This window comes from Mytilus galloprovincialis, chromosome 7 (assembly GCF_965363235.1).
Source record: "Mytilus galloprovincialis chromosome 7, xbMytGall1.hap1.1, whole genome shotgun sequence".
Taxonomy (NCBI): domain Eukaryota; kingdom Metazoa; phylum Mollusca; class Bivalvia; order Mytilida; family Mytilidae; genus Mytilus; species Mytilus galloprovincialis.
In genome coordinates this window covers 4,911,775-4,983,863 of record NC_134844.1, presented here as the reverse complement: position 1 = coordinate 4,983,863, position 72,089 = coordinate 4,911,775, and the positions used below count along the sequence as shown (strand labels likewise).

The window sequence follows — 72,089 nt, the reverse complement described above, 5'->3', positions numbered from 1 at the left end:
AAAGCGGGATGCTTGGTTTGTCATTAAACTAGGCTCACCTACCATTCTGTCTTAAAATATCAGGTACTAAGCCAGGAATATGGCAGTTGTTATCAAATAGTTCGTTTCTATTGGAATTTGGCTTTTGCTTTTGTTGGATTTCGGTGTTCCTGTTGTTTTTGTTTTCTTCTTAAAGTTGATCTGTTGCTCTCGGATTTGTCTTGGTAACAGTATTTGTGTTTTCCTCAATCGATTTATTACTTTTAAATACCGGTGTACTACTGTTGCCTTTATTGAATCATTGGTAAAACTAACATAATGTTTTGTTCATTTATGTTAACTTTAAGTAACTGCTTTTCTGATGCTTGATAATGATATGGTTTATGCATTCTGTTTTGAAGATAGCACAAGTAGCAGAAATATAAGTGTTTCGGTCAAAAAAGTATATACGGAAAGAATTATTGATAACATCAGCGGTTTTTGTCATTATCATTTTGTATTAAAGTTATGACATTTGATCGCATTACTAACATTCCTGTATATCATCATTTAAATGGTCTTTTATCTATGAACAAAGTGATAATTATATTACCTGATCTTAGGACTACAATTTTATATGAAAAAAACGGATATGTGAAGGTCTTTCTTGAATATCAATAAGTAATAAATTATAATTTGTACATAATCGATCTGTTTGACAATGTGTAAAACTGCAAAATTAAAAATATCTCTTTATAAGTATCGGGTATGTAGGTAAATCACCGTTGGCGACATGCCAGCCGACATACAGACTTAAGATATACAGGGGGTTTACTTTATAACAGCTTTATATTGATTGGTTGCCTATATTTTTAGAAATATCTAATTGATTTTATTCATTACATGCATGCATGTAAGCTTAATTATCTATATGGTATTGTTTGTTTTTATTATTTTACAAGGTTGAAATGAAGTTTTTAACACATATATTATTATCATTGAGATCTACCTATAATCAATATACATGTTGGCCTAGATATCGTTTAAGGACACACACATACTGATAAGGACACTGGAACTATAAATAAGCATAAATCACTACACTTTTGAACCATTCGGCATCGTTGTCATTGTAAAAAATAGATCTTAATACATTGCATGTGTCTGAACCTGCGTAAATACTGTTAACACGGTAAAAAACCCATGAAAAAGTTGTTTATTTTACTAGACATAGTTTCTTTCACATTTGTTGTTATTGCTTTTCCACACACATACTATTGTCGTCCTAGGAAGGTATTATAAATACGAGGTACTGATTCCGTTCTTTCCGTTGGTTAGTACAGTCTAACGTTGATGTTTCTGTATTTATGGGCTTCTCAATGTTCGAATTTACCTTGGGGTTTACTGTGTTTGTTAATACGTTTTTGTTCAAGATTTGAGCGTTTTTTCTTATACAGAAACCCTGATTTTGAATTCAAATAACACCCCAAAAACATCGAATTCATTGAAGATATTGGAGCATTTTATTTTTGAAGAAAAGTGGCATTACTGTAAGGATAACAAGCATGTCCATTGTTATCACTGTATTATTTTTGGTATGTAAATTGAAAGTACATTTTGAACAATTCACAACAAGACAATTAAAGCATCATACATGTAGGACTGATAAATGCCAAACAGAAAGAAAATATACAAATATCGAACGTTCGCGGACGTTTTGCTAAACAGTCTAAAGTTTGAAAAATTGCAAATTGGCAGAAACAATTAGTTGAATTGTCAAATGTCTTCCACTGAGGTATATCTCTGATTGAAATCATTAACGTTTTAAGAAGGCAAACAAGCATTTAATGTCTCTACCACATGCGTTAATCAACTTAATTTGCATAATTCATATTACTTGGCATTTCAAGGACTATCACAAACTGATTTATGATCATTTTGCATGTTTAAATTTAGCGGCTTAATAATGTAACACGGTTGTATTTTTTTATTATTATTAAAAGTTATAAAATGAATCATGTGTTTAATTTATAAATCATACGTGGATGGAGAGTTGTCTCATTGGCACTAACACCACATCTTCCTTTATCTATGTATATGTAATGCTCAATGTAAGCCAAATATTAATATAACATTTGCGAACGTAAGATTTTGTAGGTATTATTAACTGATTCCATCTCCTAAGTTAAATTACACAGTCGAACATTTAGTATTATTGACTGATGATTGCATACTGTTGTGTCAGCACAACAGCACAAGATGGAAATATTATAGTTGAACCGACTAATTTGTACCGTTTATCTTATTATATGTCGGTACATTCCGTCGTTTCGTAAACATATTGCTTTATGTTATTGTGGTATGATTGCCAATAAGACAACTCTCCACATGAGACCATAGGACACGGGATTTAACAGCTACAAATATATAAAATTTGGAAAAATTATAATCTAGAAACGTCTTTAAAACATCACAATTAGAAGATGTTTTCAACTAAATGAAATAAAAACACACTATACTGGAAACAAAATATTAACCTCTGGTTGTGGGTTTTCTCGCTACTATTTGTGCTCCTTGACTGATTCTTTTTTTTTCTTTCACGTAGTTGTCTATTTGATACATTTCCCATTTCCCGTTTCTACTCTCTGTACCTTTGATAACAAGGAACCAACCTAATGATAATGGTTAGCAAAATGGTGGCAAATAGTAAATAACTAGAGAAACGTTGTAACCGGTGACGTCACAATAGTGGAAAGGAGAACAGAAGTGTGAATATAAAATTAAACAAAAGTAGATCAATGACACATATCCCCGGTAATACATAAACACAAATATTCCATGAAAGTCAACTATGTAAAGATAGCAGCCGTACAACGTTCGAAAGGATGTCTTGAACTTAACTATTCAAAATTGTTGAAGAAATAGCTTTCGAATAATCATTGAATCAAGAGAATTATTCAAGAGACACTGGGGTCAACCGATGTTTGCTCCATATGCAAGTGCTGCTAGAATATGTGTGCCAGTTGCATCTCCTCAACACTTTTTGTTTGTTTTGGATTTAAAAAAAAAACTTTGACTTGGAGCTTCTTTGAAATGACAATATTTGTCAAAATACGCATTTGGTGCAATTCAAATGCTGCGTAACAGTGCTAAATAGATTTGGAACATGTACAGGTCCTGATCGAATTGTCAATTTAAAAGTAAGATTGTCATTGTTAATACAAAGGCCGAGTAGAATGTACACGTTTTATGTTTAAGACTGATAAGTGTATCTTTTGTAATGTCAAATACGAATAAAAGCAAATATTGCAAACTTATGGTTCACTTAAAACGATTTATCGCACAACCAACAAAATACAGTATGATCAAAAAGTAGTGTGTCCTTAACAATATCTGTGAAACGAAATCTTAGTTCTTTTTATACCAGTAATGTCATCTTATCTATTATTTTCGATTGTGAAACTTTAAAATAAAATTAAGAATGGAAATGGGGAATGTGCCAAAGAGACAACAATCCGACCATAGAGCAGACAACAACAGAAGTTCACCAACAGGTCTTCAATGCAACGAGAAATTCCCGCACCCGGAGGCGTCCTTCAGCTGGCCCATAAACAAATATATACTAGTTCAGTGATAATGAACGCCATACTAAACTCCAAATTGTACACAAGAACCTAAAAGTTAAAAAATACAAGACTAACAAAAGCCAGAGGCTCCTGACTTGGGACAGGCGCAAAAATGCGGCTATATTAGAAAGGAGCAAAGACTGGCGTCCAGAATATAAACCAGCATACAATGAATTAAGTTATGTAAAAATTATAAATCTGTTCGGCTAAAGATATCAAACGCTATCCGTATTAATTACCCGAAAAATATAGGGTATATGACTGTTTATTAATTCGTATGGCGGTAGATTTATGCATATCAATAACAACGAAATATGGATTTGTTATAAGTCATCCATATTGCATGCGGAAAAATTAATAGAGGTATTACAACAAATACATTGTATCGCGACACATGCCTGTTAGCCAGGTTAATAAAATCCGGAAATCTTGGTGCACATGAGAAAAGTTCCCTTCTATCGACGATAATGGTACCTACGGAAGCAAGTAATTTCATTGTAATTTATGTCCTTATGACCATGGACATAAACCCCATGCTTCAGAACCAATCTAATTTCAAAATCACCCATAACATATTTATAATGTTTATGTTTTCAAAATAATTAGTAACGGAAACCTGATTCGCCGTGTTGTAATCTCATGAGATGTTTGGATATCTTGACAAAAGTATACAAATTATCTAAAGAATTCGAGTGTATATTGAACGTGATTTATCTTCAAACCTTATAAAAACAAATACATGTTGTCCAAAAATATAATACAAACATATCATTACACTAAAGATTAGCGCATAGGTAAAACCTGTTTGGACAATAGCCAGACCTATGCTGACTGGAATTCCCATTAAGGGGAATCGTTTGCAGCGACTAGAACTAATCCTGATTGGTCAATGTATCCACTAGAACTAATCCTGATTGGCCCGTCGTGACTTAATTGCTGTGTGAATACTATCTTTGAATCTAAGTTATTCGTCCTTTATCCTCTATGCAATGTTTGTACAATTAAAAGTTTTTAGCCTCGTGTCAATATTTGGTATGTCAATACATGTACTTCAACTAAAGGATTTTAAATAATTTATTATGATTACAGAATTCTTTCTATTACATAATATTTTCTAATTTAAATAGAGTTAAATATGTATTCCATAATGGCAATACAACATTTCAAAATTAAACATTTTTAAGTAGCGAGTGTATAATACATATATTTATTACAGGCACTTGTGGGTAGTTCTCTAGATATTGACACAACCAAATGTGTTCTTTATTTTCATTAAGTAGATACCTTCAGTTAAGTTTCAGTTATATTAGTAAAATGTCCCCTTTTTATTTATTCAAGTATCAATTATTTATCGAAATCACAAACGCATATTGATGTAAGGATATTGTCTGCATCACCCTCTGATTTACATATTTCTTTAATGATATGTTGCATTGAACAGAGCACATTCGCCATGTTCGATCTTTTGTTTTGCAGGTTTAGATAAGACTAGTAAGATACCAGACAAATAATAATGCTCATCGTAAATATTAAGTTTAAAAATGTATACGCTATTCGTGTACAAAAGACTCATCTGAGACGTTCAAATTATAAATGTCAAAGAGACAAAATAAAGTTCTAAAATGAAGAGCATTGAAGACTTTGAAGTATCATGTAGAAACCAGAATTTCGTTTCGTCTACATAAGATTTATCAATTACACTCTAATTAAAACGATCAGAAAACCAAGGCGAATGTTTTATCAGTCATAATTGATCTAAACACCTTCAATTTGTATGCTTAGAGTTAGTTATTAATACAATGTTGATTTGTATTTTTTGAGATGAGAATAAAAGAGATTTATCCAAATTAATGCAAATAAAACAAATAAAAAAAAAACAGAAAACGACGGAAAAATATAACTCAAAACAGATCTAGAAAATGTCTTCAAAAAAAGCTATAGGCATGTCCCTGCAAAATATGTCCAGATCTAAATCACAACTGGTCGGGAAATGGTTTGAGTGAATTTAACAAAGACTTGCTGTCAAAACCTGGCTGGAAACTGTTATTCTCAAATATATGTTGGCATGTTTTATGTGATCATTTTTATAAATTTCCTGATACAAAACTTTGAATTTTTCGAAAAACTAAGGATTTTCTTGTCCCAGGAATAGATTACCTTAGCCGTATTTGGCACAACTTTTTGGAATTTTGGATCCTCTATGCTCTTCAACTTTGTATTGCTTGGCTTTATAACTATTTTGATATGAGCGTCACTGATGAGTCTTATGTAGACGAAACGCGCGTCTGGCGTACTAAATTATAATCCTGGTACTTTTGATAACTATATTATGTGGATCAGTTGATGTCTAATGAGCCTTTACTGCTATCTACTTCCATTCATATATGCATATACACGTATACACCTCTTTCTCCCCTAATTTCAGTTTGTTTGTAATGCTTTGCGATTTGATCTGCTTATTTGTGCTAAAATTTTGCTTTTTTTGACCTGTCATGATTTTCTTGTTAAACGGCCCATGTCGATTGCATAACATGTAGAAAGCAAGTTTAAGAACAATAATTCCTTTGTGTTATTTATGTTTTCAGTCTATTATACCCGATAGTTTATATATTGTCCTTAGTCACCGGGTATACATATCAAGGTCGCATATTATTATATTTTGTAATACAAGTTGATGTTAAACGCACCAGTTACTTTCATTTAATAAGTCAGAACAAAAGAAGAACGTCGTCTTAATATTTTTATACTTGTATACTATACTTCATTCAAATAATATAAACCATAAATATTCGTGATTAACATTTTCCCACTGTTTATGCCCTTCTACAGTTCAAACGCACTTTCATTTTGGAAACAACTTTTATTTAACTGACATAAAGGAAGAGGCCATATCATCTTTCTTTTTCCATCTATCATTTATTGACATTTGTTTCGACAGCCGTTGCAACTAGTTGAGACCATTTCTTCGAAGCATTGTTCAAAATGGTAACGTTGAAATCAATGGTTTTCAACTTTAATGGACTCCAGCACCTAGATATTATTATGGAAGAGATCATAGACGACAACGGAAATATATCACTTGTCGTAGCAACAATCCTTTCCTCTTCCTCCCCCCTTTTATTACAAACTTACTGAGCTATTACCAAATGTTTCAATTGCAATGAGCTATATGATAGATGTTATTATTTGCACAGCTTTCAAAGGTATATAACCTCTCCCTGGGTGTTGTTTGAGTTCGTATAGTTCAACTTTTATTTTGTTATGATTTTTTAATTTGGTTGTTACGTGTAGTATTGTTATGCGTTTACTTTACTACATTGGTTAGAGGTATAGGGGAGGGTTGAGATCTCACAAACATGTTTAACCCCGCCGCATTTTTGCGCCTGTCCCAAGTCAGGAGCCTCTGGCCTTTGTTAGTCTTGTATTATTTTAATTTTAGTTTCTTGTGTACAATTTGGAAATTAGTATGGCGTTCATTATCACTGGACTAGTATATATTTGTTTAGGGGCCAGCTGAAGGACGCCTCCGGGTGCGGAAATTTCTCGCTACATTGAAGACCTGTTGGTGACCCTCTGCTGTTGTTTTTTATTTGGTCGGGTTGTTGTCTCTTTGACACATTCCCCATTTCCATTCTCAATTTTAGTAAGGGTTTGTTTTCATAATGCCCCTGTTGTCAATTTATTAGACTTTAAAATGAATTTATTTATTCTTTAACAGTTCTAAATGTTACGATGAATGCGTCCACAAAGTGTTGCTGTACCAAATATGAAGAAAGTATAAATCAGACACATTTTAAAAATAAAACTATATATATCCAGACAAACATGTAGCTGATTTTGAAATAAAGATGTAATTGATGTAGATAATATATATCTTAACTCAATGTATCATGTATTAAGGATGTTCGCTTGTCATGTTTTTTTTTTCGTCAGATTTTCGGAGTCCTCTGGTTTTATCCATGTGAATACCCTAAAAAAATTGGCACATTGACCCCCATTTTTCTTGTTATAAATCTTTTACATGTATATTTATAAGCAATCTGTAAAAGTATTATAAAATCGTTGTTATTTTTTAATAGTGTTTGAGAACATAAACTTATCAGTGATAAAGCTATAATGGAAAATCAAGAGAGGATATTTTTCCGCCAAAATTTTAATGTCTAATATCTCGAAAAAATAATATCTCCTTCAAAAGGAAACACTTTCCCCATGCTCTTACTTAAATGTTGTTCTCCAAATATACGAAAGTTTAACACTATGTCGAGGTTGATTTCAAACGAAGATAAACACCAAATACACAAATTTAAGAACAAGATCAATAGTGTTCGAATTTTGCCGTACCCAGCTTCCACATATAATATGACAGTTGTTGTCCATTTGTAATCTTTACTAGCTTTCTCTATAACGTTTACTTTTTGCATTTAAATTATTTAAAAAAAAGACAAAAGTAACCTTGTGTATATGTTAAAGTTGAACAGTTTTCAGTATATTTTTTTTATAATTTTTGTATGAACCGCTTTATATTTAATTCATGTCTTTCATCTAGTTGTTTGTATTGAGGGAATCAACAAATGATCAATGTTATAGGTTATAAACCATGCAATAAATAGTACAGTTACTTATCAAATGTCAAGCTTAGTCCCATTTTCTTATAACCTTGAGAATGGTACTTTAAACTAGATAAATCTTGTATGGCAAATGCAAAAAGGCCCATTGTCGCTTCCTCTTACACAAACATTTATATCAAAATATAAGACATTGCTACAATATTCCAAAATTAATTACACAAGGAGATAAACATTGATAACACATTTTAATATCAATGATGCTGCAATTTGTTTACACATTATTGTCAAAATAATAGAACATTATACGACTGCCATACAAGTGAGAGTTTATCTAGCTATAAAACCAAGTTTAATCCACAATTTTCTATCTGTACCAAATCAGGAATTTGACAATTGTTGTCCATTCGTTTGATTTGTTACAGCTTTTGATTTTGTCATTTGATGACTTTCCGTTATGCATTTTCCGCAGAATTCAGTATTATTGTGATTTTATTTTTTTCATACCATGTTTCTAGCACAATATTTATCGGTTTTCGTCCCAATTACAAAAAGTCCAGCGTTGGTTAGGATTATTGTATGTCTTCCAACCTCACATGAAAAAAATCATGTTACCGTATTAAGAGTTTTTTCGAGTGATCTATGATATTGTGAGGTGAAAAATATTGATACTTAGAACGGAATCATGTAAACGATGGTTTTCTGTTCCCTTAACAACCTTTTATTAGTCAAAAATGCACATAAACCATGTGTATGTTATGTCATTAGTTTTAACATCATTATTGTATATAGTCAGGATGAAGAACACACAATTAAACAATATCATGAATGCTACGTTTTTTGTTTTTAACAGACCGTTTGCTTTACCGTTTGAATGGTTTAACACTAGTCATTTTTTGGGACTATTTGTATCTGGCTGTTCGATTTGAGCAAAGGCTCCGTGTTGTAAACCGTACTTTGACCTATAATGATTTACTATCATTGGCACTAATACCACATCTTCTCATATGTATTTAACTGTAGTCTTTACTAGCTGTCTCTATAACCTTATCAAAATTTTCCTTTTCCCTTTTCAATCTGTTGTTAATAAAGCCCAAAGGAATCTTGTAGGTTTACTTGTACGTGTCTAGACACATAAGCTTTGAGTATGTCGTTCTTATTTACATGAACCGCTTTATATGCAATTAAATTCTTTCAGCTATGTGTTTGTATCAGCACATTATCATCGTTACATTTATAATAAAACATAAAAAATGCAGTTATTAATTAAATGTCAAACTAAGTCCCAGTTTCTTTTAACCTGACTTATGGACATGCATGCAAATATTAAACATTTCACAGTCCATAAACTAATAAAATAAAACTCAAGGGTTCAAAAACTGTGTCAATGATAGAAAAAAGAGTATTTTCTAATTATTTATTTATAAATGATTTATTTATGCAAAACGCATGTTTTTAAATAGATACATTCATCATTTTACTTTTAATGTGGTAAGAAATAGCACTTTAATCAAGGTTTTATATTTTCTTTTTTAAATATCTAGCCATACTTAAAAGCTCTTCAAAAGTCTAAATGTCTAATTAAAATCATCGTTTTAATATGCTTCTACCTCTTAACAATATTTGTGTGTGTACACATTCAAGCAACAAAAGGTTAACGTGGTTCCTGCAAACAATGCCAATCGTGAATCGAAATTCAGAAAATATAACATTATAAAATAAAAAGAATGCATGCTTTAGAAACAAAACTAGTAATCAGAATATTTTTATTTACCGGATTTGTTATCACATAAGCAACACGAAGGGTGTCACATGTGGAGCAGGATCAGCTTACCCTTCCGGAGCACCTGAGATCACCCCCAGTTTTTGGTGGGGTTCGTGTTGCTTAATCTTCAGTTTTCTATGTGTCATGTGTACTATTGTTGTCTGTTTGTCTTTTTCATTTTTAGCCATGGCGTTGTCAGTTTATTTTCGATTGATGAGTTTGACTGTTCCTCTGGTATCTTCCGTCACTCTTTTATTTACGGCGATTAAGTGTAGCTTATAATCCGCCAAGAGATAAATATTTCATGAAAAATAACTAGTGCTTTAAGTCTTCAATCGGTATTTTGTATCTTTTGTTGTGGACAGTTGTGTAACATTTTTACGACGAAAATTATTTAAAACGTGCTTAACACATCAGATCAATTCAAAGCATAACAACAACTCACAAAAAAACACAATTGACTCGTAGTACAGATCTGAGATTTTCGAAAGCCAGTAACAACTATTTAAAATCAAGTAACTAACACCTAGATTTTTTATCAGTTGTGTTTTGTTAAGGTACCGATATGACTTGTCCAACTAATTAATGAAAATAATAAGCCATAGCATGTCAAAACATATATAATAGCAGTGTAAGAAAACATATCGACAAACTGTGGAACATAAACACTCAAAAAGTTGGTGGTGGACCACTTGGTCTAAAAGGGTAAGCAGATCCAGCAGTGGTTGTCGATGTTTTGCTCATTGCAAGTGAACGTTAGATGACGACAATGCGTCTAAGTCTAAATCAAATGTAGTTAAAAAGAACTGGATTTTAGCTGCGACACGAGGGACACAAATGCGATACTCGCAGTCAACTTTATTTCATTTTTGAATCAAATCATAATGACATACAGTCCACTACCTGCCTGTAATAATGTTATAACAGAACAAAATAAGAACAAACTGTAAAATCAATTACAAACGGTTTAAATTCAGTAGATCAAAAAGAAGCACTAACACAAGTATACTACGTAAACTCGCAAAATATACAAGGAGTCATATTGTGTTCGTCAGGTGACCGTTGTGAAAACAAAATATTCGGAGAAACATTTCAAATGTTGTCCCCTTAATATATAATGCATCAAGGTATTAGTCTGAAGATTGTTTTCTCGTCGACTTTCGTTTTTGCCATGTTTACGTCGGTCCGGTCCCCCTTCGATTGAGTTTTTTTTCTTTAATGATCTTTGTCTATTTTTTAATAATATTTTTGATTAAAGATTTGATCAATCGTACTTGGATTCAATCTTTTTTTCCGAATTTCTGGTGTATTAAAATGATTTATCTGTCTTCATCTCAAACGTGAATGATTTTACATCTCAATAAAAACAACAAAATTAAAAACTAGACAAAACAAAAATGAACATTTAACTGGAAAATAATAGATGTAAGTAGCTATTAAAAACACGTATGTGGTTTCAAATTGTGTTTATATGTACAGAATTAAAATCTATCAAAAGAGAATTCAATGTAGCTGTAATTGCTCAATGCATCAATAACAACTTGAATAAATCACGTTCACAGAATGTAGCAAGTAGAAAGGGGATTTTATAATCGGAGATTTATTTAAAGTTCTTCAGCGATTCGTTTACTTTTACTTTCTAATGTAAATGATTTCACAGAACTGCTCTAAAAATATGAACACAATCAATATTATGATCAGATCAGTGGTTGTCTCCCACGAGTAAATGAAATAGGTTGGAACATAGATAATACAGCTACAACGAAATATAATGCAACATTGATATTATCTGATTTTTATAGCTTTTCAAACTTTGATTATGTTGTGGCAAAAACATGAATTTAGATATATTAGAAAAAAAGTATAACATAATTTAAATTATATTGAACAGTTGAACGGACTTCAATTACCAAGTGATTTACCACCAACGTTAACAGACCGCAAAAACAGACTAACAAACAGAGTGAGAATAAAATGAACGGTCCTTGGTACGGATACCTTAACTTTGTAGCGACACATCTGCACAAACGTGTTTGCTTTCTTATGCATGCCATATTTTTTAATAGTCAAACACACAAATTACCTTCTACGTCCAGCTACCAACAGGATGACTACTAGCTTGTACAGGGAATTAACAGAGATAAAGCCACGTAAAAATGTCGCCGCAGGGAGGTAGTTTATGTAATTACAGATGCTAGATGAAAACTGCTGACAAAGGAAATCAAAAGAAAAAACAGTAACCAAAAAAAGAAAATAATTAATAAGAAAATATTTCCGTACGGTTAATGAGATAACTGTTAAGTAAAGTTTCTATCATTTAAAACAATGTAAGTCGAAGTTGTTGTCTGTTGTTTCTATCAACTATGCTCTTGAACTTTGTAGTTGTTTGGCTTTATAAATATTTTGATATGAACGTCACTGGTGAGTCTTATGTAGACGAAACGCGCGTCTGGCGTACTAAATTATAATCCTGGTACCTTTGCTAACTACTTTAATAAAACAAGTGATTTATACATTTACCTCGAATTTGACATATACGGTCACCTTAGTACCAGAATATGTCGAATATGTGACAAAAGAGACAATTTTAATTTTTAAATTATTAATTCCTCCAGCTTAGTAGCAATAAACCAACTTCCTCCGCATATGGGATAGACAGTTACCAAGTTATTCGGTATTTAAGAGCTTTCGGCTTCTACTCAGACTTTATAAAACGTAACCAGTGTCTGAGCAGAAAGTTAATGAATCAGTGGTATATCATAGAACGTCTAGTAATTTTTCTAACATAAAGTACAATCGATTTATGACTTTCGAACACCGGTATCCAACTGTTGCCTTTGTTTATCGTATGTGTTTATTATTTAGTTACAAGGTGTTTTTCTCTTTCTATAATTTGATAAAGCTTTTTACGATTTTCTATTTATTTCAAAGCATCAATTAATCATTGTATGTAACTCTGAAACAACCATCATATACGTATGTATCTCATTTCAATGAACATAGAGTAAGTGTGTTTACTTCAACCCAGTTTCGCATGAGCTTAGAACAGAAAATATAAAAAAAAACTAAGTCAATTTTATTACGACCTACCAAATATTTTGAATCCAATCCGTTGTTTTTGTATTCCGACAACAACCAAAACAACTTACATTGGAAACTAGGATATAAACAATGCATACGGCGTACATGGAAAATTGAAAGTTTCGGTTTTATTCATCTGCTTAAAAAGGAGCAATGTATATTTACAAAAATGTACAGCAACCGAAACATTGAGAGTTACACGCGGAAATCAGTCAAAAATATAAATGAGAAACGAATTGCTTAGTTTGAATGACAGTTATTTTTCATTGTAGATGTTACTTTAATTAAATCTAAACAAACAAAATGATGGTTTAATGAATTAAACGCATACCATATCGTCACAATAAATTTGCTATTATTCTAAAATATGCAAATAAAGACGACATTGCGCTGAATTAAGATTTTTGGAAAAAATAACCCGGCTATCAAATAAATTTGGTCATTAGTTTAATGAACCCAAGTGTCAATGTGAGGTAGGACATTTTCATCTTTACACATTATGTTTTCGAATACTGCATGCATATAAAATGTGAGAACTAATCGAACATTTTTGAAAAAAATAATTTCACAGCAATTGAAATTTAAGAAATAAATTACGTGCTGCTTCGTTTTACAGCATTGTTTTACGGGCAATTGCCTGTAAAATGTATTTGTAGTTACATGACCTTTTAACTCTGCAAATATTTATCACATTCTGCTTAACTAATAAGTAATAAAAAGAAAACACCCTAAGATAATGACAATGCATTAAACTTTAATAAAAAGCTGGAGTTTGTTTTAGGACATGAAAAAACAAATAAAGATAAATTCTAACATCGATTTTATCCCATTCCCACTACTTTTCAAAGAAAATAAATTATGATTCTCCGAATTGATTCTAAATATAGATCTTAATATAGTTTGTGTAAGAAAAATCAGTGATTGGAAAAATCTTAAGATATTGAAATAACATTAAAATTTGTTTTATTTCTTAAGAAGATGAAGTCCAAGTGTAGGATAGGTAGGAATAAGTATAAGGGGATTTTAGAGCCGGCGTGTTTGTCAACTTTTAATAAGAAATCAACTTCAATTCGCCGAATTAATTCTAAATATAGATAATATACCCGAACACAGTTCATGGACGAAATATCGGAATATTTTGATGGAAAATTACGGTAGTCAGTTATAACAACTAAAAACAAAGAAATCATACGACGTATGAAGCTATATAGTTGTAACGACATAACAGCTCATTTTTACAAACGTATTCATTTTTCACATTATGTGTTGTGCAGAATTATTAACCATTTTCATCTTTTTGTAATAATCTTTTAACCTAAATGATTTGGCAAGCTTTAAAGGGTCCCCGAAATGACAAGTGTAATACCATTAAAACGGGAACACCAACGGTCTAATCTATATAAAAAACGAGAAACGAGAAACACTTAGAAAAACATCAACAAACGACAACTACTGAACATCAGATTCCTGAATGATGATAGTTGCAAACAAACCCAGCGGGTTTTACATACCCATTATAAGAGTAACTACTCCTTGAAGACGATATTTACCTTGTTAATGTTTAAGGCAAAACTATATCGAAAAAACATTGTAAAGGCAATTATGGTCTACAAATTGGCAAACAAAAACAACACTGTCAGTAAAATTCTTTTCATGTAATTGCCCTTGAATGATGAACTAGTATACCTTATTGGTCTGATAGTTGTCTTTTTGATACATTCCCAGTTTCCATTCTCAATTATATTTAGGTCATATTTAGTAAAACGCCTTGGGAGGTATTGAAGAATAGAAACTTTAGAACAATAAACAAATCAAATTAATATGAATAATGCATGATTTTGTTATACGCTGAATGTAATTGATAATAGTGATTACATAACAGTCTACTATAGAAAGTATCAAATCACATAATTTACCTTAATTTTAGATGGAAATTTTCAACTTCTAATCGTTATATATATAATCTTAATACATGATTAAAATTTCATTGTTTTAATTGAAATACATCATCGACTAAAAGTAAAATAAACCAACATCATTCCTTATTAAATTATAAAAAGAGATACTAGCATTATAAATACCATGTTTGGGAAATGCATTTTGTTCAGTGTACGGGTTTTTTTTTTTACAGATTTAAGGTTTAATACTTTATGTCAATTTGGTATCATATAATTAGACTAAATAACAGATGATTTTTACTGTATGATAATAGAGTTAAATTAACGTAAACTCCATATTTTTCGAATTGGTGCTTAGCGGGCTGATATGAAAAGTTTATCACATGCCTTTCCGTCACGTTATCGCATGGTATTCCGGAAATACACCTCAATGCTACGTTTTCAGTGAAAAACATTACAAAGTAGTGTACAAAACAATTATTTGGATACTGGAAAGTATATTTGGTAAAATAATAAAAAAAAACCGATTAAATTAATAAATAAATGCATTTAAAGTTTCAAACATAATAGTTATCAAAGGTACAAGGATTATAATTTAGTACGCCAGACGCGCGTTTCGTCTACATAAAACTCATCAGTGACGCTCATATCAAAATAGTTATAAAGCCAAACAAATACAACGTTGAAGAGCATTGAGGATTCATAATTCCAAAAAGCCAATTTAAAAAATTACTTTAAAAAAAGTTGACTTTTTCAAACTGTGTTCATTATGTATATTGTTGATTTTTTTTTTGTCGTTTCGTCCATATCAAAATGTTTTCGTCTCTGTTGAGGCATATCGAATGTATTAAATTTGGGGTCCGAAGTCCATGAAATTCTATTTGGGAACCACGTAAAAGGATCAATATATGAAACTGTTATTTTTCTCCATTGTTGAAGCATATGATAAAAAGATCATAACATGTCATTTTTCATATTGCATGTATTATCAGACCTCTGTCAATATCAGCACTCGAGCCATGCGGCTCTTGGGCTGATATTGAACCTAGGGCTGATAATACATGCGATATGAAAAATGACATGTAATAATCTGATATTATTGTTTGCTGTCTTATTCAGACCTTTCACTTTAATTACCCTTACAAATCATCAAATATACATTGTTTATAAGTAATTGAGATTTTCTGGAAGGTTACCAAAAAGAAAAAAATAATTCCCAATTTTATGCTTACTTGTATTGGCACTGTTAATTATTAAAACCTTTAAAAAATTGAATCTCGGTTTTAGTTTATTTTATCTTTTTTTTTATCGTGTTCGTATTCTTAAAATTGAATGTTCCCTTGTTTTTATTTAATCTTCTTTCTTCATTTTGTATTCAAATTTTTTAAAAACCATGCAACATGGACTACTTGCTTATGTTATGTAATCTCTGAAGGAAGGGTTAATTACACTTCAGGAAATATGTATTCAAAAGGGAAATATCTCAAAGTACTTTCTTGTGCCTCTGAAGTATGTCATATTAATTGGACTGTTTCTTCCTTATTTTGTCAAGATATATATAAAATCATAATTCTACCTGGGGATTTTTTGGTGATGGCGTGTTTTCAGCATCAAGCTTTACATCCGCATCAATAATTAGATACATTAACAGTGTGATGTACATTTTAGATATTCTTTTAAGATATAAGTAAAAATACAATTTAAAAACCTTTGGAGTAAGTCACATGGATATCAGTAATTTGTTTACAGGATTGTAAAGTAGTTTCCCGTTTTATCTCCTTTTTGAAAATTTAAAATTAAACTTAAGTTTCATTTGGACAAAGTAATGGGTATCTGTGATCTTGTAAAAAAAAAGTCAATTGTCCTTTGTAAAAGTGCAGATGAAACTGCGTTCTTATAAAAAAAAATCAATTATTAAAAAGGAACGCATAAACCACTTTATATTGTCATTTTTCATTATCTAACGACATTTTTTTAGCAATAAAAGACAGGTTTTAATTTAGCTATTTGATATGGATTTTTTCGTTTTAAGTTTTCCTCGGAGTCCGTTATTTTGTTTTTTAATTTTTCCAGACCAAGAAGACTTACTTTATAATTATCATCATAACGGTTGTAATCTTTATGTTTAAAAAAGAAACTCTAACAAAATTATCCTATAATTTCACACATATTATGCCGGTATGCATGCATGCATGCAGTATAATTACAAAACGGAAGATTTTATTGCTAAATGTTGTTTTTCTATAAATCCTGCTCTGTTAGAGTAAAAGTATGAGCCACAAAAATGAGCGGATATTTTAAACAACTTTAGGCCAACCCAACATCTGTTTGATGCGACTGTCATACAAATGAGAGGTTTAGTGCTATTAAACCAGGTTCAATCAACCATTTTCTACATACGAAAATGCTTGTACCGAGCCAGGAATATGACAGTTGTCGTCAACTCGTTAGATATGTTTGTGTTTGTGCTTTTGATTATGCCATTTGATTATGGACTTTCTGTTTTAATTTTTCCTCGGATATTTCCTCAGTATTTTGTTGATATAACATTTTGCATCAATGGTTAACATCCAAAGCTATATTTTGATTAATTTGCTTTTACCAAATCCCACCTCAGGCATCACAGCTGAATAAATTTAAACTTAATCTCAGCCTGTACATTCATGTGATGTGATTTTATACCAAATATCGAATTAAGTGATTTAGACAAAAGTTCGGAAAATGTAATTTTCTATGTCCAGGGACCAAATCGCCTGCATAATTAGTAAAACGAGGAAGAAATACAAAACTTTTAAGGACGATAAACCAAATTTTTAAAATGATTCCAGTTCATTAATTGTCAAAGAGACAACAACCCGACCAAGAGCAGACAGCAGCCGAAGGCCACCAATGGGTCACCAATGCAGCTAGAAGTTTGAGTATTTATATTTTACAAATGTTATATTATATTTTTCGGGATTAAAGTAATGATTATGTCATTTATTTTCCAGTTGTTTCATGTTTTCTGAGCTTTTCATTTTGCCATTTGATTAAAGGACTTCCTTTTAAGAATTTCCACTGCTCTTGGTCGGGTTGTTGTCTCTTTGACACATTCCCCATTTGCATTCCAAATTTTAACATCATATTGCATATGCCGTACCTAATACAATTAATCTTGTTACTTGTATATAAATGGATAACGCTTTGGTATACGTAATAAGCATCATATCATTGTTCAAATAGGAAAATTGGAGTACAATTTGATCAATGAGGGCATAATTTATAATAAAAATGTTAATACACTTCATACACCACGGTTCAGAATATTTGGAAGCTCAAAAGAAATTTTTATATCATTTCTCTTTTTTCGTTTGCGAACAACAAATTAGCATATGCATCAATTGGAATAAACATGAAACGATGAGAAAGAAGCATGATGACATTGCACATTCTAAATTAGGGACTTCTAGTTGTGTTTGATTATGTTTCATATATAAAGTCCACTTCTTTTGTCCGATAGGCCGACATTGCTTCTAGGTGTATACCCCTGGCATAATAACACCACAATGCTATTCAAATGTTATAAATCACCAAGGCATGTTCATTGAACAAAATGACTTTATTATACCTATTAAGACGTTAAAAATCCATTTAAATTCAAACCAAAATATTGTTTGAGTACTAAATTTGAAATCAACACGATTCCCTCACGGAGCGATCTACATAAACATTCTTTATTCTGCAATCTCACCTCGGGTAATACCCTAGGTGCTGTTGTTCTATATTTAGAAAAGGAAAAATCCCCTTTAAAACCACCTTTTATGTGCTGTGACCCATCTCCGACCTTACTTTTGTAAAAGTTATCAGGTAGAATTTGACAAGTGATAATGTTTCTAGATACAGAAATCAGTTGACAGTGCTTCATTCATAAAAATTGGTCAAGTGAAAAATAACACGAAATTTTGTTTTCTCATGCATATTTAGGTCTTTTGTAAATTTAGTTTTCACGTAGTGCATTTAATTATATAAAGATGTTTTTACGTCTTAAAGTTGTAAATTAGTATAAATTTTTTTACAATTGTTGTTAAGTCAACGCAGTAACTAGGTAATATAGTAAGAATGTTCAGGATATTTGACTTTTTTCTTTAAAGTGAACTGCAATGACAATATCGTTAAGGTTCTTAATGATCTAATATTATCACCTGTTGTGCTATTACATTATTGATCTTAAAAGAGTAAAGTCTGTTAAGGATACTAAAATTTAATAAATTTCGTGCATTCAAATCATTTTAGGCAAAAGTGAAACATTAGAAGACAAAAATGTATAGATATCTCAATATGACAAAGAGAATCACAAAAAGAAAGTTATTTAAGTCTTTGGTTATTTAGTGCATCAGAATTTATTTAAATATTTTTACGTCTTCAAGTTTTAAAATAGATTTATTTTGTATTAAACCCGTATAAACAGTGCTGTTAGGTCAATGCAATTACTTGTTAATATTGTCAGATTGTTGAGGATATTTGACTTTTTTCTGTATAGTGATCTGCGATAATTACATATAATATCGCTTTTGGTACAAATACATTATCGTTCTTAAGAGAGTCAAGTCTATAAATAATTACAAAATTTTATAAGTGTAGTGCATCTAAATCATGTTAAGCACAGTGAAACATTAGAAGACAATGATTTATAAATACCTTAATACATTGGGCATATTACAAAAAGGTATCCAAAACGATACTTATATAAGTCTATTGTATATATAGTTTTTATGTAGTGCATTTGATTTTATTTGAATGATTTGACGTCTTTAAGTTGTATAATGTATAAAGCTGTTTGTTATTAAAGACATATTGACAGTAATCTTAGGTCAATGCAATTTCTAAGTAGTATAACCAGAATGTTGAAGATATTTGACTTTTTTCGGTACAGTGAACTGCAATGACAATATTGTTATGGTTCTTAAAATATAATATCATCACCTGTGGTACAAAACATTATCGATAAAATTTTATAAATTGCGTGCTCCCAAATCATTTTAGGCAGAGTGGAACATAAGAAGACAAGGATATATAAATACCTTAATATGACTAAAAGGATGTTTTTATGTCTTCATGCTGTACGATAGTATATCTTTTTATTAAACGGTATAAACAGTGTTCTTAGGTTAATGCAATAACTAGGTAATATAGTTAAAATGTTAAAGATATTTGACTTTTTCTGTTTCATTGAACTGCGATGATAACATCTTTTATATTCTTAAAATATAATATCATCACCTGTGGTACAAAACATTATCGATAAAATTTTATAAATTGCGTGCTCCCAAATCATTTTAGACAGAGTGGAACATTAGGAGACAAGGCTATATAGATACCTTAATATGACTAAAAGGATGTTTTTATGTCTTCAAGCTGTACGATAATATATTTTTTTATTGAACGGTATAAACAGTGTTCTTAGGTTAATGCAATAACTAGGTAATATAGTTAAAATGTTAAAGATTTTTGACTTTTTCTGTTTCATTGAACTGCGATGATAACATCTTTTATATTCTTAAACATATATGGATATAACTTTTGGTGAAAATACGTTATAAATGTTTTAAGAGCACAAATGCCGCATATGGACTCCTCAAAAAGTTTCTGTAAGTGTTCTGCACCGAAAGAACAGCAAGGCACTTAATTTCCATATTTCTATCGCATTTGATTTTTAAAATCCCTCAAAGTCTACCGACTTCCCTCTTTAAGCATTTGTTTCATTGCCTGAAAATATGACAGAATTCGACAGTTTAGCAAATTTCTATATCAGGCATCTCTGTTTGTCTTAAATTGTAAAATAATGATTTTTTTATGCATGATTTGATGAGCACAAAATGTGAAAGTGTTTTTTTGATAAAACCGAAAGTTGAGGATATTTAGGGTTAACCTTATGTTGCATATATTGAAATGAAAATAAAAGAGATGTTTTGAACTTGCCAGTTCTGTTTAACAACATTCCTTCAGCGCCTGCATACGGATCATATATTTACATGTTGATACGATATTCCAGGACGTGCATTTTCCATCATGATTTCCTTGCTAGAGGATAACTGCTCCTGGGGAAGGGGAACTTTTGCAGAAGCGAATACATGACTACGCATATGCTCCAATTCTAGTAACAATAATCCCGTCGTTTTTCGCTGAAATTATCATACCGTGTTAGACTTATTACCGTATTTGTACTTACAAGGGTAACATGATGGCTGTCATAATTGAATGGTGATGGTTTCTTCCTTTCAAAAGCACTAGAGATCACCTGGTTTTTTATTGGGTTCGTGTTGTTCGTGTTTTGACTTATAAATCTGGATATCCCTTTGGTAAATTTTGCCTGTCTTTTGTCTTATCATACAGGGGGTAATTTGCGTGCCCAAACATGTTAACCCAGTTACATTCGTAATATGCCTGAATGTATCTTTAAACTGTTCGTCTCTGTTTTTATTGTTCCTGTTGTCTCGAAGTATCGTTTTCATATTAAAACATCACTGGTTGCTAATCAAGGAATCGAGTTTATTTACCAATAATCTATTCTCTTGAATTTTATATCAGATTTTATGTAAGAGAAGATAATGACATATGCATTCTTTACACTGTTTAACTAAGAAATCGAGCTAAGGGGGTTAAAAAAGTTCAGTTCAAACTATTGAAACAATTTCTAAAATTGTTCGTACAGCAAATAGAAGACAAACAACAATCGCTATAAGCAAATGTGAGCATCGTTTCTTAATTAAGTGGAGGTTGGCGTTTGGTTTTGTTGCAGTTCAGTGTTTCTGGTGTTCCGTTGTTTTCCTCATATATTTTATGTGTTTTCCTCGGTTTTAGTTTATAACCCGGAATATATAATTCCAATTAAAAAAAATTAAGGGAAATCGAATGATCTCAAAAAGTAGAGGGACCGGTTGCATCAGCTTTATATGCACTTGTGTTATTTTAATTATTTCATTTACCATTGACCATATATATGTTTTATTTATTTCACATTTTCACATCTACACACTTTTTTTTTTATTTAATATTCATCAGAAAAATTTGTTGCATCACATCTTCGGGATTTTAATATATAAATAATAGAGAGACAAAATTACCAATCAAACAATTATCCACCACCTTACAGATGTAAGCGACTGTAAGTTACTGTTAGGCTTTATACGATGATCAAAATCCATTTAAAGTACATACACCATACAAGAGCCAACAGGGTGACATAGTTCGAAAGTTCACTATTCAATGAATCTTTAAATATTTCACATTACTAAGAAATTCAAATGGATTTCCTATTAGGTTAAATCAATTTCCCTTTCAATCGGTCCAGTGTTATCATATTGACCCTATTTATCTTATTTTATTGTCGGAAAGACCTCAGAATGTTATTACAGCGATATAAGTTCACTTCACATTTATCACGCGTCCAGGTTAATTTGACCTTAAATGATCTTTTACTTTTTGTCATTCTTTAAATAATCACGTTATCTTTACATGACCGTATATTTAACTTGAAGAAGTGAAGGTTAAGTTGACTGATTAAAGCTGTATACATTTTGCATGATAATTGAGATCTTGCTTCATACTATAAATCGTAGATGTCCAAAATATTTTCACGAATTTCCATTAACATTTCAATGTTCCAACTTAAGGAAAAGGGAATACTGTAAGGGATTTCGTTAAAGCTTAAAACTTTTAATAAATTCTTTCAAATGCAAATATGCAAATTTAAAATTTTGATGTACCTGAAGAATTCTTATTAAAAACGGTATATTACTTTTTTGTTTGTCCGATAATATTGTTCATAAAGCCCGTGATTTAGATACGGGCAAAATAAACTCATTTTGAAAAAATGCAACACGAACCCAACCGAAACTGAGTTGCCTCTTATATCTAGCAAACATATCAAATTTCAGTGTGCAATATGTTAACAGCATATTTGTGATTTCATTTAAACTACGTCCGGTATATCGGTTTCAATATATATCCGAAAAATAACTAGGTCGAAGGAAAAATTCATTAAGCATTTTTTTATATGGAGATGGGGGGATATTTGGTTCATTTTGAGGGTAATACATAAGATTTTGTTTATTGCATAATATTATCATAACACTTCATCATCTATTGTTAACTTATTCCGAAACATCGTTATAACACTTAAGAAATGGTAATTATGTTGTGGTCAGTCCATTTTCCATCTTCTACACTGTTAAGCCAATAAAACCACGACGAATTCAGAAAACGAAAATGCAGACAAGGAGTAACGTTTCAAAACATCAGATTGTAGGAATGTCAAAACTGTTATTCATCATTAGATCTGATGAGATAAAAGTGCCGTATGATTTAAATTAAAAACTTATATTTAGTTCAGTCATTTGTGGCACTTTAAATCTTTTGGATTCAAAGACAAATTGTATGACAAAAAAAAATGATGGAAATGATGAGCGCAGTTGATGGTAAAAAGCAAATAAAACCAAACATACCGAACTCCGATGAAAATTAAAACAGAAAGTCCCTAGACAAATGGCCAAATCAAATCTGAAACACATTAAACGAATGAATAACAACTTTTCAAATACATGACTTGGTACACGCCTTTTTAATGTAGAAATTGTTGGTTAAACCTCATTTTACAGCTAGCTAAAACTCTCACTTGTATGACAGTCACGTAAAATTTCATTATATTAACATCGATGTGTAAACGATAGCTGCCTCGGGTACCTTATATAAGCATTGCATTGAGTAATACAGCCTACTTCTTAATACTATATATTTTAATATTCAAAAGCGTACAAGAACTAAGGGTGCAGTGCTAGTTCGTCTATATAAATGTTTGCCTTTCACAATTTTTGTTTTGTTGATATTTTGAGTATTTTTCTTGAACTGTGTATATGTAGATTAAGCATAAAGTTGCATTTCCCTTTAGTAAAATTTACCTTACTTGATTTCTGATGATTATATAAGCGATTTGATGCTGATGAATTTAGCTTCTTAAACAACAGACCTCGAGCAGACTTGATGTGGTTTTTCTAGATCCACTTAAGTATATCTGTGTGATAATAATTTCGTCACAATATTTATTACATATCTTTCATATATTCGTCACGGTTTGATTTGTTCTACAAACGACGTGTGTCGTGGTCATATTGTAAAGGTTAAGTATTATGTCGACCCTACCACTTGTACGTATCACATGTAGCACAAATATCGGTTTATAGAGATAATGGTTTAATCATTCGCAATCTTCACCTACAAAAGTACCCGCTATGAAATATGTCCAATTATTGAGAGTTCGGAAATCAAACAGCCAATATAGAATTAAACTCATCATAGATACCAGGATTACATTTTGTATTTACGCCAGACGCGCGTTTAGTCTACAAAAGACTCATCAGTGACGCTCGAATCCAAAAAAGTTAAAAAGGCCAAATAAAGTACGAGGTTGAAGAGTTTGAGGACCAAAATTCCTAAAAGTTTTGTCAAATACAAAGTATACAGTATGGTATAATAGAGGGGGGGATTGATTCCGATGTTTTTACCATAACTATACTTTGGTAACAATGCAGTAATTTCACATTATATAAACTGTTAACCTCAGGCTAATAACACTTATTTGTTTTTTATTGTTAGGTCAACAACCGTCTGACTATAAATAGAACACATATGGAGCAATCACTTAGATGACAACTAAGACGCATAACTGACATACGTCATTCGCGTTAGTGCATATAGGATAGGTTGAATGAATGTGAATAATCTTATGTTAGTTTACATAAACAAAAGTGGTTTTTCTGAAAGATACCAACTGTCAAAGTTAGTGGGATTGAAGAACCAGAATTTGTTTGTTTTCGACCAGAACAATTATGCACTGTTTTGTGTATTAATTATTTTTATTTTTTTTGTTTTTTAGCTGTGACATTTACAAAAACAAATTATGTATATTGTGTTTTTTTTATATTTTCGACAATGCTTATTTGTTTATTCATTTTTATATGTATAAGTTGCCATGGCTTTGTCATTTTCACCGACTTATGAGTTTTAAAAGTCTTTTTTGGTATCTTCGACTCCTTTTTATTAATGTCAATTGAGGTTTACCACTTAAGCCGAATCAAGTTTTTATCTAATGCAATTTTGATTTCGAAGTTCCAATTTTTTTGAATATTTAGACTTCATAATACTCTACATAAAAATTCAATACGGTGATGTCCGAATATCAGGTGAACTTGGGTCAACCTGCACATCCGATGAATTTGGGCGATTCGGAAGGGTAAACAAGTCATTATTTGATATGAAAGGACTCGCTTCAAAAGAAAAGATTATTCAGTCAAATGTATGGACGTCATATTAGATATTTATCAGATAAATTCTGCTTCATATAGTTACAAGGCCGGGAAATATAGAAAAGATGCACACTTTTCAAACGCAATATCAATTTGAAGATTGCGACAAATATGTAGTCCCGAGTCATGCTCTATATCGACCCATAGGCGGATCCAGGGGGGGGGGGGCTGGGGGCCCGGGCCCCCCCCCCTTTCGTGGGAAAAATTTGGGTGATTATATAGGGAATCATTGAAGCATGACTGGAGCGGGCCCCCCTTAGGTCAGTCAGCGCCCCCCCCCCCTTTAGGAAAAGTTCTGGATCCGCCACTGCCGGACCACTGTAGCTTCAGGTAACGATGACTTTAAAGTATGGACAATACAAAAGCTAATATAAACAGGGCGTCCCAATATGTTAATACAAATGCGAACTTTATGTGAATTTGGTTCATAAATTTGTACACTATAAGTGCATTTTATTTACATTAATTAACGTTGAATTAAATTGCACATTAATTTCATGGTAAATTGCATTGCAAATTAATTGCATGGTATTTCAGTCTAAAGGTAGATTTACATGCATTGTATGCGTCAAATTGAAAATTATGTGAAACTTTTATGCACTTAAAATACAATACCGAATGGTATATGTTAATCTGTGTTAATATACAAAGAAATTGTAAAGATAGTTAATATTGACAAAAGATTGTTCAGACCAACAAAGTAGTACGTCTGTTCATCTTAATCTGATAATAATACTTCAAAAAGTGTTATTCTATTGTAAATGTCAGAAATGACGTACATTATATCAAACCAGTAACCTAAAAAAAAAAACAGTAACAAAAGTACTGTATTCCTGGGAATTTTAAAAACGGAGAGTCTCTATTCAAATGGCAAATCAAAAGCTTAAACACATCAAACGAGTGAACAACAACTATCACATGTAGAAAATGGTGGATTATACCTGGTTTTATATCTAGCTAAACCTCTCACTTGTATGACAGTCGCATAACATTTTATTATTTTGACTACGCACACCAATAAAATATAATTTTTCTTAACCAGAATAACTTTTTTGAATATTTACTGGAAGCCAGTTTTGTTTACCTGTGGAAAATAACTTCGAACCTATCTTTTTTTAGACCACACATGTAACCTTCAAACGAAGATCCATTAAATCTCATTTTTCTTAACCAGAATAACTTTTTTGAATATTTGCTCGAAGCCAGTTTTGTTTACCTGTAGATAATAACTTCGAAGCTATCTTAATTTAGACGAACTTGTCACACCAATGACATTAATTATGAAAATAAGATAAATGGCTTTCTCACTTTTTCGACGAAATATGTAAAAAAAACAATGGTAAATTTTGTAATGTTTTAAATCCTGTATTTTACGGCCTTTTAACTGTTTGGAATTACGTAAATTAAGTAATATAAGAAATGTGTTGGATATCAGAAAAAAAAAGCTTTAGCCAAACAGCGATGCTATCTGTACACACGTCATAACTGAACTTATGACAATTTATTGTTATTGACACATCTAATTCTTTTCTTTTTACTTTGATGTTTAGTTTTGATATAAATGAAAAATAGGTTAAGTTAAATATGGTAAATACATGCCTCTCAGTGTTGTTCCTGTATTTTTTTTAAGGGGGAGGTGAACACAATCGACGTTAACATGTTGATTTTTTTTTTGCAATAATTTACACTTCAACATTTGCAGGTTTTTTTTATGAAAAATAAACTAAATATATTAAAATACTGGTTTTACTTCAAGTTGTCTGGCGTACTAAATTATAATCCTGGTACCTTTGATAACTATTTACACCACTGTGTCGATGCCACTGCTGGTGGACGTTTCGTCCCCGAGGGTATCACCAGCCCAGTAGTCAACACTTCGGTGTAGACATGAATATCAATAATGTGGTCATTTTTATAAATTTCCTGTTTACAAAACTTTGAATTTTTCGAAAAACTAAGGATTTTCTTATCCCAGGCATAGATTACCTTAGATGTATTTGGCACAACTTTTTGGAATTTTGGATCCTCAATGCTCTTCAACTTTGTACTTGTTTGGCTTTATAAATATTTTGATATGAGCGTCACTGATGAGTCTTATGTAGACGAAACGCGCGTCTGACGTACTAAATTATAATCCTGGTACCTTTGATAACTAGTTACATCGTGGGAATTAGTAAAGCAACTGTTTTGTCATCTTCGGTATACTTTACTTTATCTTTCTACCAAATACGTATGATGTACTATTTACGCGTATATGTGTTACATTTTTACACTTTAAGGGTCATGCCCTCTCCACACTGTCACCCTAGCTTGTCCTTAATAGTATTAACTTGCGAGCCAACGCAAGTACTTCAATATTTGACTAAAGATGTATTTGATTCATTTATATGTTTCGTAGTTTAGTATGATGTTCATTTTTGATGAACTAGTACTCATATTTTGTTAAAGGCCCAGCTGAAGTCCATCGCATTATGCTTGATTTTCTGGCTGTGTTTAAGACCCATAAGTGGCCTTCGGCTGGTTTCTGCTCTTCTGTCGAGTTGATACCCGTATGATACATTTCCCGCTTCCATTCACAATTGTATGCATGCACTTACATGAACGGTACTATTGTTAATGGCCAGATACGTATTTGGACAAGTAATATATCATATATCGAGGCAAAATTATCTAACATCATATAACCTTATATAAATGTTGTAGAGCTGATAAAACAAGAACAGGAACAAAGGTAAGGCCAAGCCCGGACAATGAATCAAAGTTATACATGAGGCAGGTATATCCTTAAAAAGATTTTTCAAGGTGTTCATGTCAGTACCGGTGTACTGACTACTAGGCTGGTGATACCATCAGATACGATAGTCGGTCAGCTGATGTGTGTGTTAATAAATGGTTACCTGTACAATATGTAATACCCTCAGATACGACAGTTAATTAGCAGAGGAACGTGTGAATATTACAATTATCGTTACAATGTGTGATACCCTTGTCATACGTCAGTCGATCAGCTGAGGTGTGTGTTAATAATAAAATACAAAATTGTAATACATGTTTCTAATAATGCAATTAAATGTTCACAGATTACGAGAGCCTCATTACGATGAATCTGAGTATCTTTTCGATGCGGTGATTCTCGGTGCCTCAGACTTGCTAAATTAAGATATTTCTTCCCATGGACAATTGGTTTCGTTAGGTGGTTTGGCTACAAATGATAAAACTGTGATTTGGTAGTCTATACCAGGAACTATTGTGATTACTGTTTTTTGTTGCGTAAAGTTTATATGGAGAAATGGTGTATATATAACATCTAAACTCATAATCTATAATTTCATGGTTATAGTTGATAGAATTGCGGACATTTATATCATTATAAAAACATGAATATCTGTTTATTTTATGTTGCTTTTTATTTTTTGTTGGGTTTTTTGTTTTGCCTCTTTTTCTTATTGAGAAAAGCGACGTGTTTTTAAACAGTTCAAATACTGGATGATAGCAATCATTTTTTTATCTAAAATTAATTTGTTTTAGTGCGATGACTTCTGTTGAAATAGTTTACGAGGATTACAGCACGTTTACGGTAGATTGTTAATAGGTGTCAGAGGTATACATAAGAAGTTCAAAGAATTTACTAAATAGCTGAATTAGATAGGTACAGAACAATGTGTAATATAGCTGATGTAATTTATTACAACGGTAAATGAAGAGTTCGTTTACGATAGGTTGTAAAATGACAGGCTAGTAAAGCTGACATAGTGCACATTTTTTAAAAGAGTACAGGGTTCTTTTTCTCAGCTTAATGTGTTTTATTTCTTTCTATGAACTACAAACTAAAAATGTCTTTCCCTTATTTACTATAATTACTTATTTTTATGGCTTTCATTAGACTTCCATAGCAGTTCATCATAAAATTTTAACCAACAGGTTATGAAGGAATTTAATGCGACTGTCATACAAGTGAGAGGTTTAGCGCTATAAAACTAAGTTCTATCCACCATTTTCTACATTTGAAAATGCCTGTACCAAGTCAGGAATATGACAGTTGTTGTCCATTCGTTTGATGTGTTTTATTGTTTGATTTTGCCATTTGATTAGGGGCTTTCCGTTTTGAATTTTCCCCAAGAGTTCAGTATTTTTGTGATTTGACTTTTTACACAGCTTAGACAAGTAGTGCATTAATTAAATAAAGTTAAACTTTTTCATACCAATTAACATCAACCAGACGTCAGTGATGGTATTATATTGTTTGTTTAAAATATTTTTGTCTTGTTTCTTTGGTTTAGTTTCTCGTTCCAGTATACCCTACGTCTATTATTCGCATAAAAATTCGTGTAAACGAATATCACGGTAACAAATGCAGATCAGGATCTGTCCAATCTGCAAACACTCAAATTCTTACGATTAGTTAGCAATGTTAACTTTAATCTAAAGGAATAACGAACAAATATACAAATACAATAATAAGAAAACAGAGCGCATGGTCAAACTTGAACTGTCCTTTATCCTTTTGAATAATTGTTCGTTGTTGAGGGCTTTCTTGGGGGTTATTTCGCATTTTTTTTTTACTTTGTTTTATCATTTTTCTTTTGGTAAAATTGAGAATAGAAATGGGGAATGTGTCAAAGAGACAACAACCCGACCATAGAGCAGAAACAATTGAAGACCACCAACGGGTCATCAATGCAGAGAGAAACTCCCGCACCCGGAGGCGTCCTTCAGCTGGCCCCCAAACAAACATGTATATTAGTTCAGTGATAATGGACGTTATACCAAACTCAGAATCATACACAAGAAACTAAAATTAAAAATCATACAAGACTAACAAAGGCCAGAGGCTCCTGACTTGGGACAGGCGCAAAATTGCGGTGTATACATGTACCTTTAAATCTTGGTGATTGTATTTCTTTCCATTCATCCTATTTTCGTTTTGTAAATTATGTTCTATGGTAATCATTATCACATTCATTCTTTATTACCGGTCGAGTTTATTTTAAATGATGGGCGTCTTTTCATTAAAAGTCAATGATTACTAGGTTCAACAAAAACAAGTGTGATAATGTTTAGATTACGATTCAATCTGTACTTTTTGATTTGATCCGAGAATGAATAGGGTACTATACAGTGCTTAACAACAGCTTACATGTCGTCGTTATATTTATCAAATGTGCATTGTATGTTGTTTGCAAAACAATTAAACAATGTTTTGCCTTTTCTGTTTACGTATGCGGATCGATTTGAAAAATTGTGAAAAATAACGTTGTATGTCTGGCGATTTCTAACAAAAGAAGCAATTATACACACTAGCAACATGCATGCCTATAATTGCTTAAATCCACGTAATGTGTACTTTGGTGTTTCATTGGCAGTCATACCACATCTTCTTATTTTCAAATAGATGATGTTAACATACTTTTATATTTGTCATGCGTTGACACCTTATGGACCTTAGTTGTATTTATCATGCAAAAGAAGATAAGATATCATGGAAGAAATACTAAAAAAAAATTTAGAGTAGAAGGAAAACTTACATCGCAATAGCATAAACAAATTAAGTAAAAGACAAACATCCGTCCGCATTACAGAGAAAAAATAAAACACCTACTCCACTGAAAGGTGAATATAACGCATAAGCTAAGGAAGAGTAGTGTTCCTGTTCCACGTGTGGTATCCGTCGTGTTGCATATGGCAAATATACAATTCTATGGTGTCATGATTGACGAACAGAGCACAAGATTGTGGGTAAGGAGCGACAGCATGCGTTAACACTATTAATCTTTATCACTACAAAAACATGGTATGACTACTGCTGATATTTTTAAATGCACTAGATGCGCATTTGACAATTAATGTCTGTTGAGTGATGCCAGGAAACCCAAAAGTATTTTATTTAAAGTCCAAGCTAGCAGTGAAAAAAAGGCTATTTTTTTTCTCTCCAAAACTTGACTGGGTGAAAAATACAAACTATAATTAAAATGCGTAGTTTATTAAAATATTATCAGCATTTACAAAACTTCTATTGCTATACTCATGTCCTATACTTTTAAATAGTAAAATGCATCAGTATTAAAGTGACTTTGAATACTTTTTTTAATGCATTGCTGACATTCCACAACGATGACATACGGCCTAAACTTTACTGGATTCTTCTGGATTTGTAAACATCCATGTGATCAACATATTGTTAATATATCATTCCATTTTTAGTTTTACTTTTTTATGAATATTTGTGATACGCTTTATTCGATGAAATGTCTTCCTTGTTTTTGTGACTTGATATTTCGGTCAGGGATATCTTACAATACAACAAATATACTTTTATTCTTAAAATTTGGTTGGATATACATAAATAGATTCAAAGAGTATGTATGTATAAGTAGCCTTGAAATTAGATTGGTTAGACAGGTAATAGTGCTCCAAACTAATTCTTCCTGATCCAAACTAACTTTTAGCTATGCATTCAAACAAGCAACAGAAAATTGCAATTAAAATGCATTACTGTTACTATATATAACTGACAAGCAAATGAATCGGTGCTTGTAATCTGACTTTTAAAGAATTAGGAAGTAAAGATTTATATAGAGTTAATATTTAACACTGCATGTCACTTTAAACACCAATGAAGGTATCTTCCTTGTTCCCAAGACCACTCAATTTTACTTCTGTAATAATGGACTTTCCATTAATGGTAAGTTATCTTCATATTAGCATTTTATATCTAATTAATTTTGTTCCCTCAAATAATAACAGAAATAGAATAAAAGGGCAAAAGATATGTATAAGAATTATGGAGTTTTAATTTTTTAATGTTAGTTAAGAATTTGGCGATTTTAGCTTGACGTACTGTAAAACAGCATTTGTTAATTGTTAACGTCTGTGTCTTGTACTCTTAGATGATTATTGATAATTTATTTCGTTAGCGTATACCCAACAACTCCTTTTATTTATATAATATAATAAGGTTGTAATGTTGTCTTGCATCAATATGTTAGACAGTTTTGCGTTTTTGCGTAGGATTGAAGTAGATTAAATTTCAGGAAAAAGCAATATACATGTAAAAGAAAATTAAGTTTCAAGGTTTTTTTAAGGGAAAAAGTTTTATTTTACTCTACAAAGCAGGAGCAGTAATTGTAGAAATATTAGTGACGATGTTACAATGTTTTTTATTATATAATAATATAATGGTTTTATCATTCATGCATGCATTTTCCCGTTTGATCGGTTTTACACTAGTAATCTTGGGGCCCTTTATAGCTTGTTGTTCGGTGTTAGCCAAGGCTCCGTGTTGATGCCGTACCTTGACTTATAATGGTTTACTTTTTTTCAATCGAATTAAGTGTAGTTAAACATAAATGTATCCATAGGAATTTTGAATTGGTATACACTAGTAATTGTTGGGACCCTTTGTGCTTGCTGTTCGGTGTAATCCCAGTCTCCGTACTTTGACCTATAATGGTTTACTTTTATAAATTGTTAATTGGATGGAGAGTTGTCTCATTGGCACTCATACCACAACTTCCTATATCTATGTGTTCAGTTATTGAACCATTTGTTAACCCATGCACTCTCCTGTTCGTTAAATGACCATGATACCAACTACTTAAATGACACTTATTTTGCCTGTTGAAAGGCATGACTTATTTCTTTAACCAATATACCCGCATTTCAGTTTTTCTGCAAGCCCAGTTGTTCCACTTTGCAGAAAGTGGAAAGAACATTGATATATCGTGCCTATTAGATCTATTTTTAATTTGTTCTCGTCCTAAAAACTACGAACCTTTTGTCATCTGACGTTAAGCAAACAATAATCATTCAATCAATCTTTTAATGACGTAAATCCTAATTGAACAGTGTAATGTCTACTTTATGTCAAATACTGCGGATTATTTTTATTCCATTTAATCTTATGCTCAAGATGACAGCGTTATTGTCCTTGTTTTTGTCAAATCTGTAGTCGATGTAGATATACTGTATACATGAAAAAATATCAGTAATACAAACTCAACATTTTGTTTTTGTGTAATGGCCGAGTGTGACCATTGACGACATGTGAGCGACACAGGATTTTTAAGGCCTCTGGTTTGATTTGAAGATATAGGAAGATGTGGTATGAGTGCCAATGACACAACTCTCCACCCAAGGAACGATTTATAAAAGTAAACCATTATGTCAAAGTACGGAGCCTTGGCTCACACCGAACCGTGTAAACCAATTTAAAATTCCTATGGATAAATTTATGTTTAACTACACTTAATTCGATTGCAAATAGTGAAATTTATGAAATTTTATTTTCTTGTATGTGTAAACACGGCAAAATTCAGCATGAATTTTTATATGCTATACAAAATTACAATATAGGACATGTCCAAAATAAAAATAGCATTTATTGAATATTTGAAATTTTACAAATCGTAAATGATCAACATTAATATGATCACTAATTCTAAACATTCACATTAATAAGAGTTTATGAGTATACAGATGACTTTGCAGATACCTTTTCCGACAATTCGACCCGCATTAATCAAATAATGTGAAGTGATATCCGAACAAAAACATGATTTAAAGTTAACACTTAACGACTTTTAACTAAAACTCCTGACATGTACAATATAGATAAAACGAATTTATGTTATTGGGTTAATGGCATTGATTGTAATTCAATAGATGTGAATTTCTAACTTTATCAGGGAAATTTATTGGTCCTAAATCTTGACATGTTAAGATGGATTTTTTTATTATTTAATTTTAGAAAACACTCCAACTATTCTTGACTTATCATGTAGAAACGTGTTTTTGTTCCAACTGTTTGTAAAATTTTGATTACTTTCGTTTACCCTTTTGTTGGTTTGCTGTCATTGCGTATATCAAACATCTTTCTTTTCTGCAATTATAATATTCAATATTATATTTGAATATATAAAGTTGTCTATATCATAAATTATAGATTATGAATGCTTTTGATTTTCATTGTTTTGGTTTAAAAAATTTCCCCCATACTCTAATCAATATAAAAAAGAAGATGTGGTATGATTGCCAATGAGACAACTATCCACAAAAGACCAAAATGACACAGACATTAACAACTATAGGTAACCGTACGGCCTTCAACAATGAGCAAAGCCCATACCGCATAGTCAGCTATAAAAGGCCCCGATAAGACAATGTAAAACAATTCAAACGAGAAAACTAATGGAATACACAATTGTTTTTGAGTTGTTAATCAAATTTTGGTTCTTAAAATTTTGCATTCCCTACAATTGTTGGTTTGCAAAAATGTTTATTTCAAAATAAAGCTTAGCTAAACAGCTTTATTATGGAAGCACAATTTTAAAGGATCTTTAATAAATAATGATTGCACACACTTGCTTCAATAGTTATAAGAAGATGTGGTATGAGTGCCTATGAGACAACTCTTCATCCAAGTCACAATCTGTAAGGGTAAACCATGATAGGCCAAAATACAGTCTTCAACACGGAGTCTTGGTTCATTGAAACCCAGATATTAGAAAAATAACACCTACTACCTGAAATATTAACACTGACGTTTATTTAATTAACACTTGAACGCGTTAATTGTTCACACTTTCTTTTATAATGTGAAGGAAATCGCCCTGATATTGGGACAACAAAAAGTAAATTTAAGGAAGCTCCTTTAGTTTATGCATCTTTGGCTTCCGTAAGAAGGCGAAAAGGATAAATTGTATTGTCCTCATTTCTCTGTTGTTGTTTGGTATATTCCGACCTTTGCTAGCTCTGTGTCAGAGGTAGGCGTGCAGGAAGAAATATTTTCGCGAGCACCATGACTACAAAAAAATACATTATTTTTGGTGAATAAAATTAATTCTAATATATGTATAAGTGATTATTCTATGTTAAAATATTTAATTTCATAAGCATAAAACTGTCACTATATTGTCATATCACTTATCTACCTGTAATTAAATTTATTACACCTGTAGGTCAACATGTATAACGGTAACACAAGCACTATAATATCATATTAAATTATGTAATGTTTTGTTTTCTGTTGTTAAAACCTGAGAAAATGACCATTTCATTACGGGTAGTAAAATTGTCAAGAATCCATCATCATGGATGCTTCCGTGTTTACTAGATGCCACTTTTAGGTTTTGGCTGAATACCGGAAGATTAAAACATAATCTTAAATTCGTTGGTAGATCAACATTGATAACACAAGTTCATTGTCTGTAAACACTTAGACTCATGCTCGAATCCACTATTTATTTTTATTTGTTAATTTCTCTGACTAAATCAACATTTTATTTAACAGAATAGCTCTGCTTAATTGAATAGCCATGCAAATTTGTCTTCGTTAAATTTGAGTTAGCAATAACATAAATGAGCAGATAAAAATTCAAGTTTATAATCAAATTCTATAAACAGACAAATGACTTGCAAATAGTCAAGATTAGTTCCATATTGATACTGTACAACGTAATATTATATTTATTGACTATAACAGAATTGATTTAATTTTAATTTAAATGAAATGAAATAAAATGACCCAAAGACTTAATATTTACATGTATAAGATGGTTTATTAATAAACGACAAATGCAAAAAATAAAGTACTTTCGCAGTTTAATCTTTAGATATGTTGTAATGTGTTGTATGTCTGTATGTCTGTTTGTCTTTCCTGTTTATAACCAAGGTATACTATCTGTATGTCTGTGTGTCTTCCCTCTTTATAACCAAGGTATACTATCTGTTGTTTTTCATTGTCTTCTTGCTATGCTGTGTTTCTGTTACTATTATGTGTTGATAGCAAGGTAAACTGTTCTGTTATATAATTTAGGTCGTTATTGATCTCAATTAACTTGTTTTACATTTGTATGTGGGAGCTTTTTATGGCCGACTAAACGGTATGTTTTGTTTCATTATTGAAGCACCTGCGGTTGCATATAATTGGTTGCATCCACGTTCTTTTGAACTTGGTTGGATAGTTGTCTCACTGTCACACTTACCACATTTCCTTATTCATATACTATCACAACATATTTTACCTATTTATTTATCAATGTCCATTTAACTGTTACTACTGTAAATGTGTTTATTAAGTACCAATTTAACTTATTACTTATTCAAATATAAAACATTATACTATTATAATACTAATCACTATAATAATAACAGTCATAGCACTTACAATATAGTATCGTTTACCAGGTTGTAAACTTGAGAGAGAAAAAACAATATATTTTTTGAAAACTAAAAACAACTTGACAGTGAAAGTGGCCACTTAACACGTCTCAGTGTATATAATTGCATGGGAAACTTATAAATAACAATCGAGCCGTCTATGTTTACCTTTTTAAATCATTGAACATTGATCGGTAAATGTCTGTCTACATCATCTTACTTTACAAGACCAGTCCCTCATCATCTTCCTTTTGTACAAGACCAGTCCCTCATCATCTTCCTTTTGTATAAGACCAGTCCCTCATCATCTTCCTTTTGTATAAGACCAGTCCCTCATCATCTTCCTTTTGTATAAGACCAGTCCCTCATCATCTTCCTTTTGTATAAGACCAGTCCCTCATCATCTTCCTTTTGTATAAGACCAGTCCCTCATCATCTTCCTTTTGTATAAGACCAGTCCCTCATCATCTTCCTTTTGTACAAGACCAGTCCCTCATCATCTTACTTTTGTATAAGACCAGTCCCTCATCATCTTCCTTTTGTACAAGACCAGTCCCTCATCATCTTACTTTTGTACAAGACCAGTCCCTCATCATCTTCCTTTTGTATAAGACCAGTCCCTCATCATCTTCCTTTTGTATAAGACCAGTCCCTCATCATCTTCCTTTTGTATAAGACCAGTCCCTCATCATCTTCCTTTTGTATAAGACCAGTCCCTCATCATCTTCCTTTTGTATAAGACCAGTCCCTCATCATCTTACTTTTGTATAAGTCCATTCCCTCATCATCTTCCTTTTGTATAAGACCAGTCCCTCATCATCTTCCTTTTGTACAAGACCAGTCCCTCATCATCTTCCTTTTGTATAAGACCAGTCCCTCATCATCTTCCTTTTGTATAAGACCAGTCCCTCATCATCTTACTTTTGTATAAGACCAGTCCCTCATCATCTTCCTTTTGTATAAGACCAGTCCTTCATCATAAGTTACATCAGTAGTTAGAGTACGTAAGGGAAACTTATACTTCCCGTCATTGTACAAACTGACGGAGTGTCGTTTTTTAAAAAACACACAAATAATACCAAGAAAGATGGTGTACATAAAACGCTTTCTAAAATATTCAATAGGTCATTTGTTCAATATATTTACAAATGTTTAGCTTTGGCTAAGTTTTAGAACAATCAACTCTTCTATACCCTTCTCAGTGAAACAATACTTTCTACTTTAGAAGTATTCCCAGAAATTCAACGATATACTAGTACTATATTCCGACATTAAATGGTATACTTTTACCTATCTATTTGTCTGATCATTAACATTCAAATAATCTTTCTTGTTTTGTTGTTATCCTACTCAAAGCAGAAAGTATTGTTGAATTTCAGGGAATACTTCTAAATGATGAATATCTTCGTTTATAATTCTCCAATGAAAATTTGAGTCCACTAAACAAAACAAAAAAGATTATTTGATGATAAAGATCCGAATAATTTCGGAAGATAACATTACGATGAATTTCAGGGACTACTTCTAAATGATAACTTTTATCTCTTCCTTTGCATTCTCCAATGAAAACCTGAGTTTACCATAAACAGACAGATTATTTGAAGGCCAATGATCCGAAAAATGTCGGAATATAGTATAACTTTGAATTTCAGGGAATGCTCCTAAATGATAAATATCTTCATGTGCATTCTCCAATGAAAAAAAAAAATGAGTCAACTAATTTGTTAACTTTCAATACTAATATAACGGGGCTTTTTTGTGTGTGTACAAAACATGTATGTCTGCAGGTATAACTAAGTCTATTTAATGTTCACATCTTTAATCTTGTAACAGTACATGTATAGATAATATTCACAGTTATAAATTCCAATATAAAACTACATGTTATTTCATTCTCAAATATAATGCAACTTGTTGTTTCAAACTCTTTAAAACGACTGACCAATATAAAGTTTCTCACAAGATCGAGCTATAAACATCAGTTCTTAATTCAGATTATACATTGCTTAATGGTCTTAGATTGTTTGGAAAAACTTGTAAATGTTATTGCAGTTCTACTGTGCAACTCATGTATCGTATAAAGTGTCACATTAATCAAAATGAAAAGATCATTAAACTGATGAAGAACTGACCATCAAATCTTTGATATAATTGACTACGCCAAACTAAATAAGAATTTTAAATTATAAGACATCATATAAAATACGCATATTATGCTTCAGAAAAACATATAAAGACGGCTTTGTAGAATGTTGTCTCATGTCAAATTTCCAATCCGTAAAAGGTTGGACAAATAAAATTGAATAGTAATACACAATAGTCCACAAACCACTTTTAAAAACAGATTGAGTTATTGTTTGATTTGGTGTTTAACGCCACTTTTAACACTTTTGTGCTATTTCTTGGTGACCAGTTTTATTGGTGGAGTAAAGCGGATTGCCCGGAGAGAACCATGGACCGTCGTTGGAAAAAAATAAAAATATAAAAACTGCAAGCTTAGCTTGCAATCACCCCGGTCCTTCCAAAAACAAATCTGGTCGCTATTTTAGTCGAGTGATGTGACGATACTGAATGCCTACATGTACCTCGTTAAATGAAAAAAACACAAATTAAAAAAATAAAAGCCCAATATCATTAGATATTTTATATTTGTTTAGGGACCAGCTGAAGGACGCCTCCGGGTGCGGGAATTTCTCGCTACTGTGACCTGTTGGTGACCCTCTGCTGTTGTTTTTTATTTGGTCGGGTTGTTGTCTCTTTGACACATTCCCCATTTCCATTCTCAATTTTATCTAATACACAAAACACAATACACATAATAGTATGTTATCACTATCTTGAAGTATTTCACACCAGTTTTAGTGGCGCCTACACAACTTTCTGTAAGGGAGGGGGCTGGCGCTGACTGACCTAATTAAGGGGCCCGCTACAGTCACGCCCCCCCCCCTGGATCCGCCTATGAGTTTACACGTCAAAGAACACTACAATGATAAAAAAAAAAAAAAAAAAACTAGCGCAAAGTATTTATAAAAATACGAGAATGAACTTGGAATCTGCATGTAAACATTTTGTAAGTAAGCATAGCATGCACAAGCTGCTACAGACTATTTATAGATAATCAATAATTCACCTTCTTGTTTTACTTATTTATAATGTAAAGAAAATGTGATATATGTTGTTTTTAATTAATACAAAATTGTACTGAAATCAACATGTAAATGTAGTATAAAAATTGCATATAAATGTAGTCATAAATGTGACTGTAAATTTGGTCTGAAATCTTCATACAACTGTAGTCTGAAATCTTCATAAAACTGTAGTCTGAAATCTTCATACAACTGTAGTCTGAAATTTTCATACAACTATAGTCTGAAATCTATATACAACTGTAGTCTGAAATCTTCATACAACTGTAGTCTGAAATCTTCATACAACTGTAGTCTGATATCTTCATACAACTGTAGTCTGAAATCTTCATACAACTGTAGTCTGAAATCTTCATACAACTGTAGTCTAAAATGTACATTTTCTCAAATATAAATTTAGTCTGAAATATGTGTATAGATGAAGTCTAAATATGTGTATAAATGAAGTCTGAAATCTGCATGCAATGCAGTGTCTAATGTAAATAAACGCATCACAGATAAATGTACCAGACTTGAATTGTAGACACCACGCTGCGCGTTTCGTCTATAACAGATTCATCAGTGACGCTCGAATCAAACAAATTAAAAATGATATCTACATGTAAACAAGAGGCGGAAGATATCTACATGTAAAGAAGAGGCGAAGATACCAACGGATTGGGTTTTTTTTTTTTTTTTTTTTATTATTCAATGATACACTTGGGTTATTTTCTACTCTGTGGTTGGATTGCTGTCTTTTTGACACATTCTCCGTTTCTACTCACTCCCTTTTCTCTTATTTATATATTGCCAAACACAATCTGACCAATAACAATTTTTTTTACTGAAGATGACATACAACAGGTTACATACTATATAGTTACAGAATTTTAGTTGAACACATTTTTTAAGGGATTAGGGAGAGGGGTTCGAACTCTGTTAAAAAAACGTGAGCCACAAAGGCTTTATGCATCAACCTCTGTTAAAAACGCATGTGAGCCACAAAGGGCTTTATGCATCAACCTCTCCATTTTATCTGAATTAAACGGGAAAATTGTATAGAGAAGCTAACCAGTATGTTATTTATTAATATCATATTCAGGTTTTACTTAACATTTTAAAAATATTAATATATTTAAGTAGACCATAATATTGACATATTTTTTCTGCATACTTCACAAAACGACTTTTAAACCAATTTGTATTGCACACGTTACATAATCTGTGATGTATACTTTAACCAAGGTTAGTATATGTACTTTGATAGACCAGACGATCACTCTTTCTATATTTAATCATGTACTTGTTTTCATTTGAGACGAGATACATGTATTTTGATGATCAAAGTCTACTAAAGGTATTTGATGTTACAAGTGGTTCCGTCGGTTTGTCGTACTCTGTGAACTGAAGGTTACCCCATTTTTTTCTACAAAACCATTGACTTTCTTGATCTAATACTTCATATATTGCCTCCGGGGTGAAGAATGAAGTTGCATTTGTAAATCAGGAATAACAAATTCAAAATCGAGGTCTGGGTAACCATTATATTACCATGTTTCATAAACGCTTTAAATTTTTAAGAATTTGAACACACAACCCATTCAAAAAATTTAAAAAAATGGTGAAAAATTTACAATAATAAATGCCATCTTCATATACTGATGGGAATTGCATAATTAGCCTCACCATTATTGGTCCTTTAAGTCTGCAGGTGAACCATCACTAATTTTGTTTTATCTTTCTCAGGTTAAACAAAAATATCGCCTCGAAAAAATACTTGCGGCCAATTTGACATAATTACAAAATACTAAATTTACAAGGTTTATATAGATAAGATGGTTGTAATATCAACGTGTTTATCTTGGATTTAATTAATAAAAGTGTAGGCTTAATTTGTATGCCACATTGACATATCTAATCCTCGTGTATGTGCTATATTTCTTATATGATAAGATTTTGTTAAGTGTTGGTTTTTTTTTAACTTTCAGATGTAAAAATAATTCCCAAGGAGACTAGGGTATATACATATGGCTACTTTGGTTTTCTCTGTGACTATGTGGGATGTATACATTCGCAGCCATGTCTGTTCAGAATAGGGAAGTTAAATCCAAAGACTCGTGTAGAAGTTGACACTCTCTGCATGTTTAAAATTAGTGACATTACTCTTCAATGTTCTGTAGATGGCATGTTTCTTAACAATAGGTCTTTCTCTATCCCGAATGCACTTTTTCCAGTGCCAGTTCATATTTCCAGAACTTTATCCCTGTCGACCCGTACATTTCAACCTCTTGTATTTATTGCGAATTTGTTCTCGTTTTGAATGCATGAAATGTTTGCCACTGGATTTGAGGCAAACAATAATGAATGAACGCGATAACTTTGTTCCTTAGTACATTATCATCCTATGGTTTAATACACCTTGCTTCATTATATAAGATCTTAAATCATAACAATTAGGATATATTTAATTACATCATTGTGTAAGCATGCTTATAAAAGTGAAGTGAATTTCATTGTACATTTCCTGAGTAGTATAGATATAGTTACATTTGTATATTAATTTAAACTTTATGGAATTAAGTACTATGTGCCATCTTAAATCGCGCATTGAAGTTTTAGTCAGAAATCAATTATACATATGTTTTTTGAAAGTATAAAATTTACTATTTTTTTAACGGTTTAATCTAATTCAAGAGTCAGTATTTGATATATTGGGACAATATGGTCGGTTCGACATATTAGAATAAACATACATGGCGGGGTTCAAAGGAAAGTATAGCCAACTCATTTTTATCAGAGAAAATACTCAGCTTCATTGAAAGCAATATACATTTTTTTGTAATTTCAATGGCAATTAATGCACATTAACAATAATTTCCATACATTAAGGTGGATCATTTAAAAAAAAATGAAATAAACAGTTTAACATGTGTTCGTTTGTTGAATGTCTTAGAGTTAACCATACAAAGGTCACTACCAACACTTTATTTCAGAGGTAAGGTCTAAGTTCATTTGGTTATGACACATGAAGTTGCATTGGTATTAACATTTTGAAAGTTGATATTATTACCATTTTAGAACCTGATCTTGACATTTTAGGACACTTTGAAAAGATTTCTTTCTCCTCGTGTCAGAGCTTTTGAATTCAACGAAACAATACTTTCTGTCAATATCTTTTTTAATCTTGTTAATTTAAAAAGCGATCAATTAAAAAGTAAATTTTCTAGTATTGCCATAATATTGACATGCACTAATTATTAGATGTCGTGATACGCGTGTTACATGTACATATGACATGATAGAACATTAGCCTACAGGGTTATTCTCATAATACACAACTACATGTGTACATGTAAAGTATGCAATGTTATCCAAAGTCTGATGTTGTTGGTCGAAAATAAACAAATATGAAATCATTTTTTGCACAAAGCATAAAAATTTTATTTAGATTATACGATTAAAAAATGACTGATGTTTTTCTTTTGTTCCGATATTTTTGTTTTGATGCTTCATAGTATATCTGCGTTTCAGCATGAGTCTCATTCCACAGATATCAAGTTCTAACATTCAATATTTTATCATTTGCTCTTTATTAGTTTCAAAAATCTGTTGTAAAACTCACGGATAACACTGAAATCAAACCTGTTGTAAAACTCACGGATAACACTGAAATCAAACCTGTTGTAAAACTCACGGATAACACTGAAATCAAACCTGTTGTAAAACTCACGGATAACACTGAAATCAAACCTGTTGTAAAACTCACGGATAACACTGAAATCAAACCTGTTGTAAAACTCACGGATAACACTGAAATCAAACCTGTTGTAAAACTCACGGATAACACTGAAATCAAACCTGTTGTAAAACTCACGGATAACACTGAAATCAAAATTTTAAACTGCGAAGTATGCAGAAATCTAAAAACAATTGATCACGAAGATACATACATTTGTATATATACATGTATATAGATCTTCATCAAAATGTAAAATAAATTGTTTCGTTCAATGCTATTGATATGAACTACCGTTTCTTCTTAGTAAATATTGTTGCAGGTTTTGTCAACTCAATCATCAACATGTCATTATTACATAAGAATACAAATTTCTCACTATCGCATAAACCAAACAACTAAAATATTCCGTTTAAAAAATACAGTGCCTCGTTTATTATTAAACAAGGAGAGTGCAGACGATACTTCAGCGAAAATCTAGATTCCAAAGTCGAAGAGATAAAAAAAAAAAACAATCATGTAATAGACAAGCAAGTCTAAAAAGAATCTGCATAAAAACTGCACACTGATCAACACAGACTCGACCAATAAGTAACCAGTGTAGATTTTATTTGATTCATACGGATAACTATACGCTGCTTCTTGTGACACCCGTCTTTCCCCTCACAATAAGCACATGATAATTTAGCTTTAAATATATATCTGCAAGCAAAACGCATTTTAAAATAATAAGAAATTCATTTCAACAAGAGAATTGCAATTTGAATATTTCCTCTCATTAACATCCACTTTTCGTTTTTATCTTCTAGTTTCTATTTTATCTTAACTTCCTTGCAAAAGCACTTTAAATGTTTTTAAAATTGACAAAATATTGTTCAATAAAACTTTTATAAGACTTAGTACAATTATCATATCAAAATAGTTGGTATGTCTCTATATTAACTTCCTATCGTATGCACAGAATTTAATCGGTATTAACCGGTTAACATGATCATATGTTTTTTCTTTATGTTTTAGTGTTTTTAATATTAATGCATGCATTTGTACTTTTAATGTCGGCTATTTCGCAAATGAATTTATATTATGGTGTTGGCATGCCTCAAGACTGGTCTACTTTATTTGAGAAATTTTATTTGCCTCGAACTAGAGTATGTCCCCAACATGTTTATCTGGTCCGCGGTAGAAAACAATAAAAAAAAAAAAAAAAAAACTATAGTACCTGTAAACGGAGTGCGAACTAGCCGCCCGAATTTACATGCACCACTTAACGTTAAAGTCTTTAACAAATATATTTTTTCATTTTTTTTTTTATTTTTTTGGAGGGATGATATTTTGTGAATACGATTTAAGATAATTATTTGGAATTGAAACGTAGCGTTTCCAAAGTCACACTCTATGTAATTATGAGGTGAAATAACAGTTCTTGATTTAATAGATGGTATAAGTAAGTACATTGTAGTTATACAACCGGAACAGGGTTTGTAGATGTTTGTTATTGCGTATTGGTATAACACTGGTGGTTACAAATGATCTAATGCGCGTTTAAAACCGTCATTAGTTTACAATGTGTAAACTCACAAGGGACATATAATATGAGATTCGTTACATGAATGTACTTAAAGAAAAGAACATCATTTCATTTTATTATCGTTAAAGCAAACCAAAAACATATAAAAAGATGTGGTATGAGTGCCAATGAGACAAATCTCCATCCAATAGATATAAAAAGATGTGGTATGAGTGCCAATGAGACAAATCTCCATCCAAGTCACAAGTTATAAAAGTAAACCATTAAAGGTCAAGGTACGGTCTTCAACACGAAGCCTCCGCTCACATGGCGCAGCAAGCTATAAAGGGCCCCAAAATGACATGTGTAAAACAATTCAAACGGGAAAATCAACGGTCTAATCTATATAAGAAACCGAAAAACACTTATAAACCACATAAACAGACGACAACTGCTGAACATCAGATTCATGAATTAGGACAGGTGCAAACAATTGCAGCGGCTTTAAACGTTTTAATAGAACAAACCGTCGCCCTTATCTGAAATAGTTAAACATTAACATCACAACAAAAAAAACCCGCAGTTTTAGGGGAGGGGTCACATGCAACTACATATATGATAAATGCTTAGAAAATCTCTGACAGAAGCTACATATATTGATGGTGATTTAATAATTTTTGGCTTTGATCATATAGCTCCCCCTCTTCGTGTGAATACACCTCTGGCTTTCAAATATCGCTATCTAAATAATGGTTACATTGAAAGCACTTCAAACGCAAGGAATTTAACATTTGTTATTTTTATTTATAACATATAAAGCTTTTGAACTCAGCAATGTGGTGGACAGTTGCATCATTCTTTTGTGGATTTCCTTTCAATACATTTTTGAATAAGATACTAAGAAGTTGCATAAATCTTTCATTATTACAGTATTGAGCCATCTTGATTAATTTATTCTGAGGTCAATTGTTTTAAAATGCACCGATATGTTATTAATCCTTTGAATTATTCATTTAGATCTAAGATTCTGTGAGTTCTAGATAGATTATGAAAGGATATCGTTAAATGACCCTGTCGTAAAAAAAAATTCAGAGGGAAATTCGGCCTACCAAAGGGGATTCTATATTAAAGTTAAATTCAGAGGGAAATGGGGCCTACCAAAGGGGCTTTTCTATATTAAAGTCAAATTCAGGGGGAAATGGGGCCTACCAAAGGGGATTCTATATTAAAGTTAAATTCAGAGGGAAATGGGGCCTACCAAAGGGGGTTTTCTATATTAAAGTCAAATTCAGGGGGAAATCGGGCCTACCAAGAGGGATTCTATATTAAAGTTAAATTTAGGTGGAAATGGGGCCTACCAAAGGGGATTCTATATTAAAGTTAAATGTTCTCATATTAAGCAGGAGCTTCTTCATTGATGTTTCTATATTTGGCGACAACCGGAAATAACCGGATTATCGTCCTTGTCATGTTTCCTGTATCTTATTTACATATTAAAACCCAAACCTACTCAAAAAGAAGTGGTCAGGAACTGTATTATCGGAAAGTGGGATCATTTACATTAAGTGTTCTAAGTATATTTGGTATACTATAACGTGCAGATTTTATCAAGGGAATTTACCTTATCTATTTACCAGCATTATGTGAAGATGTTTATCGGGATTTATATATGACAGCAAGTACCAAGGCTTTAGATGGACGACACCCACTTCCAGAAAATTCACAAAATAGAAATTGTCAACAACAAAAAATGCTACTCACACCCATGATATAGCGTTGTTGTGTTTTTTAAATGTAAAACCAAGTGGGATGAAAACAATCAACAACGAATGAAGAAAATAATGATAATGTTAAAAAAAGGGAGATTTACAAATTGTAAACAGGTTTCCAGTTGTAGGTCATAAAATAATTTATATCAAAGATAACTTTGTAATACAATCACCAACACTTCAAAGGTCCTCGGTCCATCTTCAAGATGCTAAACTGGTCAATGTATTAGTTATATAGTGTATCATTTCAGTATTGGTTTCTTGTAAGCTTAAAATTGAGAAGTAAAATGGGGAATATGTCAAAGAGACAACAACCCGACCAAAGAGCAGATAACAGCCCAAGGCCACCAATGGATATTCAACGCGGAGAGAAGATCGCGCACCCGGAGATGGACCTCAGCTGGCCCCAAAATAAAAAATGTGCACTAGTTCAGAGAAAATGAACGTCATACTAAACTTCAAGCATAAATGAACTTTAATTTAAAAATAACACACAAGACTTACAAAGGCCAGAGGGCTCCTGACTTGGGATAATGGTTTTAATAATATGTTTTGTGAGATCTCAACCCTCCCCTATACCTCTAGCCAATGTCGAATAAAGACACACATAGCAGTACGAGTAGTAAAACTCAGTGTAATAGAAGTCCAAGTCCGCTATCAGAGTAGGTAACAATGATACATACATTAACAAAGGATTACTATCAGTTAATGACATGCCAACTCAATTCAACTGATTAAAAAAATATGCCTTCATCATATGAATATCAATCACAATCCCTCCCGTTAGGGATTTAGTATCATACCATCATACAATATATGGGAAGAAAGTAACCTGTACCATGCCAGCAACTGGTTTTAGAATAAATGTGTTTGATGAAAATGACCATTGTTATATTATAGTGTGTGTCTGTGTGTGTTACATTTTAATGTTGTGTTTCTGTTGTGTCGTAGTTTTCCTCTTATATTTGATGCGTTTCCCTCAGTTTTAGTTTGTGACCCTGATTTGTTTTTTTTCTCTATAGATTTATGAAATTCGAAAAGCGGTATACTACTGTTGCCTTTATTTAATTCCGCTGAGAAGAACCTATGAGTGAATCAATATTAATACCAAAATGTGCAATCCTTAACGACCTGACAACAGTATCAAAACTATATGCCTTTTGAAAAAGTCTGTACAAAGGTTTGGTTAGCTTTTGAGGTGTAAGCCGACATATTTTAATGTGCGTATTGTTATGCTAGAGGAATAGGGGGAGGGTTGAGATCTCATAAACATGTTTAACCCCGCCGCATTTTTGCGCCTATCCCAAGTCAGGAGCCTCTGGCCTTTGTTAGTCTTGTATTATTTTTAATTTTAGTTTCTTGTATACAATTTGGAGTTTAGTATGACGTTCACTATCACTGAACTAGTATATATATTTGTTTGGGGGCCAGCTGAAGGACGCCTCCGGGTGCGAGAATTTCTCTCTGCATTGAAGACCTGTTGGTGACCTTTTGCTGTTTGTTCTATGGTCGGGTTGTTGTCTCTTGGACACATTCCCCATTTCCATTTTCAATTTTATTTTATATGTTTACCACTGGTTCGCTGGTGGGCTATACGTGCACGGGTGCATCACAAACCTACTTGATCGATGACAATGGACAGTAAACCCCAAGATATTGTACACTGGAATGCTATTAAATAAATATTGATACGGGAGAAATTTTCAGTAACCAAATGTAAAGTAATCTTCGTTACACACAGGTGTTCATAAAAAAATAAACGCGTCATTTGTAATAGTACTATTGTTTAGTTAACTAACAATGAAGATAGTAAAATTTTAATTATGCATGCATAAGATGCATCAAATTAATCTAGGTATCTTTCAATTTCCTTTTATACTTAATAATTCAGTCTAGATAATAAAATAAATAGAATGTTTATGCTTTGCTGGATTGTTTTCTTCTTTTGATTTAATACAATAGTATCAAGTTTTATAGGAAATGACGCCTGAATAACTTTTACCTAGAATAATAAAACTCTGACATTTGATAAGATTTGTTACTAATTACATTTTAGACAATACTAAACCAAATACTAATTACATTTTAGACAATGCTAAACCAAATACTTAACTCAAAGATGCTCTACAAGATTATTTCAACAGATACATTTTGTCACATCTCAATTTGGATTGTTTCGGGTATGTTGTTTTAAACGTTTAATACGGGCGGAAAATGAAAAGTCGAAGACATAGACCGCCTCGACAAAGTACAAGGAAAGGGAGCCCGTTATGTCTGTAATAAACACATAGATAAAACACCTGGATGTGTCACTAACATGATTCAGCTTCTTAAATGGGAATCATTCCAAGACCGACGTAAGTACCATCGCCTGTTGATCATGTATCAATGGCATGATTTCCATACCAGAAACCGACATTATCAGCAACAAAAGTGACAACAGAACTAAAGATGCGAACAGACTGAGGCAGATTTACAACAACACAGAAGTGTACAAACAATCCTTCTTTCCATACATTATCCATAATTGGAACCAGCTGCAAACAACAATGACTAACTCAGCCACTCTTGAATACTTCACGGCCAGCCTCTTTGTAGCTGCGGCCTTAATGACAACAAAAATAAACATCCTTTTCATGTAGATAGTTGTTACTGTAAATACCAGTGTGGAGAGGGGCTTCCTAAGACATTCGTTTTGTCTACGACTCCTGACCGTTATTGGAAGATGATGAAGATGATGGTGATGATGATGATGATAATGATGATGATGATGATGATGATTGGGATACCAAGGGAATCCGACAATCTTAGACTGAAAGGAGCTGTCAACACCATGACGATAGATAAAAAGACTAACACGCTCACAAACCACTACATAAAAAGCTATAATTAACGACTGAGCAATAGACTGAAAGGAGCTGTCAACACCATGACGATAGACGAAAAGACTAACACGCTCACAAACCACTACATAGAAAGTTATAATTAACGACTGAGTAAGACTAACCAAACGAAACAGGGTTATAACTACTAACAAAATCACAGATTTGCTTTCGCTTGAGACAGTTGCTTCATATATCTATCGCATGTGTTTAAATCGTTCTGTTTGAACTTACATGTATTTATATATTTTTTTTTATATACAAATGTATATACGTGTATTTTAGAGACATATCAAAATAGTCTTTTACTTTTTATTACACCTTTGTTGGGTTATATAATGTTGTTCTCTATCCAATTATTGATATTAGCGTCTTTTAAATGTTTAATCCCATCGTTGGTCCTTTATTAGAATGCACAATAATTTTGTTTCCATATTATCCATGAGCACAAATGAAAACCTCCAGTCAGTCTCCTGGAGACTAGAAGGTAACACTACACTAAGAAGATTTAAGATTTTAACCTATTTTTAATACAGTAGCGCGTTCCTTGTATCTCTGTATATGTAGATTAAAAGGTACAAATGATATGTAAACTGAACATGTAAATTAATCGTGATATTTTACCTTTAACTGACGACCTGCCCCATAGGTACATGTAATTAGTACATATAACGTCTTTACGGTGATTTGTCACTTTGATGGATTAAATGATTCAAAAACGTGTGAAAATATAAACAGTTACAAAACGCCGCTTCAATTGACAGTGTCAGAAAGGCTTTGATGAAACATTGTTACAAACTATCATTTCCAGTTACAAAAGACCGCCTTTACTGACCGTGTCATTCGGGTTTTAAAAAAGAAATAGTTAGAATCCAACGTGTCCAGTTATAAAAGACCGCTTTTACTGACTGTGCCATTAGATTTTAAAATGAGAAATAACTAGAAACCACCGTGTACAGTGACAAAATGCCATTTTTACTGACCGTGCCATTATGGTTTTGAAAAAGAAATAGTTTGAAACCACTGTGTCCAGTTACAAAAGATCGCTTTTACTGACCGTGTCATTAATAAGGTTTTGAAAAAGAAAAGTTAGAAACCACCGAGTCCAGTTACAAAAGGCTGACTGAGCCATTACGGTTTAAAAAAAGAAATACTTTGAAATAATCGTATCAATTTACAAAAGACCGCTTTAACTGACCGTGCCATTTGAGTTTTAAAAAGAAAAAGGGGACTCTGTGACCGCGAGGTCTACGTACTTACTACTGTTACAACTAGCAAGTCAACACTGTGGTTATGGGTTCGAACCCCGCTCGTACGGGTCCACCCGACTCCAATCTTGATTGACTAGGAATATCAGTTTTTCTATCGCAGGTCGGTGGTTTTTTTCCGGATGCACCGGCTTCCTCTGCCATTAAAAACTGTCCGCAGCGAAAAAGCCCCAAAGCGGTGCCTAAAAGTGGCGTTAAAACACAGAAAATAGATAAATAACAAAAAAATAGATAAAATCAAACGTGTCCAGTTACAAAACGCCGTTTTTACTGACCGTGTCATGCGGATGTTATAAAAGAAATAGTTAGAATCTGACGTGTCAAGTATCAAAAGGCGGCTTTCGCTGACTGTGTCATGATGGTTTGTAAAAAAGAAAAAGTTAGAAAGAAACGTCCTTAGTGACAGAAAGCCATTTTTATTGACCGTGGCATGAAGATTTTGAAGAAGAAATAGTTAGAAACCACATTGCCTAGTAACAAAAGGACTTTTGTCTGACCGTATTATGTAGGCTGAAAAGAAGATTTAGTCATTGACACAATAGATTCCAGTATAAGAAGCCATTTATAATAATTTTCAAACAAAACGTCGTATTTACGTAATGAACAATAATAAACTGACGTGAACATTAAAAAACTGCCATTACAAAATAGCAACAAAGTGAAATAAAAAATAGAAAATATTATTGAATAACTTGGCAAACATTAATTTAATAGTATAAACAAATAAATACAATCATGAGCTTGTTAGTATAAACAAATATCGGTATGATGCATTTTGTACAGAAATGTTGAATTTTTGTTTCTTATACAAAATTATATTTCAATGCTAAGAGGATAATCATATGACTTACACCTTTTTGTATTGAATGTGTTAGATATATTCAAGTTGCCAATATTGGTCTTAACTGTTTATTAGCGAATATCTTTAAATTAGGTATTTGAAATCAACAAATTCCGCTATTGATCTATTGTTCAATGTATTACAATATTATGAAATGTTTTAAGATATAAAAGAGATTTATTGATTTTTTGTAGATGAATGCAATTCTGCAAGCTTTTCTGGTTCATATTAGGTGGTGTTGAATTATATTGAATTAAAAAATGTTATCAACAATAATGTTGAAAAGTTATAGTTTCAATGTATTATTTATAGATTAGGGTTTGGTTTTACTGTCTTGACGTTTCTTTAGTTAAGTTTGTTTTTCGTTTCTTTGTAACATTAAGTAGTTTAAAAGAAGAGAGGCATATTTTATATTGAGTATAATTGTAGAAAAAAAACCTGAGTGATAGAATAGTCATACAAGATCTAATATATACCCACAGTTGTTAGATCAGGAGTGTTGGTGTGCGGTGTATGTCACAGGAAAACATACCTCTCACTGATGTGTGGTTCCTATATCCGTAACAGATTGTTAATCATCATACTTGGAATACGTTTATGCAACTAATTCATGAAAAAAGTATCTAACCACGTTTATTACGCACAATTTTCGGGAAAGAAACATGGGTTTACTTATTTGTTCTTTTTTATTACAATTAAGATTATAATAAAAAGTAAAATCCCAAAAATACTGAACTTAGAGGAAAATCAATTCGGAAAGTCCATAATCACATGGCAAAATCAAATAACAAAACCCATCAAAAACGAATGGACAAGAACTGTCATATTCATGACTTGGTACAGGCATTTTCAAATGTAGAAAATGTATAAAATATACTTAACTCCTATTCATTCTGTAAAATGTTATAAAAAGTCCAAAACCAAATCAAAATCTAAAACACATCAAACGAACGGATAACAACTGTCATGTTCCTGACTTGGTACATGCATTTTGATTTGGTTTTGGACTTTTTATAACATTTTACAGAATGAATAGGAGTTAAGTATATTTTATACAATTTCTACATTTGAAAATGCCTGTACCAAGTCATGAATATGACAGTTCTTGTCCATTCGTTTTTGATGGGTTTTGTTATTTGATTTTACAATGTGATTATGGACTTTCCAAATTGATTTTCCTCGGAGTTTAGTATTTTTGGGATTTTACTTTTTATACTAAAATCAAAACGTGCAAATTCATATTTTTGTTCGATAGAATATGTAAATAAAGCTTTATTATTAAGGCTTGCGTGAAATGTTTTCCTCAGATTATCCTAATGAAGAACGCTGAAATCAACAAATTTAAAGACTATAATTCCTGAGAAGCTGCATGTGGGTTCATAAGGGACACCATGTGTTAGAAAAAGTAAAATATAAAATATAAAATATAAACTGTATCGGCAAAAGAGTGTTATAAAGACGAATAGTCTAACTAACACAACATAGACGAAAATCAACTAGATAGTTATCAAAAGTATCAGGCTTATTATTTGTTACGCCAGAAGCGCATTTCGTCTACATAAGACTCATCAGTGACGCTCAGATCAAAATAGTTATAAAGTTAAAATAAGTACAAAATTGAAGAGCATTGAAAACATAAATTCCAAAAAGTTGTGCCAAATACGACTAAGGTAATATATGCCTGGGATAAGAAAATCCTTAGTTTTTCGAAAAATTCATACTTTTTCAAACAGTAAAATTATAAAAATTACCATATAATTGATATCCTTGTCAACACCGACGTGCTGACTACTGAGCTAGTGATACCCTCGGGGACGAAACGTCCACCAGCAGTGTTATCGATCCAGTGTTGTAAACAGTTATCAAAGGTACCAGGCTTATACTTTTATATGCCAGACGCGCGTTTCGTTTACATAAGACTCGTCATCGTGTTGTGTCTTCTGTACTATTATTTGTTTGTGTGTCATTGTATTTTTAGCCATGGCGTTGTCAGTTTATTTTCAATCTATGAGTTTGACTGTCTGTCCCTCTGGTATCTTTCGCCCGTCTTTCATCAGTAACGTTCAGATAAAAAATATTTAGTAAGCCAACACAAGTACAAAGTTGAAGAGAATTGAGAATTAAAAAATCCAAAAAGTTTTGCCAAATACGACTAAGGTAAATACGCCTGGGGTAAAAAAAAATCCTTAGTACTTTGAAAATTCATACTTTTGCAAATAGCAAATTTATAAAAAATGACCATAGAGTTGATATTCTTTTCAACACCGAAGTGTTGACTACTGGGCTGTTGATAAAGATTACAACAGAAACAAATCCGAAACCCGGATGATCTAAGGGGTGTATGGAAAATAGAAAATTTTATCATTCATGCATAGAGAAATATAACAACCAATTTCCAACAAAACGGGACTCACAATAAGGTGTATGTTCTTCTAATGTAAATTTATTAAATCTTGTATGCCAATTGTCGATTGACATATTTGCATATAATGGATACTCGAACCATCTCTGATTATCTTTTTGACCTATGTAAAGGTCAGTTAGGGGAGAAGGAGCATAATGTATTTTGATATTTTAAAAATGTATACAACAAACTGTATAAATCATGGTAGCCTCATTAATATTGTTATATAATTTATAATGTGAACGTGATGTCAAAACATTCCCCTAGACGATAAAATTTCCTCTATAAATAGAACATAAATTTCCAAGGTACCCGGAATTAGGAAATATTAAGCTACAAACTAGGTTGCATGGTTGAAAAGGCGGACAGAATTAAACAGAAATATCACTGAGCTAGTTATTACATTTGATTCATATCATAAAGCGTGTTTAAATCTGTTTAATTCCCGTCCCAAATACTCAAACATTAGAATATTTGTGTTTTTCCATTATTTAATAAATATTGGAACAAAATGTGGTGAATAAGAACCAATAGTTGTATACTTATATTCAAATCTCGTACTTCCAACTAAAAAAAATCAAGATAAAACAAAACTTGAAAATATGATTTTGAGACAAAGAAAACCAACAAAGGCGTTGTGGGGGGAGGGGTGTTTCTGTGCATGTATTGATTTTGTGTCATTGATAGATACCATATATCCTTTGGTTTTCTATTAAAAAAACCGTAAGAACTCCAAACGTAACTATTCCAAAACTGAAATATTGGTACAAAATTGTATTTTAAAAAACGATTAGTAGAACTAAAACAAGGTAATTACTATTATACAGTAAATAGTTAAAATGTTTTAAAAAAATAATTATGGAACGAATGGCATATTAAACTGTCATGTTGTACGCTCTTACATTACTACTCTAGTTTTTAAAAAGTATAGGTATATATTTGTGGGATAAGTCGGTGTTTTGTGGCTAGCACTAAATGTTAACAGAAATAAAGTTATATATACGTTATTCAAAAATATTTTGTATAGGTGTTTGTTCACCATATTTCACAAAACACATGTTTTAATATGTTGACGTGCATATCGATGCTATCGTGTTGATAATGTAGTTTATTGTTTACATGCATGCAAAATTTTGAAATGTTTGAAATTCTAAAGATGTTCTTTCCCAGGAATATATTCATTTAGCTGTATTTGCAAAATCATATGGAATTTAGGGTACTCCTTAACTTAGCACATATTTTGGAATTATTAACTTTTATTATTCGAGCTGCACTGTTGAGTATTTTGTTGACGAAACGCGCTTCTATATAAATTTAAAGCCGGGTATCTATGATGAGTTTAAGTAATACTAATGAAGAATCAAGAAGGAAATAACCATTGATGAGTATACAATACTATAAAACAGTTACATTATTACTATAGTATGAATGGGTGTTTTTATAATGGCCCTGTTATATGTCTAAGGTCTGTAATAATGGTCGAGGAAGTCTGTAATGGTCCAAGGCAACGCCGAGTGCTATTACAGACATCCGAGGCCATTATTACTGACCGAGGACATATAACAGGGCCATATTAAAACATCCATTAATTAATACATTAATTAACCAACTGACCAAAAGTGTATGTGTTGCTGCCAACTTTATGTATCCTCTTACTCTTTTAATGAAAGTTTAGTTTGAAAAATGTACTTCACACTCATGATAAAGCTTTAAATATACCAAATATCCAAGATATTAAGTTGAAAGAGGTTATGTGTTGAAAAACAGGATGAACAGTGATCCCTTTATATGGTTCCTGAATGATGGTTGCTGGTTACTAAACTAAATAAAATACTAAAAAACTGGGCTTAATACAGACAAGCTGGGCATTAATGCTGGGCATTAATACAGGGCCATTACAGAAAAACAGGGCCATTACAGAAAAAAACAGGGCCATTACAGAAAAAAACAGGACCATTACAGAAAAACAGGGCCATTATAGAAAATATGTAATTTTTAATAAACATTCATTGTTGGCAATATTGTACTTAGTTGGTTAATAATATGTCATAGTCAAACGAAAAAAGGAATGACAAGTCAAATACCGGTATTTAGATGCTCAAGTTAAAGACCTATCAATAAAATGATAACAATAATAACTTTCGAGAAAGCATTTCTAATTGTTATCGTGCGAAACAATCAGGATTTCATAAGTCATCAGACTAAAGGGAAGTGCACATCTAGAAGGGCTAGTCAAATCATATTTAGATAGTCAGCATAGGTTTGTTCCAGGTGCTGAATTTGATGACAGGAAATCGTAACCTTCCTTCAAAGACAATAATATTTACCTTCACTACATATAAGCATGGAGATCTATTACTTTTGAAGAAGTTTATATATACTTGATTAATAATTCGACTCTATTTAATTTCAAAATAATTATTTCATTATAGTTGTCCGTATCTATGTAAACTATGTCCTGATAATTTCAAACATAAATTCGCACAACAAACTAACATTTTGAAATACTAATAAACAAAGAAAAAAAATTGAGGGCTAAGAAGGTCAGATTTTCTAATTCTTTAAAGTTTAGGTGAAAATTTCCACTAAAAATAGATTTGGTACTTCCAGTTTAAACTATGCGAATTAAATATGACCAAGTTATGAAAAGGTCAGTTTTTAAATGTCTTTTATCAGGACTTTTAAAATGACCTTCTTACTAGAAAATGTCCACATATTCCCCGAAAGGAATTATCATAAAAAAATAGTTATTGCAAATAAAATAGCTATTTAATATTTGACGAAAGTAAATTCATTACAGCGATTCAGTTTCACAAATCTTATGGTGTTATTTGAATATGCTACATATAGTACTGGGTCGATATCGCAGCTGATGGACTGCTAGTATACGATGGCAACATCAGCTCATTAGTCAGTGCCTAAGCATTGACATGATTCAAAGTATGCCTTTCCAACATTCAACTTGAATAAATTTGGGAATTATAAGAAACTGAGGTTCGAATTCCTTTAGGCAAATTGACTTGAAGGGAATTAAAAAATTTTCTTCTATCCTTTTGGTGACATATCCCTCAAACGTGCAACTAATTGTACAACTCTGGCTTGCAAATGTTAGTGGTAAATCGTTGCTGCTGAAGGTCAATTCAGAAAAGCGTTTTGATTTAATCAATTTATGAAGTGATATATTTCATTTAAAGTTTGTAATTAATTATGATAAGGCAGGTGAATTCACATTAAAATGATAACCATACTAGTTTTGTTTTAGGTACTGATCTTGATCAGAAGTAGTTGTGACCTTCCATTCTAGAACGACATTATTTACCCCCACTACATGTAACTACAATAATGAACATTTGGAGCTATTACAAATAAAAAAGATTTTATATATAGTTCAGTAATTATACAACTCAACGTAATGTTGTTAATTTCTGTGTCATTCGGTCTTTTGTGAAGAGTTGTTTCATTAACACTCATACCACATCTTCTATTTTATATTTATGTTTGATTTAAGTTGTTCGTGGCATTCTAAGTTGTTCGTGGCATTCTAAGTTGTGTCATAACAGTTTTAAACATAAGTCCCCACAGACAAAATATAAACATACTAATAAACAAAGGGAAAGGTTTGAGGTTTAAGAAGGACTTTTCAATTCTTTGAAGCAAAAAAAAAAAAATTCCACTTAAAATAGATATTGTTGTTGCAAACATAAGTACACGCAAACAAACCGTGTAAATATTAAAGCAAAAGAAACAGTTTGACATTGTTATTTTACAAGAATCTATACAATCAAATTTCAGTTAGAACATTTCATCAGATACTCTTAAATGTATTTAAACGTAGAATCGTATTTCTTTGAAAGACTCTGTAGTTATAACAATAAATAGATTTGTTTGTTACTTCCAAATTACACAATTACACAATAGTTTGAGAATTTTGTGTAAACTTAGAACTTACTATTGATAAATATGTAACAGTCAGTCTTTAAGTGCATCTCTTTATGGAAGAAAACGACCTTCTCTCTCGAAAGGAATAGCCGCTTACTTATCAAAATATGTTAAACGGCTGTGAAATCTAAATATTTGTGAACTTTGGTTTGCTCCACCACTGACATGATTTTAAAGAAGTCGCCAAAATACCCCCCCCCCCCTTTCCCAAACCGAATATATAACGTATGTCCTATCCTTTTGTCATGTATTATTTCGACAATAAAATATGTTTGTAATACAACAGACTATTTAAACCACCAGCCTCCGATTCCTCCGGAAAACAATAATGTTTTTTTTAACCTTCGAGAATTTCGAGAAAAAGTAAAATATAACGTATTTGAAAAAAATACGAACCCAATATCAAATGGTTAACGGTTGATAAAATATAAACACAACAAATTAATATATATATATATTTATCATATGTTTAGTAGTAAATACAGTAGTTTTGCATATTTGATAAATAGCCTGCTGTTTTATCCATATCGCGCAACTTTATCGCATACCCTTTATCACACCCCTACCCTTTATCGCATACCCTTTATCACACCTCTACCCTTTATCACACCCCTACTTTTTTTTTTTTTTTTTTTTTTACATGAAGTCAATTATGTTTTTTTTTGCTCAAGAAAATTTTTCCTCAAAATGGGTAATTTTTTTAAATGACGTCATTGTTTGGTATGTGACGTCACGAACGTCAAGTTTTCATATTGTTAGTGACGTCACGAACGTCAAGTTTTCATATTTTAGGCACACTAAATGCAACTTTAAAAAATACAAAACACACATATAAATACAATAATAAACAAAATATTTTTAATAACCCAGGTGCTTCGGATAAGTAATTGAGCAGTTCTTTTTTTTAAAGGCCTTTGAAACAAGAAAAAAGTAGAACTGAAGGTAACCCAGTGTTATGGATCAGAAAACAGTTCATATAATATAATACTCTTCTGTTAAAATATATGATAAAGCGTATAATACATGGCAAAATCCGTATCACATGCCGTATCATCCTCGACCAATATCATCCCTCGGGCCTAAAGGCCCTTGGGCTGATATTGATGTCTCGGGATGATACGACATATGATACGGATTTTGCCATGTATTATTCTCTATATATTTCATGCGTCCGAAACGCTTGTCTGAATTTAACTTCATTTCATGCGTCCGAAACGCTTGTCTGAATTTAACTTCATCAGAAACGCTCGAGCCAAATATTTGAAAGCCAAGAGTTCATATAAACCGAAACAATTGATGAGCTATACGACCAACATAAACCTAAAAAGTCAAATCCATCTAAGACCAACTTTACATGAGTGAGTTACATGTATAACTAAGTGAGTTACATGTATAACTAACTCATATTAAAGATTGAAAATGCATGCGTTAAAATAAATCTAACCTCATGGACATGTTTAGAATTGGTAAAATATATGTTTTTTTTTATGGCTTTTCTTAACAAATTTTTCAATACTATACCAGTGTAGCCTACAGCTATATTCCAGCTTGTCAATATATAATTTAAATGTTTTATGGCACCATGGTGTCATAAATATTTGGCTTAAGAGACAACTATACTTTTACAGAATAAGGCAATATATGTGTTGATATTCAGGTTTTTAAATAAAAACATATAGATGTAGCATTACCGAAATTTATCAAAAAATTCTTCTCTTTTCGGTGCTTAGGGCCGTCATGAACTTCAGTGCACAGTGAGGTATCATTAGTTTTGGTACATGTTAAAGCTTTATAAACTGTGGATATTGAGGTGAAGACACCTCTGAAATAATGTATTTTGCTGTGGCTATTGTGACGTGCTTGTATTAATTTTGTTTCATGTAATGATATATCATCAACTTCTTTGCTTTATCTGTTCAGTCGTTTGGCATCTACATTGTATATGTCAGTAAAGGCACTTCTCAATGGTGTATAGAAAAAAAACACAAACAATTGATATACATAAAAAAAGCAGTTTTATCAACTTGGACAAATAGATTCAATGAATTAGTCCAAGATATCAACAACATATAGCAAAAAATATAAACAAACGAAATCCCTTTTTAGCAGGGTTGTGTTACATTTACGAGACCATAGATGAGAAAATATTATATACAATCAACATTTACACACCTCATTTGTATTTGAAAAAGGCAATTCTACTAATACTTTAATCCAAGTTTGCATAAAAATGAAATAATCTTTTTATCGTTCACATTTTTATTTCCTTAGAGGAAATTTACAGTACGGAAGATAAAAATAGTACATTGTTTTTTGTTTGTTTTACAGAGGAAATTTATAGTACGGAAATCATAAATTTTACATTGTTTGCATGTAATACAATTGAAATCGAAATGTCCTATAAATGCATTGCTGTATTCTACTTTTTATTCTGAATTAGTGTAAGTGCAGGAAAAAGGAACGTAGTGGACTATAAGTCGGTTTATAAAATCATTCAAACAAGAATTTTTTTTTAAATCATTCAGACAAAGCATTGTTTTTTATAAAATCATTTAAACAAAGAAAAAAGAAAAATGGGAAATGGAAAGTATAAAAACGGTTTTACACTTTTAATTTCTATAACAGTGTTTAAAATTAAGACTAATCGACAATAAACTGCTTAGATCCCATCCGTTATTTAACTAATTTCCAAATATGTGAAAACATTTGTATATTCCGAAGGTGCATAGGAAATCAACCTAACACGACACAAGCCAACTGAAACAGTCATATAGGTCACTATATAGTGTTCTAACAATGAGCAAAACCCACACCGTAAATTCCACAGCTACACAAGGCTCGAAATGACAACATGTTAAAGAAATCAAACGGAAAGGCAACCAATTGATGATAAAAAAAAAAACAAGAATTAAGATAGACAGCAACTAACAACAAATCCCTGAATAAAACGCAAAATAAGACTTTACAATTGCAAAATCTGAATGTTGCGGGGGCATTTGTGACGTATGTTTATACAATTTTAGCTGTTTGATTTCAACTAATGTCACTTTTACCGTTTATGTCTCTTTGGGTTGCTCCCCTAATCATGCTGATTTTGATAATATAGCAGATATGTGAACAACCTTAATACAAGTATGAAGTTAAGCTAACAATAACACCAGGTTTAGCGACCTTTTTTTCTTCAGACAAATCTTGTACCGAGTCAGGAACATGACAAATGCTTTTCAATCGGAACGTTGATTGCTAACTCTTGATTTTGTCAGGTTTTTATGGCTCCCTTTTTAATTAACCTTAGAGCTCAGTATTTTTTTTATACATTTTATATACTGTTTAAAACATGTGTGTTCTATAGATATAAGAAGATGAGCTATGAGTGCCAATGGGACAACTCTATATCAAGTCACAATTTATAAAAGTAAACAATTATAGGTCAAATTATACGGTCTTCAACACGGAGCCTTGGCGCACACCGAACAGTAAGCTATAAAGAGCCCCAAAACTTACTAGTGTAAAAATCATTCAAACAGAAAAACAAAAGGTCTAATCTATTTAAAAAAAAAAAGAGAAACGAGGAACACTTATAGTCTAGTCTGTGTAAAAAGCAAGACGCAACGCTAACCCGAGATCCGAAAGGTTTTGTTCTAATCCTTGTTTTTTTCTAGAATGTGTTAGTGGTGATTGTAATTTGCTGTTTAAAGTTGCTTTATTTTGAATCATTTGACTTTGTCTGAACTTTTTATTGAAAGAAAACCAATTTAATGCGAATAATGCTTTTGGGTGGATAGTTGTCTCATTGGCACTCATACTACATCTTCTTGCATGTATATTTATTTTGCCTGTACAGAAACTTGAAAAACTCCTTGTCGAATAGATAATGATTCTTGTGGGGGATATTTTCCGTGTCGAATTCTATCAGTACAAGTGTTATGTTCCTAAATGGATACTTAGAAACATAGATGAATTTGTACAAATGTCTATATACACCTACATTTATTATCAATACAATTGTACTGTATCAGTGTACTTCAGTTTCATTTATAGAAATATATTTCTGCGGTAATGTGAAGGACCTTGCTTCTTTATTGTTCAAGCTTTCTAGGAAGGGAATAATTTGTTTTTATTTGTTTTTGTTTTTATATCAAGTTAAATATTTGAATTTGGTGTTGGTGTTATACTTACAAACGTATGCCTGGAGTAACACTTCAAAGTGTGTATTATAAAAATATTTACGATTAAAAGTATCAGGTGTTTTACAATGTTTTTGAATATTCTGTGTAGCCTGCAGGATATATAGTTCAAAAGATGTAATATACTAATATTTACAATAATGTATGTATTTATTACACCAATCTCTCCAATATATATAAATCATTGATTTATTTACTGATCAATATCGATAAACCTGATAGCACGATTGAAACAATAAGTAAAACAAAGTCTTTTAAAAAATCATACGATATCATTGCAGCAGTCTATGCAAAGTCTGGCTAATTATTTTTTTTTAATAAGACAGATCTTCTTAGAAAAACAAAAACAACATCCCATAATTTTGCATCATACAATTACGAATTCGATGATCAATATATGATTGTATATAGATTAAAGATTCAATATTTTATTATAGTCTCACTACTTGCAATACATACATATACAGAACATACATAGTAAATACACAATATAAGACAGACAATATATAAATATAAAATACCATTCTATTAAGAATAATGAGAGAACTGACTGAAAAAATCAATTCCTGACGGACATACACTTCATCTCATGTTGAAGCTGTTGTTCTGCAGATGCACTATGACTTATTTTTATGTCTATAATAAATCATGTTGAAGCTGTTGTACTACAGATGCACTATGACTGATATATGGTTTTGTTTTGTTATGGGAAATTATTTTTGTCCTTAAATGCATGAATGAAATAGTTGCCACTGGACGTTAAACAATCATCACTCCATCAAGGACTTTTATAATTTCCCTCTCGAATTATATTTTTACTTTGAGATCATTGCATAGCTTATAAAATGTAGTAGTAAACAATCGTGGGTTTTAATTCTCGTGGGTTTTTTTGCCTCTAACATGCGATTTTTCCGTCATTTACCATTAAATAATCTAGTTACAAGTGTCTCTTAGTTCTAAACCTTCTTTTGTGATATATTAAGTATGTAATGCTTTTATTTATAAGCAAAGTATTTCAAATTGTATTGCAATGAAAAAGAAAAATCTTATTGTTAAGGAAATTGAACTTCTATAAAGAAATAAATTAGTTAACAACCCTAGAATTTAGCATTACGCCCTGGTGATGTCATTTTAGTCTGACATATAGATATAATATATCGACACCTATAATGTACTAGATTGCATAAACACTTTTTATTGTCAAAGCATTTTTTTTCTGAAATTCTTGACCATTGTACAGCAATACACACAGCTCTTTAGCTCTATAATCGTTGATAATTATAGCTTACAAACACTGAGAATATCTGATACGTCTAGTACCTAGCTCGCTTGATCAGTTTTTAGGTAGATTTCCCTAGTCAGCTGATTAGTACATGTACAACAGAGTTTAAAAATACAGGTAACGTAAACCAATCTATAAGCTGATAAAATTGATTTTAGTTTGTTTAACAAAAATCCCCTTTTTGCCGTTCATTGTCAAATTGAATTGAAAGAATTTCTTTGCTGGCAGTTGTTCACGATATACGCTATAGGAGCACCCTGAATAGGTACTTTTAAAAGCAAATTGTGAAAAAATGCATTCAAATATTTAAATTGCAGCTGAAAAGAAATCACGTTTGTAGTGTATTACACCTATGGAATCACGTTTGAGTTTATATTATAAATTAATAAACAAACAAAAAATGTCTATCGACTTCTTGTCATTTTTTTTTTAATAGTTATTTTTCTTTTTTTTCTGAATTTAAAAGGTCATAAAAGATGGTCTACAGTAGTTCTAAAATGCACCAATTTTTAAATTGTACTATTGCACGAATTGATGGAAAAATAAGTTGATTTGACTTTAACTTACTTTACTTTTAACATTTACCCGAATTTTGGTACTGAAGGAATATATATGTAAAAGTATTGAAAGTATCAGCGGTTAACTGACATGGGCCTTAAGGAGTGTTTGAAGGCTTAATAAATTGCAAAATGGAGCAGCTGTTACCTTCAAAAGGAGGGGTATGGTTTTCTGTTAGAGAGTTTATTTAGTTTTTTCAACGCTAACAAGCAAACAAAATTTAACACTACAAGGTACTTGAGGTATGGGCAAAATCAGGATTCAGAAGATTTTTTTTATCATCATTTTGGGAATCAGAAGATTTTTTTTACGAAAAAACATAATCCCCTCCCCAACCCACCTTTGATGTTAAGTGGTCGTTCCCCTAAGGGATGACCATTTGCTATTATAGGGGACGGTTAGGAGGATTTTGAAAAAGAATAAGCTGGCCTGCTGATAACTGAAATTTTTTTTACGAAAACTAACAAAATAGCATGAAAATGAATAGCAGGAATTAGTTGCGTAAACAAGGGAAATAAATACCCCGTACTAGCAAGATTAAAAGATGAAAATTCCATCCCCCTTTTTAAAAATCAATCAACTTGACTCTCCAATAAACAGTTAGAATTTATGATTGACAATTATACCTTGAGATGTCTTTTCTGTGTTATTGTTGTATGGTTGCTGGCTCAGTACCATGTACCCTTAATTCGTATTTTAGCTTAAAGACTTTAAAGCTTTAATAACAATCCACTGTACTGCATTTATATGTTATAACCTACATGTATATTTTATGTATAATTCATAGCTTGTATCATTGTCATAAACCACAAAACACCCCACCTGTTTCTTAATGTCCTTACTGACTGACCTAAAACCAGGTCAATACTATTTAAAGGGAATACGATTTATATTTATTGAAAATAAAATAATTTGTTTTTATCCGAATTATTTCACAAAATAGTAATTTATGAATGGACACTTTAAAGCAACGTTATTTGTAACTCAATCATCCAAGGTTAAGACTAGACAATAATGCTGTACAGCTAGTTAAAAAGCTAAATCGATGACCTAAAAAGCAGTTCACGTCAGACCAATGAGATCCAGTGTACTCAGAACGGGAATTTCCCCTTCAATCCAATATTTCTGTATCACGTGGCTTCAGATTGTATATAGTAAACTAATACACATATAAATATTACAAATGAATTAAATGTAGGATAGTAAAGTGTTAATTTTAAAATATTCTGTCAACCGTCTGCAACATCAGCAGTCAAAAGCATCTTTAATAATCGGTATGTGATTTATTTATTATACTTTGCATATGATAGATAATTGATTTTTTAGTGTTATACTTTTTTTATTTATAAATTTTTAGAATATTTTATGAATGTCATCTGAATTATAAACTTATTTATTTATTTAATTCAAAGTTATTCTTCTAATATAATTTAATAAATAAACATGCTGTTTTTACTCTATCCTTTTTGTAATGGCAGCTACAAAAACAAAAGAGACATTAATATTTACTGCTATTTCAAGCCAATGTCATTTTACATATAACATAACTATGTCTGCACTGAAGAGTACAGTTTGCTTTTAATGAACATATACACAAAGATTCTAACATATATAATGATTGAAAACAATAATCTGAAGACTCAACATAATTTGACCTAATATTGCCATCGATTTTCGTGATGCTAATCTTCGCCATGTCTTATTAATCGATAAATGCCAAATGCACTTTGACATTTTAACATCAAATCCTACACTTTTTCAGGAAATTTTTAAATTTTGACATTTTTAAGCGTGATGTTATCTTATTAATAAGTAAACAGTGATCCGTTTTTATGCACAGATAATTGCATAAAGGATCATCATATCTACATAAAATTCATAAAATGACCAGAGGCTATTTTTCAATTTTAAAGATGATAGCGATTAGAGTTTTCCAAGATTTGGCCTGTTTACAGTGTTAAAGCTCTTGTCAAATGATCAATCAAAGTTTTACTTACGACAGGTAGATATATGGCCTACAGGAATTTCGGGTAGAATCGTCGCAGAAAACGTGGGATGGAACTCCGAAAACTTTGTAGTCATATATTGGTTACAATCTTACAAATGCTTTAGGCCTTTAATGTCTTTTGATTATTGGAGGGCTGTCGGTTTATAAAATGATGCCGCGTGCCGTAAGATTTCATAGTTGTAATTTGTAATTAATGAGAAAACGGTGTAAAGAGACCGAAATCTTATAAAACATTCGGACTTATAAGCTTACTTCATACAGTGCAATAAGTTACCATCTATACAACATCTCTCTCAGACTAACGGACTTTAATCATATAATGTACAGTATGAGTGCTACAACTAGTTATACCACTGACATAGGAGATTTACATCGTTATCATTCTATGTATTTCAGACCCATTTCACCACAGTTCCCCCTAAGTCAGGACGATCTCATTGATATGGCTTCATCTCCACAAATAGTAAGTATAATTCAAATATAAACAAACGTAAAAAGGATAAAAGAAAAAAATATTAAATAATCAATATCTTGAAGAATGTTATAAATTGAAGAAATGAAAATCAAAAATAGAAATCAATACAAATTACCAACATAATGCATGGATGGTTTATTTCTATTATGTGATGTTGAGAAGAAAACTTGCACACATTTATTGTATTTACTTATAGTTTTTAAAAGGTGGACAAAGTCTATAGGTTAATCATGCCTTATTCATAATGGATTTATTAAAATATAAATAAAGGATTATATCTTATAGTCTGTGAGAATTGTAATATCATTTAATTTCTAAATCATTTCCCCGAATATGTAATCCAGTTTGGTGAATTTTTTCAAAATTGAATAAAATAAGTGTTTAAATTTAATTTTGTTCATTTACTCCTTACATGTGTGAAGTGATCAGTTCGTTGTTTATAAAGACTTGTTTGAAAATGAATTTAACTGAACAATTATTACGTTTGTTTTTGAAGGTTCCATCTGAAGGTTACCATAGCGACATGTCAGAATCTGAATTGTCTTTCCATGAACAAGAACCAATGATTATCAAACAAGAGAAAATATACGGCTGCTGCAGTCCATCAGCAGAATACGAAACTAAAACATTCATGGATTTATCAACCAAAATGGGTAAATATATACTAAACTTATTATACTTTGTTGACTGTTTGAATCAATTACTTGAAAGCAATTTTTTTGTTTTCATAAATAACTAAGTAAACATGATTTTTATTTGAAAAAGATAAAGTTAAAAACTAAAGTTAAATTTTAACATGGTATTTATATTCTTGATGATTATCGTTTTCAGAATACACTGAACAAAGTGAAAATACACAATTATTGAGCTGGACACGAAAACATCCAGAACATTGGGAAAGCAGGGAAGTTTTAGACTGGGTGTACTATGTTGCTGATGAACTGTTCCCAGAAAGTGAATCCCCAATCAGAGGCGAGAAATTCCAGAACATTACCGGGTCTCAGCTTTGCAGAATGACTCTGGCAGATTTCCTTGACTGTGATAGTTATTATGGAAAGTCTTTGTACGACACATTCCGTAGTTGTCTTAATCAAGGTAAATTTCTTCAGATTAATGCTTGTTTTGTTCAAAATCCATGAAAAATAATGAATGGGTGACAAAAAAGATAAAAGTTTATTTCTGTAGTGCAGACTAATTAAAACAGTTTGATAAATCATTTTTGGTGTCATTTTACGTCAGAGTGTTCACAAAATGTTGTCTAGATTTACACATAAATTAGGAATAACTTTATACAATAAACTGTTATTTACAAGTTGAGTACATTATTTGCAGTTCTCTGTTATTTATGATTTCAGGACGTTTTATTGAACCTGCACCATGTGACTATACAACAGATTATTTGAACACAAATGTTCCAGAGTTCTACAAAATGTACCAAATCTCAGAAAATATTGAACCAGTCAACATAGATACACGAACAGAAAGTAAGTTTACAAAACATTTTCATATCACTATAAATTTAATAAATTTTATATAGCTGTAGTTTAAAAATAAGTGAATAGAATAACAAAGAGAGAAAAGGAGAATAACTCATACAATTGAAGGGAAAAGGGGGAGGCAACCTTTTTTTTATCAATTTACTTTAAGAAGATCAGTTAGTCTGTTATTATTATTATTATTATTATTATTATTATTATTATTATAATAATGATAATTTGTATTCTATTTATTTATTATTTATATCTTTCTTTATAGAAATGTTAGAGGAGAATTTAAACCTTGTAACAAAGATTGACGATATGGATGGTATGAGGAAAGTACAGATCGGAGGAATGTGGATCCCCTTTGACGACGATCCATCTAACATCCCTGATGCATTCTTACAAATCGGAGATCAAGTCTTAGATTATATCAGTGAAGATGGTAAGGGGTCAACATTTATTGGTCGTGTCCATTTATTTTATTCTTGATCAGTGCATTGAGATTAATTTGAAAATTTCTTAAGGCTGGATTTTTACTATGGGGAAATGATGCTTGAACGACAACTTACATAATACATTTAAACAATTTAACAATTTTAACTAGTATACATAAATAAATTATATAGCTAGTATCAAATATTTCATTTTATATTATTTATCAAATTAAACTTAATGGCTACTATTTTTATTTCCAGAATCTGACCGATCAAGCGATATCAGCAACGACGGATCACGATTTTTGTCACTATCAAATCATTCCTGTACCGACATTCCATTATTACCGCCATATCAACGAACACGTCCACAATCCAGTGTATCGAGTGACGAAGGTGTGTTTATGGACGAACCAGTGTCCCCAACAGAAACAAAACCGAAAAAGGGACGACGTGTTGGTCAGGGTTCAAAGGGCAATCATTTGTGGGAATTTGTGAGAGACTTATTAAAAGATCCCAGTTTGAACCCAACATTATTGAGATGGGAAGATAAAGAAGCAGGAGTTTTCAGATTCGTGCAGTCTGAAGCTGTTGCCAAGATGTGGGGACGTAAAAAGAACAATCCAGGCATGACTTACGAGAAGCTGAGCCGAGCAATGAGGTAGGTGTTTATATACAGAGCTAGTAAAGCATGTTAAAGTTAGACAATGGTAGCATGGGAAGCGATGTCAAATGTATCGTTGCATATTTGTTCAATAATATTTATTATTTTTTGTTCAATGGTTATATCCACTTAAAGTGACAAAATATTGACTCTTTGACTGTAAGGAAACTTGTATTTATTTAAAAGAAAGTGGAATAATTGATAAGATGATGAGGTTAGAGGGTCTCCATAGTAAGACAATATCTAATGTTTGCCTTTTCCATGTGCAGGTTCTGTAGATCAGCTGGCTACTTCGCTGAAGTGCCAAAATCTGGCAAATTCCCGAAGAAATTATGCTTTAGATTCGGTCCAAAAGCTTATGGATGGAAAGAGGTGTAGAGAATGCTTTAGGTTAATATTTATATATTGTGTGCACTAACATGCTTGCTTGGTTATGGGCTTCATGTTGTATCTGTCTTTTTCTGTGTCTAACTTCGTAACAAATTATAATAGTTCACACATTCTTTTTTCTTTACTTTTTGCAACACATTTTCTTTTCTACTTTTTCTTTTCCTCTTTTTAAATTCTACTCACATGCTAACTTAATCAATTTCATTTATTTTTTCCTTTTAAACCTCTTTTTTTGCACTAATTCTTTTTTTCGTTTTTTCTTCCAAACTGCTAATTCTATTTTTTTTATTTCTTATTCTATAACACCTACTTTTTATTTAAATAGTTACCACATCTCCTTATGTTTAAATTTGCAATTTAAAGAAATATAGAAATTGAATAATTGAAAAATGTATTAAGTAGTCAACAGTTTAATTTTTGTACTTGTAATTTTTAAATATAGACGTGTAAATAAATATAATTACATAATAAACATTTTTTTCAAATAATAAACACAGTAAGTTTAAAGACCAATCGATAACTAATCTCAATATTGCATGATTTGGTGAGTGATTATATGTAGAATTGTGCATGATGATTTTATCATATTAAATGAGATTTGTTTGCTTTTATTATCTCTTGTTAAACGTCCGTTTATTTGCACTTTCAGGTACTATTACAAACGAGGCATTCTCGAACGAGTCGACGGTAGACGACTGGTTTACAAATTTGGACCATTTTCCACTGGCTGGAAAGAATGAGAACATTAGGTTGCCAGTCTTAGTTAACCGCTTGAGTTAATTCCGAAAGATGACGATGAATGACGAGAAATACCAAAAAGATCTCGGAGAGTTGAGCTCGGTAGATTCCGCCCAAGGACAATCTCAAAACATCAGTATTAGAGGAATAGAAATAAATCAGCAACCAAGTAATGGTGTATGGCCACTCCTCATTTCGTGACTCAAATCATACATGACAATCATTTTCTATAAAATCTGAAATCCGACATTGGCCATCGTAAAGGTTCTATCGAATCAGAAATCCGACTGAAGTCACGTGGTGTATTGGAGTTGATAATCTAGTTAAGATTGTCAGTGTTGTATCTCTGTAGAGGGAATTAGGTTCTCCGTTAGCATGTAGCCTATTATTGTATTCTACAAAGGAGTTGATAATCCACCTATTATTGTTATATTGTTGTAAAAATCTCATAATTTATAGATTGTTTATATTTGATATTTATTTTTTTGTATATTTTTATATAAAAGAGTCAAACTTATAAATTGTTGATCCTACTTTCTTTTGATCTCCCCTACATCAGATTTATCATGCATACAGACCATGTCTAGAGATCCTGTCTATAAGATAGAACACATTGTCTTACTCAATACATCATGACAAGTAAAATTATCACATCATTAGGAATGTATGTGTAACCTTTAATAAGGTGTTCATAATGTCATAATGTCATTTCCTGTGTGGAAATTTCCAATATTGATGTCAATGGTGACGCGGACAACATTTCACAATGTAGACTAATCCCATAATACAATACCCGTTTTTTCAAGGCCAAGTTTGCCAAGTGTTGGTATAACATGGGAACAGTATATCTATGTTCCTGGTATAAATCTGCAAATGACGATAATGTTACTAACTCGAGGCTACGTGTACGGCCTTCAACAATGAACAAAAACCATACGGCTTAAAGTATTGTGATATTCAAATGAAATGAGAGGAGTCCTGTCAGGTTAAGAATTGTTTTCTGCGTACCATATTTCTTCAAAATTTTGGAATACTAGTATGGCATGTTAGGTGAACAAGGACGAAAAAGTCCCAAAGATATACTGTCAACACTTTTATTCATGACATAAAGCTGTAGTTGCTGTTCTTTATCTTTACAAATATGGGAGGGTCTTCAACCATATAAGACTATACTGACGTTTCTGGTCCTTTTGATTAACATTATACAATACTTGTCACAGCTAGTAAAAGAAAGAATAATATTAGCCAAAATCTCTGAATACATTATCTCAGCAGGTACCTCTCAATAACGGGTAGTAGAACAACGGATGTTGCTTGTGAAGGACCAACTGCAGACCTTCCGGAGCACATGACAGCAACCCCGATCTATTTGTAGTTTATGGTGTAACTGAAATTTATCGCAAGACATAAAAAATGATTGTTGTTATTAAAATCAACAATAGCATATTTGTATGTAGGGAAGTTGGAGGAAATGCAACTAAAACGCATATATAAATAGAAATAAAGTTTTCTATGTGAATGTATTTTGTGGTGTGGGAAGAAAAAGACTTATACGTTACTCTTTGTTCTTGATTTGAACTACTGTTAATATAAAAAAGGAGATGTGGTATGCTTGCTAATGAGACAAGTATCTACGAGAGTTCAAATAAAGTAATCACGGTTTTGAAGTCAAATTTTAAAGTACTTTAAACAAAGACGGTACAAGGATTCAGCATGGTTAAAATGGCTATTAACTTCTTGTGCATGTATATCAGTGACAGCATAGAAAAGACAACGAATATCCATTGTCAAGTTTGGCAAATGTAACCATACTGTAGGACATTTACAAAGCTTAAACGTGACCATTAGAATGTTAATTGTCAAACGTTTATTTAGTGTGAATTTACATATATAATTAAAGTATTAAGTCAATTATAGTGGAGACGAGTGGGTCATCTGAATGACCAGTGTTAGTAAGTCACCTAGTTTCGATATGCTTGTGTTAATAAAATAATAATTAAAATTAATACAG

At 31.7% G+C, this 72,089-nt stretch overlaps 1 protein-coding gene across 3 annotated transcripts; it reads left to right on the top strand.

Annotated features, from left to right (window-relative positions):
* The first annotated feature begins 31,890 nt into the window (after positions 1–31,890).
* Positions 31,891–70,599, top strand: LOC143082167 (uncharacterized). Of its 3 annotated transcripts, none has more exons than XM_076257729.1 (9): positions 31,891–31,915; positions 66,293–66,359; positions 66,868–67,024; positions 67,203–67,466; positions 67,727–67,855; positions 68,127–68,294; positions 68,548–68,947; positions 69,220–69,340; positions 69,990–70,599. In XM_076257729.1, exons 2-8 carry the CDS (start codon positions 66,339–66,341, stop codon positions 69,326–69,328), a joined length of 1,248 nt encoding a protein of 415 aa, XP_076113844.1. In that variant the 5' UTR covers positions 31,891–31,915; positions 66,293–66,338; the 3' UTR covers positions 69,329–69,340; positions 69,990–70,599. The 3 variants fall into 3 exon arrangements, with proteins under 3 accessions (XP_076113844.1, XP_076113843.1, XP_076113845.1); XM_076257728.1 differs by lacking the exon at positions 31,891–31,915 and adding an exon at positions 65,023–65,162; XM_076257730.1 differs by lacking the exons at positions 31,891–31,915; positions 69,220–69,340 and adding an exon at positions 65,023–65,162.
* The last annotated feature ends 1,490 nt before the right edge of the window (positions 70,600–72,089 follow it).

Excerpts from the sequence above, each read along its gene's own strand:
- LOC143082167 (XM_076257729.1), top strand. The coding sequence starts at position 66,339 with ATGGCTTCATCTCCACAAATA. Across the intron at positions 68,295-68,547 it reads AGATTATATCAGTGAAGATG|AATCTGACCGATCAAGCGAT; the intron begins GTAAGGGGTCAA and ends TTTTATTTCCAG. Across the intron at positions 68,948-69,219 it reads AAGCTGAGCCGAGCAATGAG|GTTCTGTAGATCAGCTGGCT; the intron begins GTAGGTGTTTAT and ends TTCCATGTGCAG.